A 72,089-nucleotide genomic window follows, 5' to 3' on the forward strand; every position below is an offset into this window, starting at 1 on the left:
CCAGCTTTTTTATTTTTTGTTTTTGACAAGGTTTTTAGGTATTGTCTCAAATAATTCTTAAATACTGTAAACATAATTTTTTTAAATTTAAATATTAACAAAAGTATTACAAATTTACAAAACAAAATGGCTTACAATTTACATTAATGTTATATATAACACCACTTCAATTTTTAATCCATCTATATTAATAAATAAAGATTAAACACAGGGGATGAAATAACATTATAACAAATTATATTTTTCCAATAAATCTAACAAAATTCCAGTTATGCTTACAGCTGTAACCTAGTGCAGGTTTGAATTTGCACGTCATTTTGGCGCGCCCACCCTCCCGGCAGGACGTCAACGCACGCTCACGAGCTCGTTGAGAAGGGTGCGCGCGCGAGCTAGCCACTGGCAGCAGCACACAGGCGCGAGATAAAGATGGCGGCGACGGTGGGGGAAACGGCGTGATATGCTGGAGTAGTGGCACTGAACCTGAGTAAAACCACTGTATGACAAACCATAGCAAAATGGAAACCATGTCACAGTAGGCGTTTATTGGTAATACCAAGTACTACAAACTCACCTTACCCCCTTTCCCCCGAGAGAACATTCATCTTGTGATTGTGGAGAAATCTCACCGGGAGCATGGCTTCACACAGTAACCAGGTAGGAATACAGTTCTGCCTCTTTTTGTTACATTTCAGATCATAAAATCGTTCAGAGTGGGTGTTTTGTCCTGCGCTGTACTTTCTGTCGGAGTGCTAGGTGTGCGCGCGCGAGCTCATTGAATCAGCAGCATGGTTGCAGGCCTCACGCGCTTATTGAAAGCCACTGACTTTCCGTCAGCTAGCTCGCGCTCAGGCGAGCTTTACAAGCACGCTTTACGAACGACATTCGGCTGTCATGAGGGCCGTGCGTGGCTTTGCAAGAATGTGAGATTTTCGGCCATGAGTTTGTGCGTGGCCCACCCGCTCGCGCTGCTGCAGCGGCCTGGCCACGCGCGCGTGCTCATTTAATAACGGTCATTAGCAGGCGAACGTTTTCCCTTATTGTGAACATACCGCGTATCTGGCGACATTTCTGTCGGGTGTTACACGTCTGCCACACTCCAACGAATACAGTAAGAGAGTACGAATTGTTTCCACGAAGTGTCTTTAGTTGAAGCAAGTTGAAATAGAGTCGTGTCGTGTGGCTAATGTAGTAAGATAGGCCTGTTGATTGGGGGCGGTATCGCTTCCTGTCTTCAACCTCATTCAAACTCTTGCGTTCGCGTTTTTCGCTTGTTTATTGAGCACATGTCCTCCATTACATTTTCGATGACAGTTCGTCACTATTATACTGTATTCCCAGTGGCTTCAGACAGGGTTTGAAGTCGGCGAACTTTAAACGAGGCACGATGTAGATGCTACATCATTGTAGCTCAACTGTTAGCCACATGCTGAACGACATGTCTCAACTGTGCTGCCCTTAATGTCAAGTCTTGTACAATGAAATGCATCCCAAATGTGTTTAATGTTCTGGATCGGGCTGTCATATCTATTTAATCATGTGCGATCTTCAAGTTTGCCACTTTCATAAAGTTGAATAGCTTGTAGCGCTACATTGTAATGGGTTGCCATATGGTTGAAATATGTAAATATGTCAAGTTATGGGTATTTCTGATAAATGGAAGATGCTTGCGTTGTAATAGACAATCTAGATGCATAAAGCACGAGGTCCTGTCAAATTGTTGGTTAGCCAGTATTCATGTAAACATGAAGTATATGGTTATGGCATTTCTGAAGTGATTTTTTCAAAACTCTGTATAATTCAAGATTTTGTCATTATTCTGTTACAGCTAGTAAGTTCATAGCAGAGTTCTCTTTAGCGGTGAATATTCACTAGTGGTCAACCGATATATCACCAAGGTCGATTGTTTTTGTCATTATAGCAGAAAAGACTCTTATTTTGACAGCACCTGGACTTTTGTTTTGACAGTGCAGATGTCAGACCTCCCATTCTTCATCTTCATTTACTTATGAATTATAGAGTATTAATACCATGTTACTAACATTTTGGTCAAGTTGTTTATTTCACTTTCACATTCACCGTTGTGTTGATTCCAAGCTGGTAAACTGAAAAATTGCTTTTCATTTGAGATGTTTTCCACGCTGGTCATGAGAGCGGCTATGGCAGTTCATAACATAGCAAGCCTTCACCATTGGAATGTGTTTTTAACTGTATAATATACATTTGAATGTCTACCTCCACTACTACTCATTCTCTACTGTAGTCTCTGTGTCCTAAAGTCCCAGAATGCATTGCGTTTGTGATGTCATGTTCCCATTTTCTATAGGATCATTCCTTGTCAACTCAATTAGAGGTCCTTGGCTCAATTTTTTAAATTTGTTAATATTTTTCTGGTGAAAGACTAAATATTAATCCCTGGTTTTACAGACAAGGCTTAAGCCTAGTCCCAGAATAAAATGCATTTTGAGCTGAAAGAAACTTGCAATGACATATCTTAAAATATGTCATTGTTTTGTCTCAAGATACACACCAGTAATGTTTTTTTTTTTTTCTATGGTAGGTTTATAAAAGCTACTTAAATGCCCTAATTGGCGTAATCCTGGCTTAATCAAAGCCCTGTCTGTGAAACCAGGCCTAAATGTCATGGATTAATATTTATTGAGATTAACATACCTCATGAAAAGTTTGCTAAGAAGCAGAATGTAAAATCATGTTGTGATAGCTTTAATACTTCTTGAGTTACAGGCACTCAAACTTGGGGAAAAATAATTTTTATTGTACTCAGACAGGAATGTTCTATTCATCTGTTTTGATAGAGGGATACAAGATACATTTCTAGTTTCAACATTATAGTTTTTTCATTTTTCACCATTGGCATACAATGCAACAAAGATTGCTAAAGTCAACAGATTTTACTAACAGACCTACCAATCTCTGAGTAAAAATAAAATGATGCTGCCCTCTTTTAAAGTCATTACCCCCCTGTAATTTGACTCCATTTTGATCCCCCTCTACAAAAACTTGATTACTCAATAAATATTCATCCATGATGTTTAATATTTTGGTTTTCATCACTATTTATATTTCTTTCACCAGAAAAAAAGAGGGAGGAAAAAAAAGAGCCGAGGAAGTTTCCGAAATTTGGTTGATTTGACACGGAATGATCTTATACTGTGGGCATTCAGCAAATACACATTTATATAATTTGTCATTGGATATCTATATTCAATGCATGATTTGGCATGATTTGCTGCTATGTCAAATTAAAATGCAATTTGTGCTATTTGAAAAATTTAGCGTTACTTGGTCTTCTTTATTCAAGAAAATGAAATTCAAATACAGATTGATTTTCAAAGATTTATTATAAAAACTGATTTTTCCCCAAAATGCAATAAATCATTTTTTTCTTTCAAAATGCAATTCATTGCATCAATATGAAGTTATTTTTCATAATGAAACTGTTGAAAATACACAACAAAGTTGATCCACATATGATGACCACCTCTGAAATTGGTCAATAGCCTACTAATCTTTTATATACAGGCACTGGACTAAAAATACATTGAATCAGTCATCACTCCCAAAATGAATGCAACAGGTCATCTTGTTAATGCTATAAATGAATTATGTCTTCGTTTGTCATTACCAATTAAAAAGCACCACCGCATGGTTCATGATTCCGTTTTGGCGACTGTGACGTTTGATCCTAACCTCCCGAGTTCCTCATCTTCTTAATCTCATCACGTAAATAATTAGATTTCGATGGCTTATGTTTCTTCCCCACCGCAGAAACCACCACAGGTTCATCAATGCCGTCAAAATTAAATATTTTTTTGGTTTGTTGATCTCGAAGTACAAAGTAAGGAAAACTAGGATTTTAGGGGTGTATTCAAAGTGCTGCTGTTAAAATGCATGGAGTGGTGCGCTGTGATTGGTTGAAAGAGAGGGGAGAGAACATGACAGAATAACATGGCAAATATCACATTTTGCGTAAAATTAAAAATTGACTTTTCAATACCGACCAGATACAATACTAATTTTGGTGGGAACTAAATTTTTGGAACCAAACTCTTAGCCACGTGCCTCTGCCCCGTCCAGTCAACACACAGAGACAGCGCGCGAGCGGTGAGCCTTGCTCCTTAAGTAAACTTTGTCAGGGATGTTTTATATCGAGCTACCATACTCGTGCAGCTGCATTGTGGCACGAACACTCATACAAACAGTAGCTGCACAAAACGTGAAGATCGCACGCACAAAGAGGAATGCAGAACCTAATTGTCAACGCTGTCCTGTAGTGTTGTTAAAAGTACTGAACTGAAACTGAAATTTAAAAAATGTGACGCTTTGAGCACTGTTGAGTGGATTCGTAAACATTTCTGATTGGCCGTTGTTTTCACGGCTCATCGGATATGTCTGTGATAGGCTTCAATGATCAACGCTGTAAAAACGTTGTAAATAGTCATCAATTAATCTCTTCACTAAGCGCTTGCACAGATACACACGGGAGCGTTTGAAAGCAGGCGTCTATTGCGGATCGGTCCACTGTTAGACACCTGCTTTTAATTGTTCGTGCTCCCACTTTCAAAACGCTTTCAAATTCAAACACTTCCGTGTGCTTTCAAATGCTCACATGCGTTGATCATTGTAGCCAATCACAGGCATAACCGATGAGTGCGTCAACACTGGCCAATCAGAGATGTTTACGAATGCGCTCAAAGCGTCACATTTTTAAAATTTCAGTACTGATAGGTACCGAAATTGGTACTTTTGACAACACTACTGTCCTGTGATTTATGACTAAATTCGCTTAGAAACTCAAAAGTTATTATAGCATCTCTTTTTCTCCTCCTTAAAATGACAGCAGCCTAATATTCTTGCTGTTGTCTGCGTCATTAATGTTAGTAAAAAAAAATCATCACCATCTACCATGTTCAAGAGAAAAGAAGATGAGAGTGAGGAGAGCAGTCAGGAGGAAAGTGATGAGGACAGCTTTCAGGATAAGTGTCTCGCGTAAGGTGTGAGTACCAAGCAACATCTCCAGGTGCTCCCTTGAGAACCAGACCAAAAAAGTTATGTGCGCACCTGTGTGTTTTTTTTTTTTTTGTTTGTTTTTTTTGTTTTGAAATTGGCTCATTTATTTATTATTTAGTAAATATGTGTAAAAACTTCATTGCAGAATGTTAATTACTATCTTTAAATTAAATAGTATGAGGTATATCGGCTGTATATCAGCCATCGGCCACCCTACTCTTTGAGATATCGCCATCAGCAATTTAAAAAAAAAAAAAAAAAAAAAAAACGGTTGACCACTAATATGCACCACTGCAGTATTTTTAGTCAGACTGGTTTATGTCGACTAACTGTAACTGCTATGTCTGCATACACAATTGTCAAACAGAAGTTGACTTAACTGTGATTAAAATAAATTTACAGCCTTGTTGGAATCCGACATCACGTAAACAATAGTTTCTGACTTACTCAAGTCCATGTTTGACATGCATGCTGCTTGGTACCCTCGGATCTGTTAATGTTCTGTGACAGACTATGCAAAACACTGTTAATAAGGATTGGGCTGTGTTGAATATGTGAGGAGGATTTGAAGAAGACTATTCCTGGAATGAAAGAAGTGCCTGAAATGAAAGTTGCATGTATTGAAATTATGGGTTTATGATTTGCCAAGTTTAGAGGATATCCCTCAGTTGTAGCCTGTTATAGATGAAATGAAATAATGCAGGCAGCTGATGGGCACTCTCCAAGTATGATGACATCTGCTTTTAGAAGTTCAGTGAGCTGGGATGATGGCACCCCATTTGAAATGGCATGGGTGGACTTGTGGCTAGTAGCACAAAAGTAAATCTTTGATAATCTCCTGATGTAAAAATAAAGGTTCTGATGTTGTTTTTGTATTGTTGAAGATATATTGCTGTAAAGAAGCATTATAAAATATGTAAATATGGTGAATCAGTAATTGGTTGTAAAGCCAGTTTGACTTGCATTGACATTGTCATTATATTGCTGGTCTGAGCAATATAAAGGTTTTGCCTCAGCTTGCTGAGAGAGGCCGTGTCAAAAAGCATTTGAATGTGGCAATGGTCGTTTATGGTGACATTAGAACTAGATATGCATTTAAGGCAGGACTGAAACCAGAAAATCCAGTGACTTGTCTGGCTGGTCGTTATCTGTGGGGGTTTGTTGGACACATTTTACATAAAACCACAGTGCACATTCTGCAGCGCTTAGTCTTTATAAATATGGTTTATCACTTTAATGTACTGAGAGATGAGGACATTTAAACAATTTTTAAAACTATACTTCAATTAAGCAACATTTGTCATGTTAAAGTCAGCATGAAACAGAAGTTGTGATCATCTTTTTTTTCCCCCGGATTGTTGTCGTTTGCTAATTACTGCAATCTCATTTGAGTGACAGATTGCTGGAGGAGACGGAGTGTTTTTCTGCTCTTGCGCCGGAACACACGTCATAAGAGAAGAGATGTTGCGAGGGGGAGTGGAAGTTCATGTTTTTGAATAAATATTAGGAGCGCACATGAATTAAAAAAAGTAATGCGTGTGAATAAATCATTTAATGCGTACTGCACTATACCATAAATAAGAATTGTCAATTTTGACTTCATGATGAATTTAATACTTACTCAATTTCTATAGCGTGAGTGTCGCCCGTGGCTCTTTCTCATTCACAGAAGTGTGGTGTGTGTTATCACCAGAGCATGTTGAAATAATGCAGATGGCTAATTTGTGGTAATCCCCAGTCCAAATGAACAGCGATGGGGAGCTTAGTGTGGTACGTGTGGCACGCCTGTGGAAAATGGGCAAAGACACATTCTTTCTGTTGTGATGTACTCGCCATCCAGAGGCCATTGGATTACTGCTTGCTGTTTGTCCCTTGTGGTGCCGTTTCAGCAGTGTAGGTCGGTGATTTGCAAACAGTTACATGTGCTTGAACTGCAGTTTCTTTTTTTTCTTGCCCTCCCTTTTCATGCAGCTAGTTGTGTATGTGAAGGGGTATTATGTGCACGTTTGCAGAGCCTTGTTTGGATTTTCATCTGACACTTTCAGTTCTCTTGAAGACCTGCATGAACAGGACTTATCTGGTTTTTATATATATAATATATATGATGAGTTTGTTTCCAAAACGATAAACGCCATTTAAAAAAAAAAAAAAAAAAATGAGTTTCCACCAAAATCAGTATTGTAATTAAATATATAATTAATTTATAACATTAACAAGATATTTTGTTGAATTCATTTTGGGAGCAATGACTAAATGTATTTTTAGTCAAATACCTGTACATAAGATTAGTATTGACAAAGTTCAGAGGCTGTCATATATGTGAATCAACAGAGTATTTTCAATATGAAAAAATAACTTTTATATTGATGGTTTAATTGCATTTTGAGAAAAAATGTGTCATGGATTTATTGCATTTTGGGGGGAAAATAATCAGTAATCCGTTTTTATAATAAACCTTTGAAAATCAAAATCTAGATTTAAATTTTTAATGTTTTTATTACCAAAAGATGCTATGTGAAAGTTTGAAACAGAAAATAGTGGTTTTCATCTTGCCAATTTCTTGGTAAAGAAAAAACATTTTTACTCAAATTAATCAAAACGGATTTATAGCATTTTGGAACCACACACACATATATAATTTTATATTTGGTTAATAGAGTCAGTGTAGTGATAGTCTTAAGTGCAAGAGTCTTTTAGTAAAACTGTTAGTGTCTGTAGGATTAAGGTAATTATAGCCTTCACAGAGGAAGCAGGTTATCTACAGGATGGTCTGACCATTATCGGACCGACCAGTGGTTAAAGGTTTGTAAGCTTGCTAATTAATTGAAATCATGAAACTTGTACAATTTACCAACAATTTATTAAAAGATTAACAAAACTATAATTTTTTTTTTTTTCTCATTCCGTTTTATTTTTACCAAATTCCCATGTCAGTTATTTTGTTTTATTAATCCTGTTAATACTTCCCACTTAACATAATACCGCGTGTGTAGCCACATGACTCCGTCCCGTCCAGTCAACAACGCGCAGGTGAACACAGAGTCAACACAGAGAAAGCGTGCGAGCGGTGAGCCTTGCGTCTTTACTAAACTTTGTCAGTTGTATGTTTAAGGTTTGCCAGTTTAGACATTCAAGCGATTTAGACGATCGGATGTGTATTATTATATCGAGCTACCGTGCTCACGCAGCTGCATTGACACGAACACTCATACAAACAGTAATGTTAGTAGCTGCACAAAACGTGAAGATCGCGTGCACTGAGGAGCAGAAACTAGTTGTCAACGCTGTCAAATACAGTCTGTGAGAGAGCACGAAAGTGATGCGAGGATCGCTGTTATATCTGTATCAGATAATATCGATATTTGTTATTAAAATAACCATAGAAACTGATAGGCACCTAGGTGCATGTAATGTAAACAACACAAACGTAGTGAATTCATAAATTCATTATTCATCGTTCATACGCTATATTCATTATAGTGATTCAAAAGTTATCCATGTATAATGTGATTGTGTATTGTTTAAATAGTTGTTTAGCTGACCATTGATAGCTTGCAGACGATTGCTACACAAAAGCTGCGTGTGCTTGTGACAGCTCGTCACTCTATCTGCGATCACACGTCACGCCTTCAAGCATTCGGCTGTTTTTGGAAATACTCGGTACAGCATATGTATCTTTTAAGAATATGATTAAACTTAAGTTAAACTAAAGACTTTTTGGAGATATGAAGGGTGCACTATTACTTTATAGGCACTCAAGATTAACATGAGATTGGCAGAAACTGTGTAATACCCCCCTTTAAAATACCTAAAATACTTGCTTGTAAAAGTGTTTTTTCTTTTTCTTTTTTTTTTTCTGCCTTGATCAGATTTTTACCACCTCCGCCTAATTTTGAGCCAGGAAAAACCCTGTACTTGTAGTAATTTAATTTCCACTTATTCCTGTGTGTGGCTTATTACAATTCCTGTGTGTGCATTTTAATGTGATTTCAAACCGTTTTCAAGCACAAGACCTCGCAAAAAAGGACTCAATTCGGCACTTGCGCTGCACGCTGTTTTCTTTGTGCACATTTAAAGTGCGTGCACAGGGAGCCACACAAATACACACCAAATTGTCAGCCTTATAAACCTGCTATAGTCTGTGTCATTAATTTTCATAAAAACAAAAGAAAAACATTCCCTCACCAATCTTGACTAAACTTTTTTTTTTAACTTTAAGGATTAATCTTTTTTTTTTCTCAATAGATAACTATGCTGTTGTTTTAGATTTTATTACAATTTCTGTACCTGAATTTGTATTTATTTGTGCTATTGATCATTTGTTTTTATTTTTACTGTTTACTTGTCTTTAACTTGAAATTGTTATTAGTTAGTCCATTTGTTTTTGCTGTGGTGTTTTTGTTAAAACTATAGGGAAATGTAAGTGCCTTTTTTTTTTTTTTTGTCCGTCCATATCGCACAGCCCTAGGGGAACATTCATTAATGAAAATTAGTGATGGAAACAGTTCTGGCATCAATATCCTAACGAATAGAATATTTTTAAATGTATAGTTGCTGGTATGTGACAAGCTTTTCTTACGATCTTGCTGCATCTCTTGTGTACAGGTTCTTTGCATACACAAGAAGCGCATACAATTTGGATGCGCAAGCGGTTGCAGTGGTGACAAGTTGACAACATGATACCTGCGAGTGAAAATGTCCTGCATCTGAAAGAAATAAAAATAAGGAAAATCAGTAACAGCACGTGTTATGGTTTTCTACATGTTTTAGATCACACATGCTCAGATGTTTCTGTGTAGGACCAAGTAGAGGACACGCTTTTCCTCGATCTTTTCACCCTGGTACTCTGACACTGTCCTTCATATTGGATTTAAATAATGTTGTAAGGAATCCCTTAAACTATCCATTAATTTTCTTTTATTCAGTTTCATTTTAATTTAGTTTAAATACATTAAAAATTTAGAAGCAAACTGTTGGCATTATGATGCAAGCGATTAAGCTGCAAAATTTAACTCAGCAGAATAATCAGTCTATAATGTACTCTTAAAGGGATAGTTCACCCAAAAATGAAAATTTGATGTTTATCTGCTTACCCCCAGCGCATCCAAGATGAAGGTACTTTTATTCTTCAGTAGAACACAAATGATGATTTTTAACTCCAACCGTTGCCGTCTGTCAGTCAAATAATGGGAGTGAATGGGAACTTGGATCAATAAGAGTCGAGAAACCTTGCATAGACAAATCTAAATTAAACCCTGCGGCTCGTGATGACACATTGATGTCCTAAGACATGAAATGATCAGTTTGTTCGAGAAACCGAACAGTATTTATATAGTTTTTTTTCCTCTAAAACATCACTGTGTTCAACTGCGTTCAGCACTCGCTTAGTGATGTCTGATCGCGCTCTGACAACGATAGTGATGTCTCGCGCATATACTTCAATGAGTGCCAGACATCACTGCCGTTGTAAGAGCGCGATCAGACCTCACAAAGCGAGTGCTGAACGCAGTTGGATGTAGTGGTGTATTAGAGGTAAAAAATGATATGAATACTGTTCGGTTTCTCACAAAAACCGATCGTTTCGTGTCTTAGGACATCAAGGTGTCGTCACAGGCCGCAGGGTTTAATTTGGATTTATCTATGCAAGATTTTTCGACTCTTATTAATCCAAGTTCCCCTTCACTCCCATTATTTGACTGACAGACGGCAACGGTTGCAGTTAAAAATCATCATTTGTGTTCTACTGAAGAATAAAAGTACCTTCATCTTGGATGCGCTGGGGGTAAGCAGATAAAAATCAAATTTTCATTTTTGGGTGAACTATCCCTTTAATAATTTTTTTTTTTTTTTTTTAGAGCAATCAATCAATATTCGGGTGATTTAATGCAACAATCAGCTGATTTTTATTCAATATTTAGCTTTTGCATTTCCATGTTATGTTGGGTGATTTCTAACCATACCAAATTTTGAAAAATCTCTGTAAGCCTATCACGATTATGAATTTTGTACTGACTATTAATTGTCATACATATTTGTAATTAAGTTTTATTCTTGTTTGTTCCTGTCACAGTGTAAGCCTTTTTTTTACTTGGAATTCTATATAATAAAGATAATAATAAAAATATCCCTAAATGTTTTTTCTTAAATGCTGTGATAATTACTATTTATATTAGGTATTTATAATATAATATAACCACAATATAATATCCCTTATTTGAATGGAAAAACGTGATTTCAAATCACAAGCTTTCGATTTCTGTTTAAAATGATCTGATTTGCAGGCTTTGTACTATATTGTATGAATATGCAATATAGTTAGCAAAATGATCTTCTAGAGTTAAGTTTTCTAGCTGACTAACGAGTTTATGGTCGTTAAGTGGCTTTTCTGAGGTAAACAAAATTGACATTTGTTTACAAGCTGTTTTGACTTCTTTCAATGGTTGAAACGGATTGAGCAGTTACATGTGACATGATATGGTCAATTTCAAAATGCTTTGAAATCACCCTCATATTTTTACCCGATTTGCTTCAAACTTCATCAGTATAATGTCAATACACAGCAGATGTAGACCTGTGAATGCATTTGTGATATCTTAAATATTGTTGTCATGGCAACACATCAAACTTTAATAATATTTAGTGTTTTTTGAGGCTCTTAACATGCTTCAAATTGCATGAAACTCGACACACACCAGCAGTGTCGTCCAGTAGACATGGCAAAACCATATAAACGGGCAGGGAGAAGGGCCTCTATAGCGCCACCTTTTGACAAAAGTAGGGGGGTTAGTTTTCTACAGTCACCAAACTCGGTAAATGTTTTGTTCTCATCAAGCCGGACAATTTTCTAATTTACACTCATACTTAGAGTAACAACTAGAGGGCAGCATATACCTATTTTTAAACATGGTTGAATAAATTAAGCAATAGAGCATTAGTTTAAATAGAGAAATAATTTCTTTTTTATTTTATACTCTATGTGCAGGTATATTTAAACATTTATCAAAGACTACTTGCTGCCACAATTTAGATGTTATTTTGTTTAAAATGATCTTCTCAGTCTCTCTCTCTCCCTCCATTTATTACTTAGCCCACTTAAACTACTCCGATACCACAGCAGAAACTACTAGCCTAACTTAATACATTATTAAAGGCAAGTGAACAGACCGTAAAAATAACAAATACTGTACACCAAATAGCCTATGAGCATAGATAAATACATCATAAAGTTACAAATAAAGTATAAGGTCTAACTGTAGTATTAATTTTCTTGTACAGAAATGTAGTAATTAAATGTAAAAATGACAGTTCACTGTATAAATTTAATATAGATTAATCTTTGTTAAAGCTGTTTTGTTGTTTGATTTACATGACAGACAACAACAGGTATTTATAGGTTGCTGCCAATTTAAGAGTAAGACTCCATACATGTACACATTCGATTTCTCACCTTGTTCACTTAAGACATGACCGAATGTGATTACGAGACTACTTGCTGAGAGGGGTATTTTGACTGATATAATGTGTGTGTGTGTCCATCCAAGTGCATATAGGATGCGAAAGAGAAATCAATTTGGAGTTTGTGAGCTATCTGAAACGCGCCTCTCTCTCTGTGTGTGCACGCGAGTCTTGTATGTATGTGCGTCTGTGTGCACTGATAACCGTGTGGCGTGCGATACCAAATTAAAACCGGAGCACTGGAAAGCACTGGAATGGTTTTATATATATTTAATGTGTAAACTAGCCAGACAAAAAGCATACAAATGATAACCTTTCACTCTATTGCGGTTAAACTTCGAATTGATCCACGAATCACATGCGTGCCGAACCGTGGGGCTTGGTCCGTACGTATCACGGATCAACAACGATCAATTTAACCACTATTCAAAACCCATATTTACATAAATTTCGCATGATCTTATAAAAGTTTCAGTTTATAACAGACTTGTATAAGTGAGCAGAAAAATCTAGACCAGTGGTCTCAAACTGCCGGCCCGCGGGCCATTTACGGCCCGCTCTCCATCCGGCCCGCAACTGATCTCAAAAATAAAACACAATCCGGCCCGCAAAATTTTTATTATTATTATTCTCTAGTTGCTAACTGTTTAATATGCAAAGAAAAAGTCGCCGTTCTATGGAGGCATTCACATATCGCTTCACATAAGCGGCCGCGCCACATTCTCCTTCTTTCCAATGCGCTTTCGCTCCAGTGGCGTCTGTCATTGCTATGCAACCGTGAGCCGCGCTCTCAACCGCGTCACTTCTGAGCGCGCTTGCCTAAATTATAGTAAAAGCACTCGACTTTAAGTCACGAGCATTGATTGAAACCACCGAAACGCGTCCGATGCAACCATTAAACGTTACCGAAGCTCAAACGGCATCTTGGACAAACGTGTCTCAGCTGTGTGAGCAGAAGCGTTGCAGGTGTCTGTCAAGAAACAGAAGAGTGTACACGTATTCAGGGATTGTATTTGTTCAGTACAGTGTTGTTCAGTGCAAGATTTTAATGTTATTTAGGCTAACATAAAGTAAGGGAAAATACTTCCACTAAATGTTTAAAACTAATAATGTATGTAACAATGAGAGATTTTTATTTTTTGGCAAAATAAAGTTGATATATATAGCTCCAGTTTTTTGTTTATTTCTGACCCCTCCAGGAGTCCATGCCACAAGTGTTGGTTTTGTTCCTAAATTACTAATTTTTTTTTATTTTTTATTCCATGCACCTTGTTGGATGTGAGAAGTTGCACCATTGCAATTAATAGTATTATATTAGTAATATTATACAATTATATTACACTCTGTAACAATGAGAGAGACACTGCTGTTTACATTTAGTATGGTAAATAAAATATTTATAGCATAGCTATATAAATATTTTAGTAGGCCTAATGAAATATGAAGTAAATGAGAAACAATGCAAAGGAAAGTAAATTTTCTGAAATGTTGCGCTTTCTTGCGCTTGAATGTTAATATGGCCCTCCTATGAGGTGTCAATCACAGAAACGTACCCCGCCAATTTGAGTTTGAGACCCCTGATCTAGACGCATACCTTACTTTTACCCAAGACAGATATTCATATCATCTTTGCAAGTTCCGTGATTTGACTCTATTTATTAATTTTATATTATTTCTATTTTTACATCAAATACTAGCCATACTGAAATTAAATGAAAGCATGATTTTTGGTATGTAAGATTATTGTGCAAACAGCTCAAGGAGGTCAAAAAACACATTGAGATGTGTTATGGTAATACAACATCGGCAATCACAGACATTCACATTACACTGGATTAGATTTCTCATAGTACTGTTGAGTTTGCGCAAATAACAGTAGGTAGTTCCGGAGAAAAACGCAAACTTGGCAGATTAGGATGGTATTCTGCACTCATTTGAAATTGACTTAAGATATTCTATGACATGAAATTCATCTACATTTTAATGATCTCATGGGTTTGGCTGTTGTGATTTTGATCATATGGGCATCAGCTGCTGCAGTAAATATGATGTGAATTTGACATAGACCTTATGTTTAACTTTTAAATGCCCATTGCCCGCCGTGCACAGTTGCCCTGAAGCCACCGGGGTGGCAGTGCAACCGGGCTTAGACCCATCATCGCTGCTTGCAGCTATATTTATTATTATTATTATTTATTATATATATATATATATATAATTTTTTTTTTTTTTTTTTTACAAAACTAATATTTTTAGAAGATCCCTTAGGGACAAAGGCATCCAGCTCTCTGTAGCTGAATAAAAAGAATATAGAAATTCTTTGACTAATCAAACATGAAGACAATAAATGCACGACTGTGGAAATATATGGTTTATCTGTTTTCTTCAAGCCATCTTAGCTATTTTCAAAATCAAGTCTATTTATAGTGCAGTTTATTACAGAATACTATAAAATAATGTTTACCTCATTCTGTGATAAGAAGCCACACCGGATCACAAAAGGAAGTTTTTTCAAACACTCTTACTGATGTTATGAAGTGAGTTTGGATTTAAAATGATGCATGGTGTCTTCTGGGCAACAGGCTTATAAACGTTTCTCATTACAAGTTTGAGAAGATTTTTGGCATGTTGATTTTTCAAATGCATGTTATAAGTGCCTCAAACTCTGTGCTTGTGGAGATGCAGCTGCATTTACTGCAAACCGCTGCACATGTATTTAAATTAAAAATCGCAGCCATTGTGATTTCATAGTCACACTAAGCCAAATGGCGATTTTGGTTTTATTTCAAATGTATTGTGCAGCCTACCTCATAATGGAACCCGCTGATGGCGTGTGATGTCTGCCCAAGCAGGGTGCACGGAGGTATGGAAATACATAGGTTAGCAGGCAGATTCGGACCGAATGCAATGAATTGACAAACTTTTTTTCTTCCACAGAAGAGAGATGCACTTTTTTTTAAATATAAATATTGAGATCACTTCTATTATTCTGTCAGTATCACACATCTGGAGAGAAGACTTGCTTTTGCTAAATCTTTTTTTGCTTGTATGACTAATATGCAATTGAAGATGTTGGATTTGGATGATTGTCCATAAACCCCTGAATACTGTTGTAAATGACATTTTAAATTTATCCAAAGTATTTTAATCCAAACAACTAAAGTAAAGTCACACCATACTAAATAACTATCAATGTAAAAACATTCACAAAGAAAATTCAGTAATATTTAATTATCCACACTCATAGAATGTTACACATTGGCAAAAGTGAGTGCTTGAAGGATCTCTCTCTGCCTTTGCTTTGCCTTGTATAGTGGGGCATGAGGGAGCCATATTGCCATGCTGCATGACTCATCAGTTTCCAACTTGCTCTTTACTTTCACCCAACCTGATGTTGCAATCATGCAGTAATGATGGCTGCCACGTCCTCATTTACCCTCATACACAGAGCTTTGATTGTCTTTTAATAAGTGGCCTGAATTGAAATAACTGACTTGTAGTATGATGCTGATTCTCATGCCAAAAAACCACCTAAGTGTTAAAGGATGCCTTTAAAGCAAGAAAAAGATGTTTGCAATTAACAGGAAATTTAAATCAATACTTACCAATCATTAAGTGTCATCTAACATTATGCACTTCTCTTTTATTTATTTTTACAGTACATCTTTGGGGAGTTCAGCCCAGATGAGTTCAATCAGTTCTTTGTGACTCCCCGCTGTTATGTTGAGGTAATTACACACGTGAATACATCTGAAACACACATGAAATGTTAGGTAATCTTTAAGCTTTATTGCATTTGCCTTTTTTTTTTTTTTTTTTTTTGCCTTTTTTTTACCCCAGTTTAACGGTTTAATTCCTACAATTTGAATGTTATGATTTGCAAGATGTAATTTCCATTGCAAATGTCAGTGTAATTTTAGTCACGTATCCGTTCTCACAATTTGCAACATCTGAAATGGAATTTTCATTAACACTGTGCTTTTAATCTTTCAGTGTAATCTTTCTTAAGCCTTTTAAATATTTAATGTGACTACTTGTGTAAGAAATGGAAATGGTAAATTTTACATTTAATTAAATTTTACAATTTGAATTTTTATTTTGCTCCAAATTGTTGCACACAGGGTATGAGAAGTGTAACTTCAAATACAGAAATTCACTTGCCTATGCCATCATACATCCACCTTTTCCCCTCCTTTTCTTCTGTACAAAAAAAGCACGAGTCATTGTTATTTAGCACACATCCTTTGCTGTCCATTCTAATTGCGGATTAAACTCCGGCCTTGCACTCCAAAGTACATGTTATAAAAAATTTACTCTTTCAGTTCAGATAACGTGCATTTAAATTTAGGTTATGGATTAAAGGTTTGTTTGTATGTATATGTACTTTTATTGTCTGTAATTGAGTGATCTCATGCAAATTTCTTATCAGCTTCCCCCCTTCAATGATAAAGTCTCCTGTGTCAGCCATTCCTCAGGTAAGATCAAAGCCTCATCTGAATGTTTCTACAAATATTGATTCAAAAATAAAGATATGAGTTACCGATTACAAGATACTTGATCACAATTACGCCCACATAAGCACACACAATTGTTTTCATGTATTATGCATTGACCATAGCTTACACCTTCACACATGGAATACAGAATTCATAATATTCATCTGTCCTGTTTCCATCTTATAATCATTAATTGGTATGGCCCTCATTCATCAGTGAGTTGAATATAAACCTCCTTAGGCTACGTGCCCATCTATGTAGTCTTAATAATCTTTCCCGAGACCGTATCATATTGCCCTCTCAGGTAGTTGTGACCTTCACCCTCATCTGTATCAATTATTTAGGAGGTTACTGCACTCCTGCTGTGCCTTACATAACGGAATCATTGAGACGGCAGGTTTGCGGTGAGTTTTCGGTCCACTACACAGCGCCTTACTCTTCTGTTTTTGTTGCAGAACTCAACACCCAGGTCTTAAACACTGACAGCTTTCTAAACCTTCCCCTTTATCAACCTTAAACCCTTACTTATTCTTGCCTGTCCATTTAATCTTTGGAGCTTTGCATGCCTAGGGGCCAGGCGTCTCTCTGGCGCATATGCATCTACCTGCAGTGCTTGGAGTTGATGGGAGGCTTTTGACACTTTTTCTGTTTTTTTTTATTTTTATTTATTATTACTTTTCTGAAAATTGTGTCTCAAAACCCATCACATCTCAAGAGTGGACTAAGAATGTGACTTCATGGACCGTCTTTCAGGACCTTCAGGACCTTTCAGTTCATCCACTCTGTCCTAAAATAAAATCTAAAATGAATACTAACACAGGATGTTGGTCTTATCTATTCATTTATCCATTGCTTGGGAACTTGTGTTCCCATGATGACTTCTGGTTTCATTGATATTTTTTTTTCTTCTGATTACTGGCTAATTTTGAAACTCAAAGTCTTGGGCTGTTTCTCAATATGCGATCTTGCGTCTTTGTGTTCTTGCTCTACGTCATCATCAACCGTCAAAGTTCAGCTCCAATTCTCAAGAACGCAAGAACAGAGGACGCATGAAAGTACCTGGATGTTTTCTTGATATCGAGGATGCATCCAATGCAGACTTGAGAGAATCGAACCGTTAAAAATCCCAGAATCCCACAGTTGACGTACGGAAGCCTGCAAGTTTTCAAGTTCTCGTTCTCACTTATGAGATTCCTGCTACAAGCTCGCATTTATGTGACGGCTCTTGAAGGTTAACATTTGTCTGTTTGTTTTGTTTAATTTTAATAAAGCGATAACCTGAAGAAAGCCTTCAGCATTTTTATTGAAAAGATAATCTTAATATTGACAAAGTATAGGTAACACAAAGGCTACTCATTGTCATAAATACACGTGGTGAAAAAATTATAGACATTTTCATAAAATTTTATATATAATATGATAGAAGTATATTAATAGGGTGTGACATTTGTTTGTTGCATTTATTGTGCATTAGCCGCTACTTCCAATATACTGAGATGGTCAAGATCGCAGCACATCTCAATTCTCACAAGGATGCGTTCTGTGTCCACGCGTCCTTCCGAGTTTGTTCTTTCAAGGTTGCCTGGCAAGACCGGACTCCACGAGAATGCAAGTCCGTACTCTGCGTTCTTGGAATTGAGAAACAGCCTTAGAGTAATTGCATTCACTAACGCTGCTTTCATTCACTTCAAACTGTCCTTCACTGCTTGGTCTGCACTGTTCAGTACTACAACCACTTTTCAATCAGATTATTTGTATTTAATAACTACAATGCATTGTAAAAAAAAAAAAAAAAAAATCACTGTACATATTTTTAGCCTTCAAGGGTTAGTTCACCCAAAAATGTATTTATTTTTTGTCATTAATTACACTCCTTCATGTCGTTCCACACCCATAAAACCTTTGTTCATCTTTGGAACACACATTAAGATGATTGTTTTTGATGAATTCCAAGTTCATTTGTTTTATCCCCCACAGAAAGCAATGTAATTACCTTCATTAAAGTTGCAGAAAAGTAGTAAAGACATTGTTAAAATAGACAACGTGACTACAGTGGTTCAAACCTTAATGTTATGAAGTGATGAGAATACTTTTTGTGAGCAATACAATACTGAGCCGGCGTTTGAATGTAAACATGGAGGCGCTGAACTGCTTTCACTGCATCAACTGTGTAATAGGCTGACAGTGTAGAAGAAATTGAATATTGTTTTTTTTTTTGCGGACAAAGTATTCACTTCATGACATTAAGGTTGAACCACTGTAGTCACGACTATTTTAATTGACTATTTTAGTGATGTTTTAGTGAATACTTACCTTGAATGACTGTAATTACGTTGCTTTCTATGGGGGATAATTTTTATTTTTTTATTTCATCAAAAATATCTTTGTGTTCCGAAGATGAATGAAGGTCTTACTGGTTTGGAACGACACAAGGGTGAGTGTTTAATGACAGAAACTTAATTTTTTGTTGAACTAACCCTTTCAGTAAAGCTTATTGAATGATCAGAATAAGATTTCTGACTGCAAACTATTAAAGCATTTTTTTTTTTCTTGAATATGAGAAGTTGACTATTGAAATGCCAGTTTGGTTTAGCTTGTTTACATGTACATCAATCTAACTGAGATGTTTTGGTCTGCAGGAGAGGACTACCAGCATATCGAGTTTGGTGTGGATGAGGTAATAAATGCTGAGCCTGTGGCAGTGAAAGACTCACTGTACAAAGTCTCCAGCACTCTTAATCCTCAGGCCCCTGAGTTCATCTTAGGCTGCCAACCATCTCAGAAGGCCCTTCCCACAGTCACGCCGGTCGCTGATATCCCAGATGGTGCCGACTTCAACTCCCTATGCTGCGGCAACTCGGAGACCTCAGTCCACCAGACCTGTTCAGACATGGATGGGGTTTCGGGTGGGTTGGGACAACGGAAGAAAAAGAAAAAACGGCCGCCGGGATACTACAACTATCTGGAGGGTTCCAACAGCACTGGCATGGCCACAGATGGAGTGGGGGCCTCAGGGCTGGTTAACGGACATTCTCCAAATGCTCCACTCCTGGGTTCAGAGGACATGATGGGGGACATGCTAGCTGGGGCTGAGCTCATCCCCCCAGATTCTGTAACATCCACCACATTCACACCCCAAACCACCCCTCTTTCCCATCAGAGGACTTGTGAAAGCCCTGACAATTCAACATTGGACTTGACGATCGGAGCTGCCTCTTTGTCAGACAGAAATGGCACAGCTTCTTTGTCTACTTCATCTTCGTCCTCTCAGAGCAGTGGGGTTGCACAGGGTGCCAGGACTGCAGAGCAACATGCAGAACCCCCAGCTTTAGAGAGCCCACTACTTCTGGGTAATGGAGGGCACAGCTCCTCTCCACCATCTCCTCTTCCCCCTGCTGCTGCTCTGGCCACCCCCACAACCACAATTCCTGCTACTACTGATCATAGGGAGGCTGAGGGCTCAGGGGAGGCTAACGGGCTGCCAGAGACTGCCTCGGCTGCTGGAGCCGCAGAAGGACTCCAAGACTCGTCTGAAACAGATGAGGTGCAGTCCGCTTCCTCTTTTACCCCTCTGTCCTTAGACTCTGAAGTTCAGCCGGTAGTCTCACCCGTTCCCCCTGCAGCACCTGTGGCCAACCCCCCAAAATCCTGGGCCAGCCTCTTCCACAACTCCAAGCCTCTGCCTGGAGGTCCTCAGGCTTATGTTGAGGTGAAGAGCGCGCCTGCTGTTGTCGCGTTCACACCACCTGCCTCTGAGTTACCTGAAAAAGTTAATGAGGTCCGTGAGGGCCCGGTCCCTGTGTCTGAAGACCCTATGGCCCCAAAATTGGCAGGTAAAATATGACATGAAAATGTTAATGGTTTTCAATCCAAACTGTAAAAAATGTTTTTGCACAAAACATGCCTATCAACTGTTTTTAAGAAAATGCTTACTTGCTGACTTGGCTAAAGGGATAGATCACTCAAAATCGGAAACTGTCGTTTACTCACCCTCATGTTACGGATCTATAAGACTTTCGGTCATCCTTTGAAACACAAATGAGGATATTTAATGAAATCTGAGATATTTGTCACTCCAATGAAAGTCCGTTCCACTAAAAATGTGCGGATTTCAAAGTTCATAAAGAATGTAAATGTAATCCATATGAATCGAGTGATTTTTATCCAAGACTTCTGGAGAGTCAATTTGAATGAACAAATTTAATTTAGGCTTTTTATTTCTATTGATCATCACCCATAAAATATGGTACACAAAATCTCAACCATACTTGTTTGATGCACAAAACAAATCCCTTTATACCTTCCCTTTTATCTACCCCTTTAAATGTTTGTTATTGGTTCATGTGGTCAAGGCCTCAGTCTGTAGATATTTCCCATTTTATTAGCAAGCTAAAATATCAGTTAACTGACATATTAGCTTTAGTATTTGAATGTTCAATTTTGATCTGTTAAAATAGTTTAAAAATGTATCTTAATTTCTGAATAATTCAGTCTGAATAATTCAGTCAGCACCAAACCATGTGCTGTTATTTTGTCTTTGAAGAGTCTTCAAGCAGTTCTTTTTCCTACAAGGACCATTCATTGGGACCGTGTCTGTCAAGCTCCAAAAACCACCATGACAGTGGTCCATTTAGCTTGTGTGCTATATTCCACATCTTCTGAAGCTTCTGAACAATTTTGCCATCTGTTCTGTTGCTTTCAAATTTGATAAGGTGTCTTTTTTTGTGGTGGACAGACACGGTCATTATGTCTGTTGCTGTATGGAAGAGAGCTGCATAATTGTTAAGATTTTCTGAAGACTTTTGCATTACATAGAAGAAAATGACAGAATGTGGGTTTGGAACATTGAGTGAATAATGGAATAAAGTTTATCTATTGGTGAACAATTCCTTTTAATTCTATGTGATTCATGTTTCTGTCCACAAGATGGCAGCGGCAGCCTGTTTTGTTGATCTACAGGCAGCACTCGTAAATCCTTTTGTGGGTCCTAATCACTTCAGGGCCTCTTTGCTCACAATTCTTTTAAAAACCACACTTCCTCCATATTTTTGCTCAAATTAATCATGACAGGTCTTGAGGAAAGGCCCACCCATGTGCTGTATTTACCCATCATATTAAAATTCATGTTCAGTATGTGTCTCCATCTGAAATACAAAAGCAGTGTTGTTTCTTGTCCAGAGCCCAGGTGTTGATTTTGTTACAATTGCTACTGCTCATTCAACACACCTATATGTTTTCTTGACCTTGGAACCAATCTATGGAAGTAAAATAATGCCATATGTTTTTGAAACACAAAGCATCTTGAATTGCACTACTGGAAAACAATAGTACTGGTGTTTCCCTCAGTATGTCATACTTGGGTATGATGGGGTATGATTCCCCTGCCGTCAGGACATATAGAATGCTTAACTTATCTTTATAGACTAAATACAGTGATTTAAAAAATGATGCACACCTTTTTAGATTCTTGATATTGAATAACATAAACTGTCAAGTTATATGTACATATCGTACACAAAATATACCATAATTTAAACTCTAGAATTTGAAGATAATGAATTAAAGTCTGTAAAGTGTGCATGAAGGTGTGATGCACAACTTTAAGGCCTGTACACACTGGGACAAATATCGCACGTGTTTATCACCAGCGTTTTTTCAAGACGTTTTTTGTTCACACCCAAGCGATTTTCGCTGGCGATGCGCATAGTGAACAGGCAAATTCACTCCCTGACAGTATGTGGCGCTTGTGCTTAACGGTAGTGCAAATAAACATATTTATGATATTAGTAAAGTTAAAGATGATAAAAATGCAGATATTAAGTGGCATATATATGACATTTGCACTACAGTTTCTGACTACCATCTCATGTCACAATGACATTAGTGCAAGTGAACGGTAGTGCAAATAAACATTTATGAAATAGACATTCTCAACTATATTTTTTTTGAATGTAAAAGAAAAAAACAAACTGTAAAAATACAGAAATAATACACATCTATTGGTGTGGCCAATAACTGGCAGAGCACCCATAGCGTGCATCTCATCAGCTCCCTAGTTCATTAGTCAGGGCACTGATCAGAGAGTCGGCCACATTCATTTTCACGGTATACTGATACACGATTTAGGAAGCTAGGGAGCTGTTTGAGACGCAGGGATAGTTTGTAGGGGTCTTCCTCATCTACTTACTTTCTTCGTCATCTGTATCAACGTGTGCTCGGCAAGAACATTTTGTGCATGAGTGCCACCAAGTAACTTCATCTCCAGGCACGTGAACAAAAGCGCCACTCTCATTGGTCTGCTAGTTTTTAATGTGGCGTGTCAAACCATAAAAACAAACCCGAGGAATTTTTTAGTTTTTTAAAATGACGCTTTTACGCCTCGCATTTCTCGTGTTGGTGTGCACACTCACATTGGTGCCCTTTGTTTAGTCACGAGGCGTTAAACATCATCAATAATCGCACGTGATCTTCCTCCCAGTGTGTACAGGCCTTTAGACTGTTAATAAATATGAACTCTAAATATGATGCTGTAGTGGAAATATGGAACTTCCTGGAGTATGATGTATTGAGGAAAACCCCACTACTGCAGCACAGCCGCGATATAAAATTAAGGAAAGTTATATGCCTACCTCAGTTTTAATGTTTGAACTGTACATCAGCATCAGGGAATAACGTTATAATCTTGTTCACTGTAGAGAAAGCTGCTTACAAGGCTACACAGGGAAAGTAACAGTGAAGACATTGAATTAAATGCAAACACAACTTTTGTGTCTTTATATGCAGAAAAGCTGATATACTATCCCTGATGATGATCACACATTTACTTACCGTTTACTCCGTTAATATAAATCCATTTTAATGAATGACTTGCTCTAACTGTTGCTCTGCTCTTCAACACGTGCTTGCACCACCTGTTGGTGAGGTCGTCTAACAGCAGAGGGAGATTATGCTCGGTACTCTACTGCTTTTCCTGCAGTTCCCGGATGTGAAATGTTGAGATTTGAACCACTAAATTTGTGGACACAAAATAAAACGGACAGAAAATTGCCTGCTGTATATTATAGGTTGTATCTTATAAACAGAATGAATATTTTGGAAGTGAAATCTGAAAGGTGAATATGGATTATTGAATTTTTAACAATGAAAATGTGTGTGAACTGTTTTGAATTGAAATATTCACATCTTAAATAGACAACCGTGTTGAATTTCAGCTCATAAAAATGCAAGCCTTAAAAATACAATGCATTAAAATACAAGCACGGTTAATGCAATGTATATTTTTCAAGTAGTGCAATTCAAAATGTTTTTTTGTTTCAAAAACACATGGCATTATTTTACTTCCATACAATCACTGGGACTCTCCACTGCATTAAATCTTGGTTTCCCCTACTGTTCCTCAAATGAGAGATCTTGCGCAAGACCTTTTAAAAAAAGAAAAAAAAAGAAAAGAAATGGTGATCATTTCTAAATCTCTCTTATAAAACAGCTGCCTGGTGTATTGTTTTCGACTTGCCGTATTATGATTGGACACATTCTGTTGATCTCAGCATTGGCATATGTGGCACTCAAACATTCTAGACTCTTCTTCTGGGTAAATGCATGTTCTGTTGCATAACAGGAAGAGCATCTGCTTGATTGATTGGTATTTATATGACTGTATTTCAGATGTGTTTTTCTTCAAAGCTGTTAATGATAGGATTTATGATCTTGTGAATCTGTTTTTTGTTATACATATATACATGTGCAAACAAAAAAATCTGCAGCAAGTGTCTTTCCATCAGCATTCCTTAAGTCACTCTCTAATCTCCCTTGATGTAAGGCACTTGGACAGCCAATAAGTGGAGGTGAATCTCCGTTCTTTTCCTGACCATTGGCTGCCCTCATATATTGTTTTCAGAGTAAATCTACACAGTGCAATTTATGCATTTTGTTGGGCTCTTAGATTGGATTTCTATACTAGCTGCTGTTTTGAGTTAGTAATGTTTTACGGCCTGGTTTAAAATCTATTCAGACACATAAGACTACAAGCTTAAATTAAAGGGACATCATTTAGATTTACATGACCATTGCTATTTCTCTTTTTTTTTTTTTTTTTTTTTTTTTTTCCTTTTTCTTTGCTACTATAATTTTAGAATCAGCATGAAATCAAAATGGGCTTTTGTACATTTCTGGTCTTCTGTATGATGCTTCCTTTGTTTTTTTGTTGTTTTTTTTCCCTTTCCTTTTCCTCTGGTGTCACCAATATTGCCGTGTTTTCCAGTAGCCAAATAGCTTCTGGGACATTGTTTTAACAACCTGTTTTTTTAAATACCCAGTTTCACTGTGACATTACAATAGTACAATGGGTTACAAAGGTGTTGTTTTTTTTTTTTTAATATCCCCACCAGCATGACACAGCAGCATTGAACATGCCCAATGAAACACAAAAGGATTGCTTTTTTTTTTAGTTATTTTATGCATGCCACTTTAATTCTATTAAAATATTACTAAACTCAAATTTCCACATTACCATGGGAGCTGAAGCATCATTTCAGTCTCCCTTCCTAGGCGTGGTATAAAATTCTCCTCATTTTGCTACAGTCTGCTTCATGTGCTTCAGTCACATCAGCAGGGTTAAAGTGATGAACATCACATTGTTTTCCATTCTTCAGACTAGTGATTGTTGTTTGTCTAGATTTGTCTCTTTACACACTTTCTAGGTAAATGTTTTTGAATGGAAAAAAGTCATGTAAATGTGTCCTACGAAACAATACGTTGAACTAATCAAACAGGTCTTTCTGAAGACTGCCTAGTTCCGGCAACTCTCCTATTAATCTTGAACATGTGGTTTTGTACACACCTAGTGTTTCATTCACAAACATGATTTATTTTTCTTTCCATCCATCAGAATTAATTGAGAATGTGAAGTTGATACACAAACCAGTGTCTTTGCAACCGAGAGGACTGATAAACAAGGGAAACTGGTGCTATATCAATGCTGTATCCTTTTTTGCCTCAGTTCATCCGGTCTTATTGAACTGTTTAAACAATACTGCATTGGTCAAGCCTTTCTTGTCCTATTGTTTATTCTCACTTGACTCTTAGATTTAGACCCTGCAGGCCCTGATTGCGTGTCCCCCCATGTATCATCTGATGAAGTCTATTCCCCTTTTCAGTGAGACTCAGAGAGCCTGCACATCCACACCCATGATGGATAACTTGTAAGTTTCAGGCTTTTCTTTCTTTAATATTACTATATCAATTTTGTTATTACAGTGTGTTTTTATGAACAGGATGTGGAATGTCATAATGTGTCATCTGTTCTAAGCCTTTATCTGCTTAAGGGGCAATAATGTGATCAATCTTAATATGAAACACTCAGAACGTGGACCACATGCGGCCCTTGAGCCATGTTTTTGTGGCCCACTGATGTTATCATCATGGCAACTGCATCTACAATAATCACAAACAACTTTTCTGACCATGTTAATAAGAAGCAGGAATGGGTGGTGTGACTATACTGTATGCCAATAGAATTGTCAACTGGTCAAGATGCCAAACAGAAAAATATAGTCTACTCTGCATACAACGGTTTCAAACTTGGCTCATCCAATCTCCGGAATGATAGAGCATTACAGGTTTTTAGTGTTTTGTTTTTAACTCATGTTTTATAATGGGAAGCATCTGTTTAAACACTGATGCCAGACTTATCGTTCATAATAAATGAATGATAATATCTTTTGGAATAATCAAATCAAACCATCTCAACTGGATGGTAACTCATTTGAAATGTTCAGACTTGACCATAGCTAAAAATTCTGGTTGATTTTAATCAAGTTTGTGCAAAACACAACAAATGCATAAATGTAATTTTTGCTAAATTCAATTGTTTAAATGTGAAATTTTTGGACCAAATTCACTTTCACTTTTCTTTTGGTATTGTCTGTTTGCCACATTAATAAATTGCTTTAAACATTTGGAGTGTGGCCTTTGAAGTTAAAGGGATCCTGCTTTCCAAAGAATTAGTCTGTTTACGGGCAATGGTAGGCTTTCATTTCATTGACCATAGTCTTTTGTCTTGTAGTGTTCGGCTTGTGAATGAGTTCAGCAATATGCCTGTCCCCTCCAAGGCTAAACAGCAAGGTAATGTCTGTCCAGAGTTAATGAAGGACAACGTCTTTACATTCCCTTTTTTTTCACCTGTGTTTATATATATATATATTATTATCCTCTGCTTCTCTTGTAGCTGCAGGAGAGAAGATAATGAAAGACCTTAGAGTGGGTGTTCCTTTTGAGCCCACCTACATCTATAAACTCCTCACCCTCATCAAATCAAGCCTTTCTGAGAAGGTAAGCAGCATGAAGACTGGATGGTTTACAATAAAGCCCATTGTATAATGGGACTTGATATAGCCCCAACACTGTTTTTGGAGGCCCCCCAGCAGTACACATTTTGAAAGTCTCATTTATCCGAAAGGAAAACGACTACAATTCATTAGTAGGGTTGGGAACCGAGAACCGGTTCTCATCCGGACCGGTAGTGTTTTTTGAAAAGAACCGGAACCGTGCAAGATTTCTAAGTTTCAGTTCCGAAAACTGTTCTGGTGTGATGGGTGGTCAAAGTGCGGTATCCTTTCATAGAGACATCTCACATCCTGAATATTATAGCAATGAATGCACTGAAAAGCCCTCGTGCGGCGCTACTCATAAACGCAAGATTTCAATAGAGAGAGAGAAAGAGACGTGCCCAAACCTGCACGATTAATCTTTAAAAGATTGCGTTCTCGATTTCATCACCCACATGATCGCCCCTGTATATTAAACCTTTGACAAAAGTAAAATGGCAACATTCAAACCTGCGTTCGCGCTGCCGTTGATCTGAAGAGAGTTGTAATGTTTAAGTTATATAAACAGCTTCACAGTCTTTTCAAAAGCACAGTATCATTATTTCTGTGTGACAAATGGGCCTGTTCCAATTATAACAGAAGTATACAAAAGTTTATTATTTAGATAGAAACGCTGATGTTTATGTATAATAAATTACCTTCTGTTTTGAAAATGACGACTGTATCGATTGCATTGTTACGCCACTTGGTGGCAACAAATTTACTGTCAAAAATGTGTCTTATCAATGAATCATTCTGTCAGAAACAAGTCTTTATGAATCCAACTTTTGAATATTGTTTCACCTGTCTGACATCTTACATGTGTGTTCAAGCATCCTTTCCATAATTTGTGGTAACACTTCATAAGGTTCATTTATGAACTAACCATCAGTAATACCTTTGTTACTGTATTTTTTAATCTTTGTTAATGTTAATAAAAATACAGCCGTTGAGAGTTTGTTCATGTTACTTCACAGTGCATTAACTAATGTTAACACATACAACTCTTGATTGTAATAATGTAAATGTTGAAGTTAACATTAACAAAGATTATAAATGCTGTATAAATGCAGTTCATTATTAGTTCATGTTAATGTAGTTAACTAATGTTAACTAATGAACCTTATTGAAAAGTGTTAGCGAATTTGTTAAGATTAACAGTTTGTTAAATTAATTTTACACAAAAAGGACTGTTTGAGTCGAGTATTGTGCATTTTTCCCTTACTACTATTTTTTTTTTAATAGTTATTTAATTATTTTAATGGAACCGGAATCATTAGGCAGAACCGGAATCGGAACCGGGAAATTTCTCACAATTCCCAACCCTATTTATTAGTCACTTAGTTTCATAAAGACACCAGTACTTGGCACACCTGAGGACAGGACCTTCCTGTTCCATCGCTGTTTGTATTTGTCTGCACATTCACTAACATTGAGGAAGGAGTGTGTCAGGAACCTCTAATGAACAGATCAAAGCAGAAAGATAAAGCCCTCAGTTATGGCATTCTTCAGCCATTAATGAGCTGAATCTGTGGATACAGTCTTCCGGATGTGGAAGAACGACGTGTCTGAACAATGCTGGCTTAGCAGGCAGTATACTAAGGATGGGCACATCCCTTGTTGCCTACGCTCTTAAAAAATGAAGGTTCCAGAAGGGTGTTTTAGCAGCAATGAAGAGCCATTTTGGGTTCCCCAAAGAACCTTAGACTGTAGAATGTGGTGGTTGGTTGGTGTTGTTTGTGCTGCCCTTCCTCCACTGTGATTGGGTAAAAAGTGACAGTGGTGAGCACTGCGTTTTACACAAAGTTGAACATTCTTGAACTCTCAGCGACTTGTAAAATGCCAAGTGTTCAGTGCTTCTGCTTGAAATAGTCGATGAGCGCCTTATGCTCCTGCCGTTAAGAACAATTGGAAAAATATGCTAGCCTCTGAAAAAAAAAACACTTTGGTGAACATGCAGCAGCCTTACTGTAAACGGTTCTTAAAAGAACCATTTTTAATCTGAATAACTGTTTTCCACTATAAAGAACCTTTTGGACCTTTATTTTTAAAAGTGGATAATTTCGGCAGGTGATTAAAATATCAGAATGCATTCTTGTTCCAGTTTAACTGAGAAATAAGCATTGCAGTTATTATAATTTGGTTATCTTATTAGACATTATGGTGCGTTGGATGCCAGTATATCTGGAGGGAGTACCTTCATTCAAAAGCTTAGTCATTGTCTGACTGGTAACTGCTTTTGGTTTGAAACCCATTAAAAGAATGTAGCTTGAGGTGTGGTGGATGAAAGTCTGTCATGTATTAATGATCTCCCGGTCTTTCTCTCAGGGTCGCCAAGAGGATGCGGAGGAGTACCTTGGTTTTATTTTAAACGGACTGCATGAGGAAATGCTGGCACTGAAGAAACTTATCTCTCCACAAGAAGAAAGTATGTTCTTTTCTGATTTCTACAGTGTTTGCGAGAGAAATTGTCCCTAGGCTGGTGTCCTGCCCCCTCTTGATTTTATTTCTCTATGGTTTCTGATTGCTTCATGTTAACTAGATGTCTGTTTCTGTCTCTGAGTAGAAGCCCCCACACCAAATGGGCCTGAGTCTCAGCCTGGTGTGGAGGAAGACCCTGCTGAGAAGGAAGAAGGCAGTGATGATGAGTGGGAACAGGTTGGACCCAGAAACAAAACCTCCATCACCCGGCAGGCAGATTTCATCCGCACACCTATCACCGACATATTCGGTGGCCACATCAGGTGGGCTTTGAATGCATGTTTCCATGTCAGCTACTACTAGATACTGTAGAGCAGTGATTCTCAGGCTGGTCCTCTGTGTATCCCCAATGTAAAAGCTCCTATGTACTATTCTACATAACTTAAAAGTTGGGACCTGACCTGAAATATCTTGAGAACCACTGCTGTAGAGTCATTGCCCTCCTAAAGGCCCTGATATACTTATGACACAATTTTTGTTTTGTTTTTTGTTTTTTGTTTTTGTTCTTCGCTTAGGAGTAAAAAGAAGTTCATCGAACATCCCGGCGCTGCCCATGATGCTGGGTGCGTCATTTATATCAATATGTAAAAAAAATATGTGCTGTGTGCTTTCATCTCAAAATAAACCCACAACAGAAATGACTGTTGGGAAAACAGCAGTTAAGAAAGCATCCAATCATAGCAGTGTGGATATGTTAGCACATTTTGTGCAATTCGGCCAAGTCACATCATGTTTATGTAACACTTTAAAGTTCACCCAAAAATGAAAATTATCCCATGTTTTACTCACCCTCAAGCCATCTGAGGTGTATATGGCTATCTTCGTTCAGACAAACACAATCGGAGATATATTTAAAATATCTTTGCTCTACCAAGTTTTATAATGGTAGTGAAAGGGGGGCCTGCTTTGATGCCCAAACAAAATACATCCATCCATCATAAATATAATCCATATGGCTCCAGGGGGAAAATCTGTATTTAATTATTTTATTAACTATAATAACTAGCTTCAGGCAGATGGCTGTATGCATCGATTTGCGGGGGAAGAATAACCTCTGACCCAATGCACGATGTAATGACAAACGCGGAAGCTCAGAGGATAGAGCAAAAAAAAAAAAAACTGGTCACGAATTAGATATCTAAAATGACACATTTTAAAGACAAACGTCGGAGGATTTTGATATGAGGAGCTTCAGTTTGTTTCACAGCCCTATTTTTTTGAACCGCGAGAGACGTCTAAGCTTACGATAGCTCCTACATCCTCCGTCATACATCGCATTAGGGGTTGCTCATTTAGCACAAGTTGACTTGCACAGTATGCATACAGTCATCTAGCAGAAGCTAGTTATTTGAATTTATAAAGTTTTTAAATATGGATATTTTTCTACAAAAACACCACTTTGCTTCAGAAGCTCTTTATTAACCCCCTGGAGCCATATGGATTATATATATGATGGATAGATGCATTTTTTTGGGATAAAACATGCCCCCCGTTCACTACATTTATAATGCTTGGTAGAGCCAGGATATTTTTAAATATCTGTGTTCGTCTGAAAAAAGATGGTCATATACCTAGGATGGCTTGAGGGAAAGTCATGGGATAATTTTCATTTTGGGTGAACTATCCCTTTAAATGCCAGCAGCTTTACAGGTGCTGGTCATATAATTAGAATATCGTGAAAAAGTTTATTTTTTCATTGTAAATTATTTAAAAAAATGAAACTTTCATTTATACTAGATTCCCTACATATAAAGTAAAACATTTCAAACGTTTTTTTTTTTTTTTTTTTTTTTCCAATTTATTGATTAGAGCGTACAGCTCATGAAAGTCCAAAATCCAGTATCTCAAAATATTAGAATATTTACATTTGAGTTTCATTCAATGACCATCCCTACAGTATAAATTCCGGTTATCTCTTGTTCTTTGGAACCACACTAATGGGGAAGACTCCTGACTTGGCAATGGTCAGGAGACAATCATTGACACCCTCCACAAAGAGAGTAAATCACAGATGGTCATTACTGAATGTGGTGGCTATTTACAGAGTGATGTATCAAAGCATATTAAATGCAAAGTTGACTATAAGGAAGAAATTGGGTAGGCAAAGGTGCACAAGCAACAGGGATGACCACAAGCTTGAGAATACTGTCAAGTAAAGCAGATTCAGACACTTGGGAGAGCTTCACAATGAGTCAAATGAAGCCGGAGTCAGCGCATCAAGAGTCACCACACTTGGGCATCCTTAGGAAAAGGACTACCAAGCCACTTCTGAAACGGAAACGACATCAGAAGCATCTTACCTGGGCTAAGGAGAAAAAGAACTGGAGAGTGAACAGTGGTCGAAAGTCCTCTTTTCAGATAAAAGTACATTTTGCCTTTCATGTTGAAATCATGGTCCCAGAGTCTGAAGGAAGACTGGAGAGGCACAGAATCCAAGCTGCTTGAAGTCTAGTGGGAAGTTTCTGAAGTTGGTAATGATTTGGGGGGCCGTGACATCTGCTGGTGTTGTTCCATTGTGTTTTATCAAGTGCAAAGTCAATGCAGCCATCTTCCAGGAGATTTTAGAGCACTTTATGCTTCCATCTGCTTACAAGCTTTATGGAGATGCTGCTTTCCTTTTCCAGCAGTACTTTAGCACCTGCCCACAGTGCAAAAAACACTTCCAAATGGTTTGCTGACCATGATATTACTGTGTTTTATTGGCCAGCCAACATGCCTGACCCTTGAATCTATGGGATATTTTCAAGAGAAAGATGAGAAACAGTCGATCCAACAATATACAGATGAACTGAAGGCTCAATAGTGCCTCAGCAGTGCCACAGGCTGATTGATGAAGCTTTTATCACGGTATACGGTATTATCATGATATTAAAATAAGTTGCAAAACCATTTTTGTCATAGTTTAACAGGTTTAAGAACTCTTTTTGTAATAAAACAAAACAACTCTGACCTGAAATTTTCAAACGGATTAAAATGCAAAAGAATTAGGCTATAAAGAACAACAGATAACACTTTATTTAATGCATTAACTAAGATTGAGCAATAGCTACATTTGTTACAGAAAGTGTTTTTTTTTTTTTTTTGTTAATGTTAGTTTAGAAACAACTGATCATTGTTAGTTTTATCTCGGGTCCATTAAATAAGTTATTTTGATTTTAGTAATGTTATTAAACAGTAACTAAGAAATAAACATTAATTAATAATAATTAATACTTTATAAGTATTTTTATTGTCAGTTTAGTGATAACGAATTAACGTTAACTAATGAAGCTGTATGTTTTCAAAGTTTTACTGAACAATAACAAATAATCAGAACATTTCTAATCACATGTTGTAGTCCAGATTAAAATATAAAAATGTTTAGGTTTGAAAATAAATATCCTTTTAAGTCTTTTTTTTAAATATTCAGTATTTCGTGCTGTGATGAACAACACTGAGATTACAAAAAAATGAATGGCTGTTTGAAGCATTTTAAAAACTTCACTAGCGCAGTTACTTTGTTTGCATGGTTTCCGTGGTTACCGCTGCATGCTGCTGTTCCATCAGCGCCCTCTGCTGTCAGAGTGAACGCGCACTTTCATTCAGCTCGTCTCCTTCACTGGTTCCGCCATGTTCTTCTCGTGCACGTTGGGATTGTTTACATCTGAGCGCGTGTCCTTTTGACGCAGAATACAGCGGTGTTGTGCATTTTATACGATTGATGGGTAAAGTATTCTTAATTGCCTTATAAAAAATTAATAATTGGTAATAAATGATCATTTACGGTATTCTGAAGTGCCGACGATTACAATATCGTGCATATTCATTATCGCGATTTATCGCATTACCGAATATCGGTCTAGTTTTGAAAATCCATTTTTTTGATTGATCTTAGGAAATATTCTAATATTTTGAGATACTGGATTTTGGACTTTCACTTTTCACTCCAATCATAAAAATTAAAAAATAAATAAAAATTTAATGTTTTACTTTACATATAGGGAATCTAGAATATATGAAAGTTTCATTTTTTAAAAATAATTTAGAATAAAAAAATGAACTTTTTCACGATACTCTAATTATATGACCAGCACCTGTACAGTATTAGGCGTAAAAGAAAAAAAAAATGTCAGTGTTGCTTTTGATTAGAATTACAGCTTCAATTTCTGTTATAATGCAGATCTTCAGTCCATTCATGTTTTTACTCAAGTCTGATCTTGACGAACTGAACAGAAGAAATGAAACCAGAGAAGAGTTCCTCTCCAAAGCTGTCCCAAAGCACACCTACTTATGTAGTTTAAAGGTGTTACCAGCCAGAGCAAACTTTTCCGAAAAGTGTTCATTGACAAGCTGTTTCAAACTCTTAAAATGAACAAACTTTGATTTGGTATATCAGGGCCTTAACAGTTTCTGTGTGAGACACCTGACCTCTGTGAGCCATTAAACCACAGAGGTGGACAGATATGCAGCACTTCTGCAAGAAAAATAAACTTGTGGAAAAGTAAAGCCATGACACCAGGTTTGGCCTTTTCATTGGCTCACACTGCTCATTGTGGTATGACACAAGTGCTTGGTAAGTTTGGTGTTATCTTCAGCCCATCCTGCTGTCCTGATGATGCTCCAAGCTGTGTGGCTACAGCCATTACAAACATTTCACTGCAGAATAACATGCCTTGTGGCTCACCACCGCAGCCCAGCTAATTTTGGTGGCTGCAGAAACGCAGACGCATGAACCTGTGGGGGCGTCAAGGATTAGATGAAGCCTCTTTTCTTAGTTTGGGGCTATGGTTTGGCTATGGCATCTTTGGTAGCCTGATGGAGAATTTAATTGCGTAGCTAAGCCCTTCTTTTGCTTTCCTTTTCAGAAACATACAGTTTGGGGCTTTCAGATTTATAGTAGCCCTATTTATAATTGCCCTAGACAATGTGATTTTAAAATTTGTTAATTTTTTGTATCTTTTATTTTTTTCTTGTAACAGAGTAAATGTTTTACTTATTACCTCTAAAATTGGTCACACTCCCCACTTTTCTAAAACTTTTTTTTTTTTTTTTAGGTCTGTGGTATACCAGCAGAGCTCAAAAGAGTCGGCCACCTTGCAGCCCTTCTTCACGCTGCAGTTGGACATCCAATCAGAGAAGATACGCACAGTCCAGGAGGCCCTGGAGGTACTGGTGGCACGGGAGTCCGTTCAGGGCTACACCACTAAGAGCAAGCAGGAGGTGTGAATCATTAACTGTAAACATCTTCCCACAGACATGTCAATGTTAGTTATTTGTTAGGGTGTTAGTGTAACGATGTTGCCCTATACTGCTGCTGTGTCTTCCCCTTCATAACTGAGATGGATTTTAATACCAGGTGTAAACAAATCTGTAGTTGTCTGCATGTGTTGGATCTTTGTCTGTCCCTCAATTCTGATGTGCAGTTTCTCATGTGACACTATAATAATGTAATAAACATTAATTTAAAATCATAAGATGTAATAAAACTCAAATGTACATTATTGATGGTGATTACCAAGAATAAAATGTAAACAAAAATCAAATTAGTGATGTAAATTTCCAAGTTCCCATAATAGATTGTTGTTTAAATTACCAATCAGTTCATCTTTAGTTCATAAATTTTCTGTCATCTCAAAGTTTTGTATCATTACACACCCTCGTCGTCCCAAACCCGTAAGACCTTTATCTATCTTCGGAACATGCATTAAGATGTTTTTGATGAAATCCGAGGGTTTCTGATCCACACACAGGCATCAATTTCATTGCACCTTTTGAGGTCCAGAAAGGTATTAAAGACATCATTAAAATAGTCAACGTGACTACAGTAGTTCAACCTTAAAGTTATGAAGCGGCGAGATTAATTTTTGTGCACAAAAACAAAACAAAAATAACGACTTTATTCAACAATTTGAGCTGTCACATGCAGTTGACATAGTGAACGCAGTGCCAGCTTCCATGCTTACTGCTCTTGACTGATTAACTTGTGTAACTTTAATTGATTAATCTGTATTTAATTTTTACAATGAAGATTATCCAATGTTAAATTTGATGACTTTGTTTCTTTATTCAGTTTCTTTTCTGAATACTATTAGACCTACATGGACAAAAATAAAGCAGTCTATTTTATTTGTATTGTTGTACCAAACAATTTATATATTTTCCAATTGTAAAAATGTGTGAAATATTTGTAATGGTAATTGATTGTTTATATATGAAAAAAGCTTTATCATATAAAGTGATCTCTTTAGAAGAAAATTTTGATTGCCTAGGCTTTCAATGGATGGACAAAAAAGAAATATTAAAATATCTATTACAGTATACAGTATAGCTTTCCATGGTATCAAATGTCGATAATTTTCAAGGTATCGTATCGAAGTTAGAAATTCCAGTATTGTGACAACACTATAACCTACATCAAATATAAATTCTCACACAGGAATTGTGGGAATATCAGTTTACTTTTTTTTTCTTTTTCTTTTTTTATAAATTTGAATGTTAATTTCTGTACATTTTAACAGTATTTTACTGTAAAATTACTTAATTTCCTGTTAGATATTAGGTTTTCACCATACATAGTAAGGGAATTTGCCGTTAATAAATTAACAGATTTTTACCATAGCATTTTTACAGTATTGTTAAATTTACAAATATTTTTTACAGTGTACAAATTGCTAATCTTATTTTGAAGGGATCGGAGAAAGCATTTAAACATCCAAGGTTACATGCTTTAAATTTGCTTCTGATTTTCTTGTTGATGTTGAATTCTGATTTCATTCCCTCTGTCTTTTTCTGCTTTTAGATTGAGATCAGCCGGAGAGTGACTCTTGAAGAGCTTCCTCCAGTGCTGGTGCTTCACCTCAAGAGATTTGTCTTTGAGAAGACCGGTGGATGTCAAAAACTGGTCAAGAATATTGATTACCCTGTTGATCTGGAGATCAGTAAAGGTGCTCATTTAATTTTTTTCATATATATAATGTGTGTGTATTGGAATTACGCAAAAGTAAATTGTTTACAAAGCATGTTATAGGCTAACTGTGGCATGCCCATCTGATATGGTCTTTGTTCATTTAGAGCAGCTCGTTTTTCTTTGGAGTCTCTATCAACCACACTTTTTCATTGTTTTGTGCACATGCACTATGCAGGCCCAATCTTTCCCTCAGTTTCGTTTCACTTCACAAACCTCTATTGTAATGTTTTTGTGTGAGAGTGAGAAATTGTTTGAGCAATACTTTGCATGTGCTCTCAATTCTGCTCCCAACAAAGAGACCAGGCCCCCCCACTAAATATGAGCCTGACCAAAATAAACAAGAGCACTAATGGAGTAGCATAAAGACTTCTCTATTGTGAATGGTTTCTTGCTTATGAAAGTAGGCTACATGTCAGTCACTAAATATCAGTCTGAATGTTAGTCCATCTGAACACTATTCAAATCTGGATTCAATTTATTAGGCATTCTACATTCACTGAGTGTTTCTTTTTTGTGCTTTTTCTCAGAACTAGCAAAATGGAACATCTTAATAGTTGAACTTGGCCATCTGTAAGTTATGCTGTTGTATATTAAAATGTTTCATGGTTTTCAGATCTCTTGTCACCGGGGGTGCGGGGCAAGACTTTTAAAGGCCAAAGAACCTACAGGCTCTTTGCAGGTATGTGTTGTTTTTTTATTCCTTTATTATATATAGAATGATATAATTAACCAATAAGCAGACAACAGGATGTAGGCTTTTCACAATTGTTACATTATTATTTGATTATGTTGATATAATTTACTACTACTTTGATACTACTACGACTACACATTATGACTTTGCTTTCTGGTGCATTGATTAATATATTCTAGGCAGTCTCTGTGACTATCCACCTTATTTTTTTATGTAAAAGCAGACACAGTAAATATATAAATCGAATGTTTCTGGCTTCCGGAGTCCTCCACTTCGAGTTATTTTTGGCTGTACAAAACCTCTTATGCTGCATATTGCAACCTGGTGTTTCTTACCATATTATTTTTAATTATATTTTATATTTTATTATATTATATTTTTATTATATAATGTATTGTCATTAGGTGTGTAACAATACACGCATGTCGCGATACTGAACTCACGATACTAGTGTGATATTTTAAGCCAAAATTGAGAGGTTATTTATTTTTAAAATATTTATTATTATCAGCACCCACAAAACTCTCCTGGTACTCGCTATGTTCCACAATGCACTATACATATAAGAATAAACATCTAAAACATTTTGAATATTCATACTCCTAAAACTAATTGCGATTATGGTGATTTTTAAATGTTTGCGCTTTCAGTTTGAGGAGTGCTGTTCCACCACCGCTTTAGATGATCAGGGAAATCAATCACAGTTTTTCTAATCATAATTAATTTACTTTTTTGGGTGAATTATACCTTATCAAGTACAGTAAGCTGAGCCTTGGATAAAACTAGCTCTGTATTACGTATCATTTTGTTACACCCCTAATTGTAATGGCGATAAACACATTGGTTTGTTGCGTAAAAAGATTTACTGTTAACTTCACTTTGTTTTTCTAGTTATTTAGCTATAGGGGCTAATGAACTTGGAAATCACATTCACAGAAAATGGCTTACTTCCGCATTGCAGAATAAGGTGGATACAGCGTGGTGTAACGTTTCCTTGCCGGTGATTTGTCTTTTGGACCCTTTCCACAGTTTGATACTAATCCTGTTTATATGAGATTACATGACAGGCCTTTGTGCAAATACTTTTATTATGGCTTCCAGCGAGCTGTCAAGACGTACACCTCCATCCTTCTAGCACCTTCCTAATGCCGACCAGTTAGGCCTTGTCTTTCTTGCCTCTGCCACCACACATGACTCACTGACCTGTTTAAACACACATGGCCTTCCTTTACGGGAGATTTTCACCTTTTTCCGCATCTCCAAGAGTGATTTGCTTTCAGCGTTTATTTTCTTTTCTGAAGGGAAAAAATGGCTCCCTGCTTGTCAAGAAGTAGCTTGTCCAGCAACCCCTAGCAACAGTTGCCATACCAATACATTTGCCTTAAGCCTCTTTTTTTGACTATTCTCCCCATGTTTGAACATCTGGTATGGGTGGAAAATAGAGACAACTTTTCATTTAACTGCCTGCGATATAGCACACAAGATATTTCACCTATCCTTACGGTAAACTTTACTGCCAGCCAAGCCTTTACTGCAATAAGAAAGTGCACGTGTCCTATTAAGACTGTATTCTGCCGTTTTCCCTGTGGATGTTAGAGGGCCACTGATACCATGATGTTGTTTGTGTTAGTTTATACTTTCGATGTAGAGGTTTATAAAGAGCCTAAATCTGTCTAAAGGTTGTTTACAGTATTTTGGCCTGTGAAGCGTGTTTTGTTAACATGCACTCCAGGTGCTTGTAGTTACATATTTATGTAAAAACGTAGGTTAAGAACCCATCAAATCCCTTAATAATGTGCAGGGCTTGTGTAATAAACAAGTGGTCATTTCATTCGTCAAGGTTTCCCCATCATTTAGCCACACATGTGCTAAAAGTTACTGGTATTGATTTGGCAAATTTGTGTTACAGGTCTTGAATTTTGGCATGTATTGCACATAATTTTTCTCTTGCTCACACCCAAAGTGCGTGTATTTAAAGCCGCCTCTCAGAATTATGTTTTTTCGCTGACATTGTGCTTATACAGTCAGATATCAAAATGCTGGTCTTGGCGAGTATTCACGTAAACACAGTCAGTTAATGCTTTTAGTTAACATAAAACGGTTATGAAAAGCAGAAGAAAATGGGTAAATGTCAGTTCAGTTGTAAGTTCATTCTTGTGTGTAGGGGTGTGATGTGTATCATCGGTCTATGATGAAATCATAATTGTTTTAACTGTGAGAGCTGACATCGAGTTTGTCATGCTTTGTTATATGCCCCCAAAATTTAAGATACATGAGCATGTTTGCCCAAATAAGCTTTTGTGTAATATTTATATCATATGTAGTTGTATTACAAAATCACATGAGCAAGAGTGCCGTTTTCCCCAAATATAAGCATGATTGAAATGATATTTATTTTATATGATGGTTAAATACAAAAGTTAACAGGGTTACATTTTATTAGATACAATATATATTGTCAGTATTGTTTCTTTTTTTTCACCAGTGAGAATTTCAAAATGAAACCCCAGCAGAATAGCACTTGCATCAGACAGCTTTTTTTTTTTTTTACTGACTGAATCTGCATTTTGTTGATAATGATTTCATTTGATTAGTAACAGCCCTATACTGTTATTATTCCAATTGATTTTAATTTGAATGTTAGAATTTGCCATAAAAGGAGATGCTTACATCTAATAAGTTCAGAAAAAATGCCCATATATAGGTAAAAATGCCCCTGGAAGTGAAAGGTGGAAAATATTGCCCCTTAATGAAAATGTTATTATCAACATACTTTTTGATAATATCGAGATGTTGTTTTTTTTGTTGTCAATATTGCACAGCCCTAATATACGGTATTCATTTTTATTTAAGTCTTAAAAAGGTCTTAAAAAGCTTTAAATTTGTAATAAATTTCTAATATACCTGCTGCCAAATTATGAGATATTAAAAATATCTTTATGGCAGTTTTTCCCCATTATATTGTCAAAATTGTGGCCAGTGAAAATGCAGAGTTGCTAGTAACTTTGTTCACCAGCCACTTTGGCTAGTGGTTTTCCAAAGTTCATGTCAAGCCCTGGAAATAAATGTTGTACATGCTAAATCCTTTGTATCTTCCTGCAGTCGTCTATCACCATGGGAACAGTGCCACAGGTGGCCACTACACTACAGATGTCTTCCACATTGGTCTGAACGGCTGGCTGCGCATTGATGACCAGGCAGTGAAGATCATCAATCAGCATCAGGTGGTGAAGCAGACTGCAGAGCGCACCGCCTACCTGCTGTACTACCGTCGTGTGGACCTGCTGTAGAAACCATGCTCATACAACACACACACACACACACACACACACACACACGTACATTCAAACACACGTTTACATGCAGACACGCACGCATACAATCTCACACACACACAACCACGTGTCTAGACAGGAACACTGCCCAACTTCACGATTGTCCTCCCTTCCTTAACCCTGCTATTCCAGAGAGCCAGCTTTTCCAACTTTTTCTTTCTTTCTTTTTTGGAAGAGGAAAAGACATGAGATGTATCTAAAGACTTTCCTGTAATAGTGTTTTCCCCCTCCGCACACGGCCTTGCTCGGGTCTGGAGAAGTTGAGGGGAGAAATGTTAGCACTGCAGAACGCTCCAGTTCGGAGAGACAGACCTGAATCACTGCTTTTGTTCACAGCCTCATGTTGTCTGGCCAGAGTGGATCCCCGCTGAAAGAACTCAAACCAGTTGAGGCTGATGGACTGCTGGAGAAAATCGTTCTTTTTCTTTCTTTTTTGTTTTTGTTTAATCTTTTTTTTAAATGGCATAGAAAAAATATGAAGTGTTTTGCCTTTTAGCAAGGAGAATTGTCGGCCTAATTTGCAGCAGTTAAGTGGAGCCTGTTAAATTTTTGACTAGAGCATCAAAGTGGCCCAACACCAGCAAGTTACCAAAATTTGTGTAGATCTCAATGTAGGAGTTTGTCGACAAGACGCTCAACAACTCCTCCACCACAACAACCTCTTCTCTCCCCCATTTCTCTCTCAATCCTGATGCTTCAGATTACACTTGAGTCATGGGGAAAAAAGATAGCCCGAGAGGGTGCTGCAGTGTGCTGAATTGGTAAAAAGCAAAACAAGAAAGGAAAAAAAAAAGGAAAAAAAAAACTAAAATTGGCTTTGTTTGACCTTCAGTGTGTTTTTTTTTTTTTTTTCTTTTGTTTGTTGTTTTGGGTGTAGGATTAGAATGACTATCTTACAATTTTAATGCGCTTTAGAATATAAATGATTACAAAAGCTTTGTGCACGTTAAAATATAAAACTGGTCGATTTAAAATGCGGATGTGCATCGTTTGCACATTTCTTGGAGATATTTAAGTTTTAAAAGTATTAAAAAATGCAAAAAATTTAAATCTTGGCGACGGTCACCTTGATCAGCTCCCCGGGGAGGATTGCGCTTGTTCTTTAGGCTTTCTGTGTACTTTCACACGTTCGTGCTGGCGAGATGATGGACCAATGATGTCCGCGACTCCATCATGAACATTGACTTTTTGTCCCCTCTCGCCATCCTTAATTAGTTCTGTTTGATCTTTTCCTGTATCATATGAATAAAGTGTATCCACTGTCCACTGACTGCCTTTTGATGTCAGTAGAGCAGCAAGTACTGAGCCACTCCTGCCAAGTTTGAGAGGGAGCAGTTGAGATACATCTGCATCTCATTCTGTATGTTAGCCCGCTCCGAGCAGTCAGCCTGTGATATGCATGTTGAGGCTTCGTGTGCAGTTCTGAGGATATCATCTCAGAATGGGTAGCGAGAAATGTCTCTTACTGCAGTTAATTAGCTGTGTTGCCTAAAGAGCAACCGCAGATGCGCACAAACAACAAATCATGTTTGCGTCTGTTTCAGACACCTTGCATCATCAATATTATACCTGATTGTATTTAGTTGATTTTTGAGTTTTTTTTTTTCATTCCCCATTTGCATACAATTTCTGTTCCATTTAAATTGATATTTTGAAAGGAAATGACCCAAGGTTAAAGCACAACAATGAATAAAGTTCTACAAGTACTATGCTCGACCTTATTTCATTTGGACTTTTTTTTTTTTTTTTTTGCACTTAAATTCTGTTTTCCACACAATAGAAGTACCACTGACATCAGCATCTACATGTATTTAATAACTCAACAGTAAAATAGTGATATCTGAAGTTAAATGGAGCTGAGACTACTACCTTTGTTGGTAGCTGAAAGAATCATCAAATGAGCTAAATTGTTAAATAAGTGGTTTGAATGATGAGCGTTTGAAATCTAAAGAAAACTCTGCACACCTTTTGTGAGTCTGTTCATTACACTGTTACTAAGTGTGCTTTTAGTTCCCCCCCCCCCCAAAAAAAAAAAAAAAAAACTTACCACTTGGTATATCCCAACTTTTTACACAAGTGATCACAAATGCACTTTGCTGTTGGTGATTGTTGAAAGTGAACACGTCGCTTCCAGGAACAGATCCCTTGAGCTGAGGTCTTCACACAGTCCTGCCTCTGACCACAGGTTAGGCTGGTGTGAACTCATCTTTCCACTCTAATGCAGAGCATGAATTTCACATCCATCTGAATAAGCTTATTTTATCCCAGCGGTCAGAATCTTCCTTCAAATTCATGTAATCCCAGTCTTTTGTCATTTCATTTAGTCATTTGGATTCAATAGTGTACATAAGCGGTCGCTGTTTTTCAACTGCGTGATTACAGTTGCCAAGTCATATTTTACTGTTTGCCCTTTTGAACTTCTCGAATTTGGTTTATTCGAATCTACAGAAGGACACAAGGAATGCATCCCCCATGAAAAACCAAAGGATACTGAACTTGTATAAACAGACTCTATTGCCTCTCATGATTGCTAGAAGATAAAAATGTACAATTTAAGTATTTTTTTCCCCCAACTTCCCAAACTTGGATGTCTTCATGTGCACCATTCAAGAACTTGACCTGATTTCAGTTGACATGCTGACTCATCATCAGGAGGAGCTTCTGAAAAAATCACCACTGTTCCTGACACCGTGTCTACACCAGATGTGAGTGACGAGGCGAAAGTAAATAGAATCCATTATAACCGGTGATGCTGTCTACACTGGATGCGGCGCGAAGCAACGCAACAAATACCGACAGTAAACTGATTTAGGGCTGTCATTAACAGTTATTTTGTCAATCCAGTATTTAGATTATTTTTTTTTGTAATAAAATGCATTGTGTATTGTACCAAATGCCTAGTGCAAGGCTTCTATGAACGGAGCAGCTCCGAGATGGAAGAAACTCATGAAAAAAGCGTCACGCTTCACCCTCAACACATTTAATGGAATCACAGCCACAGGATTTAAAAAAAAAAATCAGATTGAATCGAGACATTTCTACAACTGCTGCTCTGTTCCATTTCCGATGTACTTCACGCGCTTGTGCTACTTTTGACACGAGGAACAAATGGATTTGCAGCGATCGCTTTGTCGCATCCTGTGTGGACAGCCTCACGCTGTCGCTTCCGGTGTAGACACGGTGTTGTTGGTTTAAATGTGTTGACGCCTATTTGGTCACATCTGATGCACTCATCGTGTCTTGTTTGTTTCTCTGGTCTCAAGGTGGAAATCTGCTTTCATGTATAAGTTTAACCCTTGAGACAGTTTCTTTCTCTTCAGTATGTCGGTCAGGGAAAGTCGTGTATAGTTCAGATGATGTTTGTCTTTTCAGTTTGTGCTTCCTAACCCTTGTGTCTGCTGAGATCTTGATGCGTTGGCAAATTGAGCTAAATTCAAACTATATGCTGTCTCATCCTTGACCTTCAGCCTTCTACCTTTTTTGTCAACTGTTCAAATAAAAAATAAATTGTGGCAAAGCTTTATTTCAATGGCAGATAAGTCTGAAGCCTTTCAAAAGGGGGCTGTTCAAACAAGTCTTTTCCACCACATGTTACCCCCTCTCTTGAGGAATGTGCAGCGTAACCACAAGCAAACATGAAATAAAGAGAAACCGATCCTTGCTATTCCTCCTTAGCATGCATTGTAAACTAACCAAAGTAGGTTGAATTTCAAAATTTCTTTTCTTTGTGTGTTGTTCAACATTTCTGCCATAGTTATGTTCTCAGTCTGACCGTTCTGCATGCTCTTGTGGCTCAGTTGGCTGCCTGTGCGTCCAGTGTGCAGTTTCTGGGTTACGTGGCCTCACTGTTTGTCTAGTAAAGGCTGTCTCATCATTTTGGAGGCTGAAAGAGCTTTCCCTCCATAGTTGTCCACACAGGTTTGGTTGTTGCTCCCAAACATGCAATCAAATGTGGTATTTGATTGCATTCCCCCAGGAATCGGGTCTCCTTTAGGACCCAGGTGGTAATGCCTGATCAAAAGTTATCGTGATAATTATAATTTAACGATTGTTAATGTCACATTTAAAGGGTTAGTTCACCCCAAAATGAAAATAATGTCATTAATTACTCACAAATTAAGATATTTTTGATGAAATCTGATGGCTCAGTGAGGCATGCATTGCCAGCAATGTCAGTCACCTCGCAAGATCCATAAAGGTACTAAAAACACATTTAAATCGGTTCATGTGAGTTCAGTGGTTCTACCTTAATAATATAACGCGACGAGAATACTTTGTGTGCCAAGAAAAAAAGACTTAATATCTAAAGTCATTGATTTTTGCAGTTTGGCTGTTTGATACGCGATCCAAATCACTGATTCGACACAAGATTCGTAACGCTCTGAAGCAGTGTTTTGAAATCGGCCATCACTGGATATTGTTGAAGTTATTTTGTTTTATTTGGCACACAAAAAAATATTCTCGTCACTTTATAATAAGGTAGAACCACTGTAATCACATGAACTGATTTACATATGTTTTTAGTACCTTTGTGGATCTTGAGAAAGGAAGTATATGCAGTCAAATTAATGCCTTAAAGTTTTGCACAAAAATAAAGTTTTGCAAAACACAAAAAAGAATTGAGCAATAAAAAAATGTTTCGCAAACAAAAATAAAGAATTGCAAAATAAAATAAAGTAGTGCAAAAATAAAAATATAATCAATTACAAAAATCAATGACAGCTGTAATCCTATTTTATCTTTGCCACATATTTTTCATGCTCAAACCTACTAAATCATTTGCATCTTTATGGCACAGGTTTGACGTGGGGGTGGAGTCAAGAAACGGGGGCACGCCCCTGTGAAATGCATTGGAGGGGAACGTAATCGGCGACAGGTGAAATAATTCTTTGAAATGGTTAAAAATAATGAATGGTTTGTTTTTGTTGGTTTGTTTAGCATATGTTGTCACCGATTACGACCCCCTCCAATGCATTTCTTATAGTAATATGACAAGAAGGCAGCCTGAGCGTGGTTTTCAGATTATAATAAATGCGCTCTGTCTCTATGCTTGATCTGTTCTGTTCCGATCTGCGTCTCCTGCCAATGACGTGTTTCGCGGGGGCGTGCCCCCGTTTCTTGACTCCATACATTTATAATCTGAAAACCACGCTCAGGCTGCCGCCTTGTCTTTTCTGACTCATTACAAAAAACAGAACAATGCTTAAAAGGTGCTGTGTGACAAGGTGTACAGCTAACAAGCTAAAAAAACCTAGAAATAAGCTGTCGACCCCAAAAAACGAATGTTTAAGGACACAAAAGTGGATACAGGCAGTGAGATAGAGCGCAACGGGTCATATTACTATAAGAAATGCATTGGAGGGGGTCGTAATCGGTGACAACATATGCTAAACAAACCAACAAAAACAAACCATTCATTATTTTTAACCAGGTCAAAGAATTATTTCACCTGTCGCCAGGGGCGTAAATTTCATCTGACAGTAGGGGGGGACAATAAACATAAAATTTCTTAAGAGCAATTTTTGAAGGGGACACAAATAACAGCCAAAATTTTACTTATAAAGAATATATGTAATGTTACACAGAAGAAAACCTACTATTATTAGTGTAGCATGGAGACTGCCATTATGCTCATTGTTTCTCTTTGGTTCAATGAAAAAACTGACTAAATTGGCCAAAATATTCTTCAAAATCTTATATATATATATATATATATATATATAGTTATATTTAAACTTTTTTTTTTTTTTTTGAAGTTGTTTACAACCAAGTCACCAAAATACGATGAATACCAAAGTCCCTTTTATTCTTTGTGAATACACACTGAGCATAACCGAACACACAACAGTAAATCTATTAGCCTTATTACAGTTCACATATTCTTATCACAATGTTAATTGTTGTTGGTGTGGGTGACTTATCTTATAATATCCAACAAGCTATGGTAAACAAGCTAGGTAACATTATAATCGCTAAAATAGCGGACTCACGGGAAAATAAAATCAGTTATCATCTTTTTTGTTGTTGTTATGACTAATTACTCAGCACCATCAGCATTAAAAAGAAAAATAATCACTTCATCCGATGTTTTTGAATAAAATAGCCTTGAGAGCCGACTTACTGGAACTCATCTGTCTGTAGAACTGCTCTCTCCCGCCGGCGCCGCCGGACTTCTACAGAATCAACACACAAGCGAGTGTGACGTGCGCGGTGGACCAAACCACTGTGAGGCAAGGGAGGGGTGACTCAAAATATTTCTAAACTTAAAACGCCCGTTTGCGTTTGTATTGCTTCACTACTTACATAATTATTTTAAGTTTATATAATTTATGTACAATACTTAGCGTGGTTATTAATTATATATTTTTTTTGGGGGGGGGCAGCACTCAGATAGGGGGGGTCATGACCCCCCTGTCCCCCCCGCGATTTACGCCCCTGCCTGTCGCCGATTACGTTCCCCTCCAATGCATTTCGCGGGGGCGTGCCCCCGTTTCTTGACTCCACCCCCACGTCAAACCAGTGCCATAAAAAGAACCGCACAGAAAAGTGCAGCGCAAAAGAAAACCGGTATCATGAGCGCACGCTTGACTGAAACACAGAATAAAATGAGCGCTGCAAATGATTTAGTAGGTTTGAGCATGAAAAATATGTGGCAAAGATAAAATAGTATTACAGCTGTCATTGATTTTTGTAATTGATTATATTTTTATTTTTGCACTACTTTATTTTATTTTGCAATTCTTTATTTTTGTTTGCAAAACATTTTTTTATTGCTCAATTCTTTTTTGTGTTTTGCAAAACTTTATTTTTGTGCAAAACTTTAAGGCATTAATTTGACTCCATAGAAGTACCATTGCTGGCAATTTAGGCCTCACTGAGCCATCAGATTTCATCAAAAAATACCTTAATTTGTGTTCTGAAGATGAACGAAGGTCTTATGGGTGTAGAACGACATGAGGGTGAGTAATTAATGACATTATTTTCATTTTTGGGTGAACTAACCCTTTAAGTGCACAGACAACATGCTTGAAAATATAAAATGAATGCCTATGCCAAACTGGAAACGGATATTGGAAGCAAAAAAACTTTTATAATATAAGCTAAGATAGCAGGCTGATTGGGTAGATGTATGCTATGCTAGTACATAAGCTTAAAAAACAAAAAACAAAAACAAAAAAAAACAGTAAGAATGAGAAATGCTTGATTTCACATGCAGTTTAAAATACATTAATGATCATTATAACACATTTTAAACCATAGAAATCATAACATGATATTGCAGGAATTATAATCGGGCGCAAAAACTGTTGAACCAATGGGATCACTCAGGGTCCTAAAGGAGATTACAAAAAACCTGCCGGTTTGCATACTTTTCTGATGTCAATTCGTGTCACGCGCACTACTCGGACTCTCGCGTTTGTGTAAAAAGTGAAGTATACTTTGGGCTTTAATATATTTAACCCATTTGTGCCCAAATTTTTCTGAATGGTTTCATGTATATAGTCCTGTTAATAGTGTCCTATGTGAACATGTTCTGCATTTATTTTTCCCAGGTTTTTTTTTTTTCTTAAAAAACGTGTTTGAATGTGCGGCAACTATAGTTGCCGGTGGGCAAATATGTTGTATGCACCCCTCAATGTAAAATTTTAATAGGAGGATAACATTTATGCATCTAACTCAAAATAACTGCTTTCAACAGATCAATCAAAGTCGTTGAAACATTCAATGTGAACTCAAAAAAGTTATAATTTCTTGAATATGAAAACACATCAAACAACAAATCCATTAGTCTTAAAGTGGTGGAACATAGTGCCGAACAAAGTCCAGCCATTAAGTTGCTCTAACAGAGCATTGTGAATCAAAAAAGTTAAATTCAAATCATTAATTTGAAAAAAATACATCTATATGTGACCCTGGACCACAAAGCCAGTCAGAAGTCGCACGGGTATATTGGTAGCTATAGCCAACAATACATTGTATGGGTCAAAATTATTATTATTTTTTTTTTCTTTTATGGCAAAAATCATTAGGATATAAAGTAAAGATCATGTTCTGTGAAGATATTTTGTAAATTTTCTACTGTAAATATATAAAAAAATATTTTTGTGAATGGATATACATTGCTAAGGACGTCATTTGGACAACTTTAAGGCAATTATCTCAATATTTCAATTTTTTTGCACCTTCAGATTACAGATTTTCAAATAGTTAAGTCTCGGCCAAATGTCCTATCCTAACCAACCATACATCAATGGAAAGCTTATTTATATTCACCTTTCAGATGATGTATAAATCTTAATTTCAAAGAATTGACCCTTATGAATGGTTTTGTAGTCCAGGGTCACATATAACAAACAAACAAAAAATAAATTGATTAAAAAATTAATTAATTAACAAATAACAATATATAATATATAACAATATAAAATATTATGAAAGCAAAAAGCACTAAACAATACCAATAACCTTGATTTATTAACCCATTAAACACAGTATACCTCATTTCCCCATTATATATGTACTTACAAGTCATTTGCCCACCGGCAACTATAGTTGCCGCTTGGACTTTTGACTAAGTATACAAAAAACTATAGATCTCTTGTAAGATTTGTTTTGTTTGGATGATTCCAGAGACCCTCATGATTACGTAGATATATATATATATATGTCAACAAAAAATTTCTAATGTTTACATGAAAATGACTTTTCTTTGGGAGGGTTTGCCTTCGCTATGCTTCCTGGAAGTAGGGGTAGGAAGTTGACAGCCTCATGTCACAGGAAAGAAGTGAATACCTTTTTTTTGTTCTTGAAATCCTTTATTTAGATGTTTTCTTGTATGTCATTGAGAAATAAAACATGGAAAACATCTAGAAAAAAACGTACAAAAGGAAAATGACAACCATACACTGCGGCAACTATAGTTGCCGGTGGGCTTAAATGGGTTAAGATTCGATATGGGGGCTGATATGGCTCATACACAATTATGCCAAACATCTTAATAGCTGATTTCTATCTACTCCTGTATTATTATTATTAATAATAATAATAAATAATAATAATAATAATAATATATAATACATTTTATATGCAAACACTTCAAAATTTGAGTTGGTAAAAAAAAAAGTTAATGGAAGACTTGGCTTATTTCTTTTGCTCACCAAGGCTCTGTTTATTTGATCAAATATACCCCAGTATGTATATATATATATATATATATATATATATATATATATATATATATATATATATATATATATATATATATATATATATATATATATATATATATATATATATATATATATATATATATATATATATATATATATATATATATATTTATATATATTTATATATATATATGAATTTCCAGAATGATTATATACATTGTCACCTGATCCTTCGGACATCATTCTAATAATGCTGATTTGCTGCTCAAGAAACATTTTCTTATATATGTTAAAAACAGTTGTGCTGCTTCATATTTTTATGAAAACTGATACAAAAATTTTCAGGATCCTTTGAATAGATGAAAAGAAACCTTTTGTCATATTGTTAATGTCTTCATTTAGTTACTTACTGACCCCATACCCCAGTATGTATATATATATATATAATATATGCTATTTAGTGTCTAAATATTTTTTGGGTCTGTGAATGCATATCCAGTTTTCACCAGATTTTTTTTTTTTTTTTTTTTTTTTTTAATGCCTAGTATTTTTTTATTCCTTACTGAAGAGGAAGAGGGCTGCTTTTCTCCTTATACACCACTATTATAGGTGTGAATTATGATTCTTCCACAAACTTATGACTGTGGCAAGTGATGTCAGAGGCTGGGATATTTAGTTTTGAATGGTTAAAAAAAATATGTATATAAATTAGCTCCAAGCTAACACGTGGACTAAAAGCCACTAAACTGATTTTGATTTCATTGGGGACTTGAAATCTGTTGCAGATTTGTAACTTGAATACTCACCATCACAGTTATACATTGAGCTCTGATTGTTGGCTCTTATAATGTAGTTTGTCTTGGCAGCTTGAATAGACCTTAAAGCAATTATGTTTAGTAAAGAGGAAAGATCTTTTACATGTTCTTACATCAATAAATTGTCTTGGTGCTTGCTGACCATCCCATAATTAGCATTTGACATGGAGCAGTTCCCTCTCTCCCCATTCAGGGTTGGCACCGACTCCGGCTCACTCAAACAAACTGCAGGCATTGAGTCTGGAGTGCACAGGAATCTTAAACATGTGCCTCAGCCCAAGGAGAACAGCATATTCAAAACGGACAAATTGTTTCTAATGGCCATGTTACAGTGTGGATCCTGGCACAGCGCTCCGGTAGTAGGCGTTAGGACGCCGGTTTGAAATGAACATGTATTTGATGTACTGTTTCACTGGAAACGCCATTCTTTCTTCATGGTCAAGTTATTGCTGAGCATTGAGAAATGCCTAAGAATTAATCTTTTTTCCTATTTCTTGAAAGGAATAATTTACCTAAAAATGAAAATTCTGTCAACGTTTACTCACCCTCATATCGTTCCAAACCCATAAGAATTTCATTCATTTTCAAAATGAATACATTTTCAATGAAACCTGAGAGACTTGAAGATCTGGAGCCAGGACCGTCATTAATGTAATACTGAGATGATTTTGTTCCATGCAGTGTTATTTTCTTATTTATGAAATATTATAGTATTTATTAATATTTTCAATTAGCTTTTAGTTTTATGTTTCAGTTTTCATTTGATTTTTTTATATATATTTGGGTCTATGAAGTGACGGATCCTTTGTTTTTTTGTTCAAAGGCCTTTATAATAATAAAAAAAAAAAAAAAAAAAATATATATATATATATATATATATATATATATATATATATATATATATATATATATATATATATATATATATATATATATATATATATATATATATATATATATATGACATCAAAAGTATGTAAGGTAGTACAACTAGATCTCTTTTATTGAATCCAAAAGGCTTTAATTATATTTTGCTACATATAAAGGTATTTTGAAGTGTCAAAAGGTCATTTGGTTTAACCGTCCAAAGGCCAATACAGCCATTTTATTTGCAATTTAAAATATCTTAAAATGTAATAAATGTATTTATTTTTAATTCTAGCAGGATTTTATAACATCATATATCAACAGTACAAAATTGTATTAAAATTGTGTAGAAATCATTGCTTTATGAGAGAGAATGTCCAGAAAAATGAATTTCATTAATGTCATGTGGAGTAACCAATATAAAGGGACAATTTTGGATGAAGTCATGCGGTCATTATCATGTGACATCATTCAGACGCCTGCAAAGGATCACATGGTCATAAAGCAAAGTAACTAACTCTCTATTTGAAAAATTCAGGTTTTCACTTGCTCATACACATGTCCCGAAACATCAGGTCAGTCGGTACAACCGCTATAAAACATGGATTGTCATATTTTAAAAACTTGTACTAAATATAACATTTCTGATTGTCCTTTTGTTAGCTTGTTAGCAAGCTAGCTAGCTAGATATCAGCCTGTTAGCATCGTTTGAAAATATCGTCATTTGGTATAACCAAAATTTTGGTGAGAAATTTTGTCCATCTTGTAAAAAAAAAAAAATGACAAAAGCAGTGTTAATTGATTATAAAAACAACATAATCTTATTGTTAACAATAAAACTTCAAAATTAATTGTCAAAATTAATTACACTTTTAAAAACCTTGTCAGTGACCCATTTATGTATATTTCAGTTCAAGTTATTTTAGCAGCACTTCGACTTATTTCATTTAGTTGCTATTTCTAAAAAAATAATAATTAAGTTTTTTTTAATGGTAGTAGTTAATAAGTTCCAGATTCAGATTTTGCTGAGCCATTCACCTGAATCATCAAAGACAGCATGGGGGGAAAAAAAGGAAGCCAATTTCATGCTTTTAACGGCATAGTTCACCCAAAATAAAATGTCATCTACTCACCCTGATGTCATTCCAAACCTGTATGCTTTTCTTCTGCTGATCATAAAAAATGTTTTGAAGAATGATGATAAACAGTTTCGGTTCCCATTGACTTCCATTTGTATTTTTTTAACTGTATAGTGACCATTTTGGACTGGACTATATGGAAGAGGATAAGGGCTAAGCAATAATAAAAAATAAAACAATCTCGAGATTAAAGTTGTTAAATTGAGAAAAAACGTGTTAAATTTCGAGAAAAAAGTCGATAAAATGTTGAGACTAAACTTTTTCTAATAAGCTGAGAAAAAAGTCGTTAAATTACGAGAACAAATTAGTTAAACTACGAATTTGTTCTCATAATTTAATGACTTTTTCCTCATATTTTAACAACTTTTTTCCTTCATAATTTAATGTTTATTCTCAACATTTTATCTCGAAATTTAACGACTTTTTTTCTCATAATTTAACGAATTTGTTCTCATAATCTAACGACTTTTTTCTCGTAATTTAATGACTTTATTCTCAAAACTTTCTCGACTTTTTTCTCGAAATTTAACGAGTTTTTTCTCGTAATTTAACAAGTTTATTTTCAACATTTTATTTTGACTTTTTTTCTCAATTTAAAAACTTTAATCTCGAGATGGTTTTAATTTTTTTATTTTTTGCTTGGCCTTAATCCTCTTCCGTAGGACTATCCCTTTAAGAGCCCTGAAAAAATCAGCAGCCAGAGATAAAGATCTATTAAAACAGAATGAAATATTTCATATTATTTGTTGCTTGCAAAAAATATTTTAAAAGAATACATGGTAAATTTTGTGTGTACATGAAAATGGTGTTGTTACTACATCTACCCAACAGGGGTTAACTGGACAAGGCAACCAGCCAGACCATGTGATCAATGTGGCAGCCCTTGGTTATAGCCACCCATTCCTCCTCTATTTTATCCACTTTGCTATCTAGAGCAATGGTTTTCTACTAGGAGGGCCTCAAGATAACTTAAAATTATTTAAAATAAGACTAAGCTTTAAAATATGCTAAAACAACTAATAATCAAGATATTTCTTAGTAGTTGGTGGTGGCTTTGAAGTCAAAAAGGGTTAGATACACTAGTGCTATGCATCTGTAGTAGTTCTTCCTGTTTTGGTATTCCCTGCCCTCATAGATGCCTAGGTCTTGTTTATCTGTCTCCATGTGTTCTCACATCATGCAGGTTCACTCAGACATTGCTGAGAGAGAGTCTCCAAACAGCACTGCTAGATCCCTAAGGGAAGCTAATAAACATTGTACGGCAATAGAGGATCTGCAGCTCTCACCAAATAAACAACTGATATATAATAAACAACCACAAGGCTGAGGTAAGTGTGACCTCCATACACTCCCGGTCACCATCTGGATTTAAGCTTCACTCAGTCAAGGTCACGGTTGCAATCCGTGGTCTTTACAGGAGGAAACGCTGGCGTTCAGACCATCACTGATTGCATGATGAAATGCAGCCCTGCAGCACAACTGACTGAGGATGTTTGTATAATGCAGTTTTTCTGTTTAGTGTTTGTGTGCAGATATGGATTAAGGATTATTGGTCTTAAGAACTGAGTCAACATGGGACATTCAAAGGAGGATTTTAAGTCACCATGACCTGCAAATAAACTAAGGTCTTGTGTGGAAATCAAGGTTAGCTCCCTCTAGTGGTTACATGAGAAAATAAATACTCTAGAGTGGAAATATGTTCAGAATTGACTGCTAACATAATGCCTACTGAAATATGTGCTTAATATTGAATTTGCACTTGTAGTGTACTTCAAATCTTAAAACTTAAAAAAAAAAAAAAAACTACTTATAGATATAATTCATGAAATGAAAGGTCACACAAGTGTATAGAGTATCCTTTAATGATTGTTTAACACACTTAAAGGTGCAATATGTAATATTTTTGCAGTGAAATATCCAAAAACCACTAGGCCAGTGTTTTATTTATTTTGTTCACTTGAGTACTTACAATATCCCAAATGTTTCCAATGGTTTGTAAATTGTGAGAAATTTGCAATTTTAACCAAGGCTCCGGGACGTGTGAGGAGTCGCCTGTCTGTTGTGTCAAACCCGCGTTTCCGGTTTTATTTTGTAGAAACCATGGAAACACCAAAGACTCTTTAATATTTACATGTTTTATTAGACAAGGGAACCACTGACACGTTTAGTCTTATTGTTTAAATCTTTCTTGATTTTTTTTTTTTTTTTTTTTGTGAGTACCATGCCTCAGAGAAAAACACTATTTTGTCAAGTAGCTAACATAGCATAATCAGATGCAGCTTTATTTTTATTAACAGTAATACAAAATTTTCTCCATCATACAATATGCTTTAAAATTAATTGCATGCTATTTATCAACACAAGACATCCAATATTTAATATATTCTAAAATCTTACTGCAGTGTGTAACAGTGTCTCACAGCAGCCGCCGAGTGAACGCTCAGAGTAATGTTGTAACATCATTTTCAACACACTCAAATGTATCTAATATGATAAACAGAGCTGCGTTACCTCATACTCATGACCGGAAAAGTGGAAGCAGCGCCGGCGACTGCGTCATAATAAAAGTCCCGCTGCTCGTGAGGCGTGTGTTGCGCAATCGTTCCAGCGGCCTCGTTCAGCTCCACAACACTCGCTCCTGCTCTGCTTCATACTACAGTAACGTTAATAATCGCATCCATGAACATGATTTCCTCCCGAGTCCTATCCCTATTCTTTTGCACCGTCCATTGAGGTGAAGACCACATGTCCCAAGATTCCGCTCTCAAACTTGGCGTCATCAAGATACGCCTTTGTTTTGAATAGGCCTCTAGCGACATCTAGCGGACAGAATTCTTACATATTGTACCTTTAAGTACACTATAAGAAGTGCACATTGTAATAATGTAATTTTACTTTAAAGTTTTAAAGAAGTACACTTACACAGAAGTACTTTTAATGCTCTAAAGAAGTATACTTATTTTGATGTATGCTAAAGTTCTTTTTCCACAAGGCATGTTATAACAAAACTAAACAATCATCTTAAGATGTTTCAAACAGTAATATGCTACATTGTATGTTAATCTCAGAAAAGTACTGTAATGTGCTTGTAATCTGCCAAATGTATTAGGTCATGCAACTATTCTATGCATAAAAAAATTGCATACATATACAGTATTTTGTACATGCGTCATATATATGCTATACAGTATAATGCAATGCAGAAATAAAAGGTGAGAGTATGCTAGCATGCTATTCTAAAAGCAACCATGGTCCTAATTCAAACTAAGGGGCCATTTACACAGCACAGTTTTCAACTAAAAGCTTAAAAATTGCGATTTGGCCATTCATTTACATGACAACAGCATTTTGGGGACCTGAAAAAGCTAACTTTTGAAAACAGGTTTCCAAGTTTTTGAAAACAATACTGTTATTGTCTTCAAGTAAACTACAAAAACACAGATTTTTCTTTAAAGTGACATCGCCATCTACTGGCCTGGCAGCATGATACAGCATTTTTAATTTTTTTCACTGATCCGTGTGAACGGGGATCGTTTTGACAGTGCTGTTGTCTGTTTACGAAAAACGCGAAGGAAAGGTTTTTAGTACATCGTTGTTGTGTACATGTACCCTAATTCTCAACCACGTTCACAAGGAGAGCTGTTGAAATCCTGCCTGAATATATAAACTGCTGAATAAACGTCGACGTAATTGAAACCAATCATAGGCAGTTATTGTTTTTATGCTCCTGAAAGCCAATAAAACATCTTTATATGCACAATTGTGATGTTGCCATGTGTGGCTGTCCATGAATCACAGCTTGATCCAAAGGAGCCAGTACAAACACAATGAAAAGGAACCACCAAGGACAGCCTTTGCCATTTGAGTGCCAAAAAATAACAGTCATTGTGTTTGAACGGTCGACTTTTACTGAAGGTTTCTCTGGTGACGCAAATAGGGATGCGCTGGTCCCCGTATTTCCCCCCTCATTAAAAACATCATCTTTAATAGGTCAATGGCTCAGCCTCAAACTCTGCTATATAAACCTGAGATTATGGCTTCCTCTCTCACCACTGTGCTCCGAGACTGTTGTGCTTGGACTTCAGAGTGTCACAGCTCAGTTTTCTCATAAAAGAAAAAGTAATTTGGATACACAAAGTAGAGAATGAGTCTGGTTTGGAAAAAGGTAGTATGCGGCTGCTAGGTCAGCATTACTATACCAATCACTGGTGCTTAGAGCCAGACCTAACGTTTCATATTAACAAGACATTGATGGACCAAATGCAGTTATTGACTCTGCTGTACTGATATGAGGTTCTTTCGCTATGCAAGTATGTCAATGTCAGTAAAATGCTTTCCATTTTATTATACCAATTTATCAACACTTCTTGTATATTCTATTTTTATTATAGCAACTACATGAAAAGAACATCTTAACCCTGTAAAGTCTGACACATTTTTAATTGAACATTTAGACAAAAAAGGGAAATGTGAATATCATAATAATATCATATTTGATACATTAGGGTATTGTGGCTCTTTAAAGGAACACTCCACTTTTTTTGAAAATAGGCTCATTTTCCAACTCCCCTAGAGTTAAACAGTTGAGTTTTACCGTTTTCGAATCCATTCAGCCGATCTCCGGTTCTGGCGGTACCACTTTTAGCATAGCTTAGCATAGTTCATTGAATCTGATTAGACCGTTAGCATCGCACTTAAAAATGACCAAAGAGTTTTGATATTTTTCCTATTTAAAACTTGACTCTTCTGTAGTTAAATCGTGTACTAAGACCGACGGAAAATAAAAAGTTGTGATTTTCTAGGCTGATATGGCTAGGAACTATACTCTCATTCAGGCGTAATAATCAAGGAACTTTGCTGCCGTATCATGGCTGCAGCAGTGCAATGATATTACGCAGCGCCCGTGAGCCTCTGTTTGCACAGGGAACGTGCCCTGCAACCATGGAGACGTTTGTGAGAGACGCTGCGTAATATCATTGCACTGCTGCAGCCATGATACGGCAGCAAAGTTCCATGATTATTACGCTGGAATGAGAGTATAGTTCCTAGCCATATCAGCCTAGAAAATCGCAACTTTTCATTTTCCGCCGGTCTTAGTACACGATGTAACTGAAGAGTCAAGTTTTAAATAGGAAAAATATCAAAACTCTTTGGTCATTTTTAAGTGCGGTCTAATCAGATTCAATGAACTATTCTAAGCTATGCTAAAAGTGGTACCGCCAGAACCGGAGATCGGCTGAATGGATTCGAAAACGGTAAAACTCAACTGTTTAACTCTAGGGGAGTTGGAAAATGAGCCTATTTTCAAAAAAAAGTGGAGTGTTCCTTTAAGTATGATATAGTGAGAACATGGAGGGAGGGGGGGGGGGATTATTCAGAGGCACAAACTGAACAAAAATATGCAATTTGGTGCAGTTACTGATATTTTATGTCCAAAAATTAAGATGAAGTTCTGAGAGCTTGTAATGTAAATCAATCTTTATAACAATATATCTGATTACTTGCTAAAATGCATATAAATATCGATTGTCACTCGATATTTCCCAATAATATGTCTTAGTAAGATGATATTTAAAAGTTCTGTAGTTTGAAAGCATTTAATGCAGCGTAATATAATGAGAGATGAACAAATAAACATTCCTCAAAAGCACATTTTAACAACTTTTCTTAAAAAAAAATGTGTGGATAATCAATTAAACCTAAGTTCATAAGTGTTCCTCTTGAAATATTACTAACAATAAAAAAGTTATTTTTATGTTTGCTTTATAAAAATCAGTAAAGATTTCACATCTAAAAGACACTTGAACTACAACTTGAAGGTGGACAGTTTTAGAACGATACTAAAAGGCCTTTTACTTGCTAAAAAGTATAAACTATCATTCTGATGATAGAAGGTACATTGTGTACAACATGTTTTTTCAGAAAAGTTTTGATCATACTGATAGTTTGGAGGCCTTAAAAAGTTATGCATCAAATATGATACAGTAGGGTTAAGATTTCTTCTAACAAAATGATGCTTTGGATTTAGAAGTTGTCAGCCAGTTACTAATCCTATTCTGGTTTATATGATCCAAAGTTGCACACCCTTGTGCCAAATATCTAAACCCTATATCGCCTGATTCGAGGATGTGAAATATTTGGTGGTGGGCACACATCAAGCAAATTCATCTGACTCAGCTTTTTCAAACACACCCTGTTTCTTTGCTTATTTTGTAGTCGACTTCTGTGACAAAAGCATTTCAGAGTACTATAATTTCACAACCATATCCTTTATAGACATGTTTATGTCAAACTAGAGCAAGTTTTTACAAGTAAAGTCAAGAATATAGATGTTGAAGAGCCAGTGAACAGTCTTTAATGCACTATTGTTGCTTTAGGGGATTGTTGCTGAATGAGTTGCAAATATAATGACAGATCTGTAACATGTAATAGCAGAATGAAACATTGTGATCTGTTGCCCCACTTTTTTTTAAAGTTATATAACATATAAAATATGAAACTCTATTGTCTGATCATGTGAAATCACATACTCTGTTTTTTTCCCCCTTATGCACAATTTCTAAAGACCCAATAAGAGCAACGGCACAGGTTTGTTTTCATCATTAGCCACACTGTAATTTATTAGTCAGTAATGGTTCATGCATTCAATGGCTCAATTATTTGTCCAGAAGGAATTAGTAAAGTTCTGACAACTCTCGCATTGTTTGGCATGGAAATGGATATGACAATTTTGATATGTTTGGTCTTGGGAGAATAGATCTGCTGCTGGTTATTGCTGCTGTTGCTGCAGAGCAAATATGGACACGCTGCTGTGAGCAAGTAAGACATGCTGCTGCTGTATAAGATAGCGCGCATGAATTATCTGTCGCAGATCTATACAGGTGGAACTGGGAAAGGTGGAGGGTTTTTGAAAGCGTGCTGCAACTGCTACAGCAAATGATGACAGTATTTGAAGGTTGAGCAGTGAGCTCATTGGCTACTGATACAACAGGAACCAATCAGCTGTCCCTATAGAGAATGATGTGATTGCAAGCAGATTGAGTTAAAGGGATAGTTCACCCAAAAATGTAAATTCTGTCATCATTTACTCACTCTCAAGTAGTTCAAAACCTGTATGAATTTCTTTGTTCTTCTGAACACAAAGGAAGATATTTGGAGGAATGGCAATAACCAAACAGATCTTGCCCCCCCTACCATTGTAGGATAAATAAATACTATAAACGAAACCATCTAGAGTTTCATTACAGAACTTTGTATTTGTTTTGCTCTTTTTATATATATATATATATAAATAAATATATATATATATATATATATAATATATATATATATATATATATATAATATAACTACAGAGCCCCGGACATGACATGCAGGAAAAAAATAGTAGGCTAAATCGTGCACATGATTTAGTAAATCGAGGGAACAGATTAGTAAATCGTGCGCACAATTTAAAGGTACAATATGTAAAATTTTTGCAGTAAAATATCCAAAAACCACTAGGCTAGTGTTATATATTCTGTCCAGCTGATTACTAACAATATCTCTAATGTTTTCAACTACTTGTAAATCATGAGAAAATTCCCATTCTAAACAGTGACACGGGGCAGTGCAGTCGCCTGTCAATGACGTCAGTTACCTTTGTTACCCCCTTTACTGACGTAGAAACCACATGACAACAGTGCCGTGGACAAATGCGGAAGTAGTGTCTAGTGTCCAGCAAACCACTAGCTCGCTTCAAGCAGTTCCTTATTTACTTCTTGCCCGTTTTATGGTGGATTGTGTTACTTATTTATGGAACATAATTACTGTTTACCATCTGCCGCTGGTTCTGTCGACAAGGACAGCTCCCGTAAAACTCATGACCGGAAAAGCGGAAGCGGCACCGGCGGCTGTGTCATAATAAAAGTCCCGCTGCTCGTGAGGCGTGTGTTGATCAATCGCTCCAGCTCCTCGTTCAGCTCCCGCAACACTCGCTCCTGCTCTGCTTTATACTACAGTAACGTTAATAATCGCATCCACGAACATGAGTTCTTCCAGACTCCAATCCCTATTCTTTTGCACCGTCCGTTGAGATGGAGACCACATGTCCCAAGTTTCCGCTCTAAAACTTGGCGTCATCAAACTAACGTTATGCCTTTGTTTTGAATAGGCTTCTAGCGACCTCTAGCGGAAAAAAATATCACAAATTGTACCTTTAATTTTTTTTTCTTGCATGTCGTGTGGGGCTCTGTAAATAACCGCTGATATTATACAAATTTGAAATGTCACCTTTAAACAAACTGTTTGGTTGTTTTACTTCTACAAATTGGTAAAACATCTTTAGTATATATTTCTGTCCACAATTCCTTTCCTCAAAAGAGGAATTCAGGTTTTACCAAAATGTATATTATATACACTATTGGAGTTGGCACTTTTTTTAATGTTTTTTTTAAGCACTGGCCCAGAATAGCCACAACCTTTTAAACTTCACAGAACAATTCTGTTGTCTTACCGTCACCGCCCCTACAACGACGAGACCTTAAAATCGCTGCTCTGGATCAGGGCCAACTACTGTACCACCACCCTGTAGACCTCCCAGACACCTCAGGACTTCACTGGAGGGAGACCATCATGAGGTGTCTGGAGAGCGTCTGTCCTCAATCCAGGACACAGCCAGACCCAGAACCCAGCCCACTACTACCCTCGACCGCGAAGACTTTGCTAGAACCCCCCACCGACGGAGAGTGACTGCCCACCGCGATGAGTGAGCCAGAGTCTGATGATGAAGGGACAGCGCCGACCGGAGCCCCAGAGTGAGTCTGACCAGGGGTGTGCCAAGCTTACCTCTGTCACCATCAACGCAAAGCTCAGCCATTCCTTCAGCCCAGCCTCAGCTGGATGCCTGCAGCCCTTCATTTTCTCTGGGAACGCCCGTCAGCAACGTGAAGCCTCAGGCCTGAGGCTTCAGCAATCATATGGATCATATGGCTCCGCTCCCAGCCTCTGATCCCTTCGTTCTACCTGTTTGCTCCGCCTTGGCTCCTCCCACTCTCGTCTCCACCAGAGACCCTTGGGCTTTCCTCTCCACCGGGTTCCCTCGTCCTAGCGGCTCCACCTCGGTCAGTCGTCACTCTACTTTCTCACGGACTCACGAGCCTTCCGCTGTGCTCAGTCGCTCCACCCCTAAGGCTAAAAGCAGGTTCCTCCTTGCCTCTGGCTCCACCTCAGTTCTCTGGGACTCTGGTTCCGCCTCAGACACTCATTGCTGAAACTTCATTGACTCCACCGTGAGCTGTCGTCACTGCCATGCGCTGGGTCTACGTCAGCGGTCATATACCATCATCGCCGCCAGTTTTTCGTCCTCCTATCACCATCCCTTCGCCATCTCCTTGTCCTCCTCTGGGGATTTAAAATAACCACAGATTATCATACATAATTTTTTTTAATGTATAATTTAAAAGCTGAAGCAAAATGTGTTATAACTAGCCCCGCTCTCCATATATAATATTATACAAGAAATGTCTTATATCCCTTAATGTATTGACAGACCTAATGACATCTTACAAAATAACTCATCGAGAAACATCCTGCTGTTGTGTGGTGTTGAGTAATCCTCTGAATGCGCCTCTGGAGGTGGTTTAAGATGATTTATGTTCTTTGCGTCTTTCATCTTGACATCGTTCGTCAGAGCGCCCGAGTTTAGCCAAGAACACAGCCTTCTTCAGCCTCCCCCTCCTCTACTTCACGCTCCTCTCCTTCTCTATAAAAGGCTCTGAGCTGCTTCCACAGAGTCAGTCCCAGTCCACAGCTGCCAAACGGCCTCAACTACTCACACTTGTTTGACTTTAAAGGAAAATACTCCAGCCGCAAGACACTGAGCTGCAGCAACCTCTGGAATTGCTCGTGGAGAAGATTCAGACTAGGTAAACTGTTTCTGGCTTTTTTTTGTATAGAAGATAGTTTATCAAGAAAGTTAGTTTTTCACATAGACATTCTTGATTCATTGCATTTTGATGCATTTAGTCCATTAAAGTTCATTATCAAGAGAGGAGCTTTTTCTCCTTTTTTGGCAATGAAAACAATTGATAGTCAGTGTTTAATATCAGCATATAGATTTGAGAGCTCAGGTGATGAACTTGAGCATGCTCATTGTCAAACTGGAAAATGTGCATGTAGTTCAACTGTCATGTTGTCATATCTGTCTCTTGTCATTTTAAACTTCACTATTTGTGCAAAGCACAATGTGTACAAACCAAAAACCATTTGGCCATAAAGTGCAGATGGACCATCTGACAATGTTTTGGCTCGTGCTTACGTGGACCAGGTGAGCGGTTGGAATTTTCCTGGCTGCTCTGTCTGTCATGGTAGTATAAAATTCAGGAGAGGGATGAGACAGCACTGAATGTGAACTAAAGAAAGAAAGAGAGGGGCAGCTGGAACTGAAGCAGTGCCTGTGTTTACTCAGACTCTGCGTTGGATGTCAAGGCTCTGCAGAGAGAGAGAGAGAGTGTGAGAAGTAAATTAGGGAGCCATGAGAGGGATTTGGATGGTTCTATAGATCCTGAATTCTGGGGCTTGAAGTTTCACGTGTTTGGCTCATCTGCATTTAGATGTGTGAGCTGGAGGTGGCCACTTTTCTCTTCCATCTCCTTCCCCCCCTAAATATCCTAAATTCACTTGCTCTTCACTTTCATTCTCTCACCTCCTCCAGTCGCTGTCTAATCCTGGACAATTCCATTCCCAGAGAAAGTCAGTCTAGGATAGAGAAGGGTCTGCTTTGATAAATGTGTGAATGAAACATCTGCTGATTGTGGATTTATTCCACTCTCTCCTTATTGCTAATGAATTATTCTTTGTCCCACTGTCACCTCAGGATATTAATGAGTTTGACAAACAAAATTCAGCATATGGATGGATTCTGAACATGCAGAGATCAAACAGACCTGCTGGTCCATCAAAATAACAAATCTAATCGAAGGAGATCAGGCTTAGTAGTTTGATCTTTTGAGTAGTATGGAAGAGTACAATGGGTTTTTGTTATGAAGGGCTTTGATAGATTTCACTGTAATGATGAGGGCTTTGGCTTGTTCAAGCTGAGGCGAACTGACTATGACAAACAATATACATTCTTCTAATTGGAGCACAAACTATTCATTTGATGTGGATCAGTGTGGGCCATTTCATCTGCTCTAGTGAGGATAGATGGCAAATTTCATAATAAATACCCATGAAGCAAACAAGAAATTGCCTCTTTTAAGACCATTGAGATGTTTTTCAGTTTTACATTATTTGAATTTTTTATGACAAACAAGCACAATTCATATTATTTTAATAAAAAAAAATATTAATACTATTAATTAATATTATGTATTTTTTATTTTATAATATTATTTAATTATTAATTAATTATTATTTATTATTAATATCTAAATTAAGTATTTATACATTATAGTCATAGTATTTGTTGTACTTTTAAAATGTATGAAGATTTCATGATTTCAGTCATTTTTTTAATGTTTTTTTAGTTAACATAATTTGGAATTAGAGTAAAGAGAATCACACTTTTAAAACATTGCATTTCAACATTTTTTTACTGTAATATAGTGATACAGAAATTTTTAGGTATTACAGTAAAGATAATCACCAATTTAATTCATGCTGATTTAAATAAAATATTTCAATATTTTTACCGTAACCTCATGACATTTTATTTTTTAGATATTACAGTAAAGATAATAATATCCAGTTCAATTTATGCTGATTGGAATAAAAATGTCTTTTTTTTATTTTTATTTTTTTTTATAGTGATATAGTTAACATTATTGGGCTGATAGTAAAGAAATTCACCACTGAGAGAAATGAATACATTATGGTAATAAGAATTTGGGGTGAATGTGTTCAGCTGTCATAAAAGTAATATCACAATGAATCTTATTTGTCTTAAAATTGTGCTTGCTTTATGCAAAATTACTTATTTACTGATTCTGGGGTGAAATGTAATCTGTTTTTGTTAGATTCAACTAATGGACAAGCAGAGTTCAAACAAAGGAGCAGTTACTGTACAAGATAAATGCATAAATCTTATGTAGTTCCAGAATAGCAACTCTCAGATTTTTCACTATAATTGTTGTTGTTATTGGATTCATCTGTTTGTGGTGTATGTTTAGTCAGGATGCAATAAGAGTGACTAATGAAACCAGTTTTGCAAATTCCTCTTTGAAGCACTTATTCCTCTTTTTAGTAAACACATGGACATGTGTTTACTATCCATCGTTTTCCCAACACTTATCCTCATGGAAACCATATTTCCTTCCAGATTTTTCAGAACAGAGCACTGAAGACCCGCTCACACAAGGCAGTCTACTGTAGTCCGACTCTGAAAGCATCAACGCTGCTCTCGTCGCTGCCATGAACAGGCTCGTTTCCATTGCCCTGCTATTCCTGGGAGCCAGTTTGTCTGCTTCCCTCTTCCTTCCCGACTCCCTGGAGCTGAGGCAGTTAATGCAACGCTACCAGGATGAGCTGGAGCCCAACAGCACAAAAACTGATGCGCCTTTACGCACTCGCAGAGCCATCAGGTGGACGGACAGGGAGGAGATCCTGCAACTCCACAACAAGCTGAGAGGAGAGGTGTACCCGACTGCCTCCAACATGGAGTACATGGTGAGAAAGGAACATAGTTCAAGTCATTTTACACTCACATCCAACTTTATTATGATTTAATGTAATATCGAGGGTCTGTACAGAGACACTAAAATAATCTGAAAACTCAGAAGGTTCTCTTCCAAAACCTCGGGAGTTGCTTATCTAGAAAGCATTTTAAAGGTTTAGTTCACCCAAAAATGAAAATTCTGTCAATAATTACTCACCCTCATGTCTTTCCAAACCGGTAAGACTTTTGTTCATCTTCGGAACACAAATTAAGATATTTTTGATGAAATCTGAGAGCTTTCTGTCCTTTCATTGACAACCTATGCAACTAACACACACAGGAGATGAATATTATGTAAATAAAGAGGTAAATTGTGTGTTTTTTGTATGTTGTTTGTTTTGGTGCAAACAAAGCATCCGCGTTGCTTCGTAAAATTGAGGTTAAACCATTGGAATCACATGGATTACTTTAATGATGCCATTACTACCTTTCTGGGGCTTGAAAGTGGTATTTTCTTAGGCTGTCAATGGAGGGACAGAAAGCTCCCAGATTTAAATAAAAAGATCTTCATTTGTGTTCCAAGGATAAACGAAAGTCTTACGGGTTTGGAATGACATGAGCGCGAGAAATTTAAATTTTCTGAAAATGACTGAATTATCATTTTTGGGTGAATTATCCCTTTCAGCCATCATAAGTGTGTAAGATTGTTTCAAAAGGAAGGCAATAACATTATGCTGACATCTAAGTACCTTATTTTGGCTAAAGAGACACTGGGAATACAAACTCAGAATGTGACAAGGTGAACATTTTTACCCATGATGGCAGATGATTTCTTGATATTCATTCATTAATAAAAAGGAATGATAAAAATAGTTCAATCTATTTAAAAATGTGTTACTTTACCCTACATTTCTTTGTGTGCTATCTATTAACTTGTGAAAATGAAGTACACTTTAGCATGCTTTTTAAAAGCACAATTAAGCGCACTTTTAATACTCTGTTCCCTGCTGAAAAATTCAGCATAAACCAGCATGAATTCCATGTTGGTCCAGGCTGGTTTATGGTTCATGCTATTCTCAAGCCAAATTGAGCTGGTGTAGCTGCTTCCCATGCTGGTGACCAGCAAACCAGTAACCGGCATCTCATGCTGGTTTCAGCATGCAAAACACACTTTATGCTAGTGACCAGCAATGCTGGATTTTTCAGTAGGGTTAGCTTAGCAACAAGCTAACATTAGATCCTATTAGTTTGCCTAGTTTGCTGTCTATGCCTGTGAAGGGTGTATCAAATCAGTCACTTATGAGGCTTTATTTCAGTTAGTATGCTGCTTTAGAATGTAACAGTTAATGTAGACAGCAAGACGTGGTTCACTGGTTTTAGAACAGAGATGCTATGAGTTTAGTCTGCAGCAAAGGCATTTTTTATGTCGACCACACATGTTGAGAGCTGTACAAAACCAACACTCGGTTCTGCATTAATGACCCAGTTTTATACTAATTGCATGTTGTGTTAGCATCAGTCATCATCTTTCATCTTTTTTTTTTTTCTGGTACAGTAAATATTTTTAGGTTTGTGTAGGTGCCAAATACAAGCTTCATGGGAAGAGACATATTGATTTTACAAGTGTAATCTTGTTTGGAAAACATGAACTCACTGGGAGGCAGAGCAACCAGTGTGGTGAGGTGCCTTTTTACTGTGGAGACAATTGCACTGCAGCTTAGCTGCCTGCTGACACAGGAGTCATGACACAGGTAGAAACAATGCCAAAGATTAGTGACATTACTGGACCAAATATGAGGCTTCAGTCATGTGACAGAAATGGCAGGTACTGTTTGCTGCCTTCAATTGCATGTGTTAAAGGGATTCCCTTGTGAAAAAGAAGTTAAAAAGAGTACATATTGCGGAAATAATATACTTTAAAAGAATATACTTGCTAGCGAACTGAATGTAATGTTTTGGACATTGTAATGTTTTGAATTTATATTAAATGCAGTTAGTTGAACTTAAAGAGTGTTTTTGACCCACTTAAGTACAACATTAAATGCAATTTCATAATTACTTATATTGTCTTTGAAATATGGTTAAAGTGTACTTCTAAATGTACTGACAGGGATTTATGGTAAACTAAAATATATTTGATTGTCATTTACTTGAATGATTTAATTTGACATTATTACAAAGTGCTCTTCTTATATGTATTTAAGTCATGTTTAATGTATTTAAGTGTGCTGAGCATAGTCAAGCAAATATACTCTAAGTACACTTAAGCAGCCATTTATTTAATATTAAATTATATACAAGTATAGTTTTTTAAATACACTTTTAAGATATTAAGTAGGTTACAAGTGCACATTCAATACATTTAAGTGCACTTCTTTTTCACAAGTTCACCCAAAAATGACAATGCAGTCATTATTTACTCATGCTTATGTTATCCAAGGTACGATTTTATTCTTTCTGTGGAACACAAAATAAGGTATTTTGAAGTTCCAGTTAGAAGTAATGCTAAAATAATAATGAGTGACCTGGCAAAAGCTTAGTTCTGTTGTACCAGTAGATGATACACCTCCACTGTTACACAACCTATATAGTTTATTTATACATCTGTATCTAATGAATAATAATTTTCATAATGCAAATTGCAAAGGTGAGTCATTATCTTTACATTAGCTGTATACTGACAATTACTGACTCAGTTTGAAGGCCTTACTCTGCCTTCACATACTATTGGAAATTTCCTACTTCCCAGTTCTAAAGTTGTGATTAATTGCTTGTCGCATTCAAGTGCTTTGTTGTCCGAAAGACGAAAATCGTGGAAGACACCAGGTTTATTCTTGCTCATTTATTTGGAAAATCTTATTAAAGCCAAAATGATATTTAGTGTCCCATTCATTGACAACCTTATAAAGATTCACCACTCTATTTTGATATGTTTAAAGGTTATGGCCCGTCCAAATCAGAAACTTGGGAATCAAAATTATCCCCGAGCTTCCCAGTGGTAAATACGACTTGAGAGGCCGTTCATGCCCAATTTTTAACCAGGAAACTTATATTTACGATAATTCCAATAGCACATGAAGGCAGCATTAATTGTAGGCCATTGCAAGGCATTGTGGGAAATTGAGTTTTAAAAACTTTTTTGTAGGAAAGACTTTAATTCTAGGTGTACTGGGGACCTACTGAGAGCACAGCCTTGCTTTATTTCCGTTCCCTGTGGACCTTTGCGTATGGTACATTTAAAGTAAATGTAATGTTGATGTAGTGAGTTTTTTGAGGGAAAGATACAAAGAGCAAAGCCTTATGGTTAATGTAGTTGGGTTGATGCCTTTGAGAAAGACAGGAGTCTACCACAAGCAGGGGTTTCAGAACCGCTGCCAGGCCTCAGCGAACAAGTAAGGGTTTCAGAAATGTGGCTTAGTCCCAAACAGCACCTTCAGAACTGAGGTTACAGAATGTGTGACTGTTTGTACCCATCATGCAGTTGGAAATTTACTGAGAGTTCCTCAGAGGTGAAGAACCCTGTTCTTTGGAGTGAAGTGAGTCCTCTCTCCCTACAGGTGGAGAAATAAGCTAGGGAAATTTGTCTCATTTAACCCTGATTGCTGGGGATTTACAATGGATGTGAGCCAAGCTCTGTAGCCAATATTTTAGTTGTATTGGGCCTGATTCCCAGTCCTATAGTGAAGATGAAGAGTGAGAGAAAGGCAAAGGGAATTATCTGGGAATAAAACTCATTTTGATAAAGTCTCAGTGCAAATAAATGAGAATTATAAATCTGGTGTGTTCTGCTAGGAGTTTGATTTAGCTTGTGTGTGTATGACCAGGTTTGGGACGATGAACTGGAGAAGTCAGCAACCCATTGGGCGGAACAATGCCAGTGGGAACATGGACCTCAAGACCTACTAATGTCCATTGGGCAGAACCTTGCAGTGCACTGGGGAAGGTATGAGTACACACATATTTACAGAGACCATATTAGTCTGTTCCTGTACAATATAACAATGGCCACAGTCACAGAAATCATGGATATATTAGAATATTACAGTTTTAAAACTGTGATTTCAGGCCTGAAAAAATCTCTAGACATTTTTTTTTTTTTTTAAACTGAAGGCAAGCAAAGTTGTTCATTCAGATCTGGGGACATTTTTTGTTGTATTTTTGACTTTTGTTTGATTTTTGTCTTATTTAACATGTACTTTTATGTATTTATCCAAAGCGCCTTAAGATTTGGTTACATTTTTCTCATTTAAATAGTATTACAAGCTGATCTCTTCCCCCCTAAAAAATATGTTTCCATACCATTCACATTGTATGAAATCATATGAAATCGCCACCTCATAAAACCTGTGAGAAAATGTACAAGTTGTGATTTCATATAAATTCATACAATGTGAATAGTCTGGAAACATACGATATTTAGAAAAAAAACATTAAGGTCCATCCCTAACCCCACTCGTAAACATAACTGTCAGCAGATTCAATGAAAATGTGCAAATGAGATGTCATACGAATTGGCCACCAATTTGCCAAAACGTAAAATAGTTACGAATTGCCACGAGATTGTTTAGTACTATAATGATGCATGGAGCCGAGCTCACACAGAACTCACTTTCCAACCAAGCAGCTTTCTCTTTGGCAACACAGCAAATTCGAGTCCAATGTGAAATCTACGTGAGGACATTTTTCACTCTCATGTGAATCCTATTGAAATAACTGGATTTCGAACGTGAAATTTGGCCAAGCAATAGTAAATGTGACTATGCCTTTACACTATATCAAAGGTATTAATTTTTCTTGCAGTTCATGCATTCACTGGGAATCAAACCCATGACCTTGGTGTTGCTTGTGCAATTCTCTACTGTTTGAGCTGACATTAACTAATTTTTACTTAAACTATCATGGCATATGTTTTAAACATATTACATCCATGGTCTAACATAGACATTGAAATCCTCCTGAGTGATCTCTATGAATTTTGTATTATTTTTTTAATCCTTATCTATTAATAATGAACTTGAGAAAGTCATGGAAATGCTTTGGTGTAGGAAATCTGAATGTAAATGTCATGGATTTGACTCATGCTGCAAAACATTTACTGTGAATGTGCTTTACAGTAAGTTGCTTTGTGTAAAGAGTTATACAAAGAAACTCATAATCACATTAAATAATTGTGTCTCTTTCCTGATAGGTACCGTTCTCCCGCCTACCATGTGCAGGCCTGGTACGATGAGGTGAAGGATTACACCTACCCTTACCAGCATGAGTGTAACCCGTGGTGCCCTGAGCGCTGCTCTGGACCCATGTGCACCCACTACACACAAGTGAGTGAGAAAGATCAGTTTACTAACAGTTTGCAAACAATTATCCCAGTGAGACTAAACAACATGACCTTGTTTATAATTTTAAAACTTGCGTGCGAAGGTGTGCACATGCCAGCCTGGATTTTCTCCTCACCTGCTGTGTTTAATAAGTAGCATGTGTGACCTGCATTAAAATAGAAGTGCCTTTAAAGGCAACATATGGAGTGCAGCCTTGACCACTGGTGTTCAATAACCTCCCACAGAACATGCAACACACATGTAATATAATGGCCCCAAAATGTATTTGGACACCTTAGCTAGTCCTAAAAATATGTGAATGCCTTTGCATCACAAAATCTCAAACCAATTGGTAATTCGTTTTTTTGTGCTACAATACCTTTCATTAAAATGTGTCCATCTATTGACAGTCCATTGAGATTTGTTCTCATGCTTTGTATGAGATTCTGATGCTCTATGTACGTTGATCATTGCTTACATGTGAATTAAATCTGTTCATCATATGAAGTGATTGCATCTCTTCAGAAGACTTAGACTAAACTGCTTAATTTATATTGAATACTTTTACGATTTCTTATTGTACTTTTTGAAGGGTTAGGGTTAGTCCGGGTTTGGACGACATGATGGCAGATGACATATTTTTCACTTTTTTGATGAATTACCCCTTTTAGTGTCCAAATAATATTTACTTTCTCTTTAGGTATTTATAAATAACTAGTAGTTTTCTGCAGCCCTCATTCGGTTTCATTCTAAACTAACAGCTCCTTTTCTCAATTTTTAAAATTGGTGGTATTTGAAAAAGTGTTGATACTGTCGAAACATATTGAACATGCCAGATGCAATGCACAAAGAAAGAAAAGTAGAAAAGCGAGTCAAACCAAAGTCTGAGTGAGACAAACAGAAAAAAAAAGAAAAAAAAAAAAAAACAAGAAAGAGAGAAGGGTTGGGAAATGGCATCATGTCCTCTCAGACTTTACTTTATCACTGGGATGAATTTGTCCCACATTCTCGCAGCTCGCTAGCCCTCTAAAAGCAGGTCACAAGCATCTGGAAAGAGTTGCTTTACTCCTGAATCATTTTCCTCTTTGACCCGAATACTTTTGAAGATGCAAAGTCGTAAGGGAACCGCGCCAAATCCATGCAGCGATTCTCCTTGTTTTCTGCTCCTCTCTCACGTGCTGTGCGAGGGCCCCATAATCTTCTCTGTGCCAAACGATCCATCAGGGATAAACCTGAGTTTGTGTTTTTTGAGACTGATTAGTTTGCTGTATCATTATCCCATGGCCGACACCGCCTGTGGCCACTTTTTTTTTGCCTCTGCACAGGAAGTGCATCCTCAAGGGAGTA

General features: G+C 36.7%; 2 protein-coding genes across 6 annotated transcripts in view; both read left to right on the forward strand.

The window, feature by feature from the left end:
* The first annotated feature begins 360 nt into the window (after window positions 1-360).
* usp10 (ubiquitin specific peptidase 10) lies at window positions 361-44,322 on the forward strand. Of its 4 annotated transcripts, XM_067400041.1 has the most exons (16): window positions 361-654; window positions 16,143-16,211; window positions 16,913-16,958; window positions 17,324-17,383; window positions 19,619-20,812; window positions 25,867-25,958; window positions 26,070-26,179; window positions 27,043-27,101; window positions 27,205-27,308; window positions 29,672-29,771; window positions 29,910-30,087; window positions 30,340-30,387; window positions 34,858-35,023; window positions 36,603-36,747; window positions 37,384-37,449; window positions 40,567-44,322. In XM_067400041.1, exons 1-16 carry the CDS (start codon window positions 634-636, stop codon window positions 40,752-40,754), a joined length of 2,646 nt encoding a protein of 881 aa, XP_067256142.1. In that variant the 5' UTR covers window positions 361-633; the 3' UTR covers window positions 40,755-44,322. The 4 variants fall into 4 exon arrangements, with proteins under 4 accessions (XP_067256142.1, XP_067256144.1, XP_067256145.1 ...); XM_067400043.1 differs by lacking the exon at window positions 17,324-17,383; XM_067400042.1 differs by lacking the exon at window positions 30,340-30,387 and having other exon boundaries at window positions 362-654.
* An 18,250-nt stretch (window positions 44,323-62,572) lies between these two features.
* The window catches only part of crispld2 (cysteine-rich secretory protein LCCL domain containing 2), a 20,270-nt gene continuing 10,753 nt past the window's right edge, over window positions 62,573-72,089 (forward strand). The window contains exons 1-4 of one of the 2 annotated variants that reach the window (XM_067401395.1): window positions 62,573-62,695; window positions 65,089-65,435; window positions 69,249-69,367; window positions 70,613-70,745. In XM_067401395.1, the coding sequence (XP_067257496.1) occupies window positions 65,181-65,435; window positions 69,249-69,367; window positions 70,613-70,745 (507 nt within the window). In that variant the 5' untranslated portion in view covers window positions 62,573-62,695; window positions 65,089-65,180. Of the gene's footprint in view, window positions 62,696-65,088; window positions 65,436-69,248; window positions 69,368-70,612; window positions 70,746-72,089 lie in introns of those variants that run through there. The other variant, XM_067401396.1, reaches the window with a different exon arrangement.

Source organism: Chanodichthys erythropterus, chromosome 11, assembly GCF_024489055.1.
Source record: "Chanodichthys erythropterus isolate Z2021 chromosome 11, ASM2448905v1, whole genome shotgun sequence".
In the NCBI taxonomy this organism is placed as follows: Eukaryota; Metazoa; Chordata; class Actinopteri; order Cypriniformes; family Xenocyprididae; genus Chanodichthys; species Chanodichthys erythropterus.

What these genes read in the sequence shown, in the direction of transcription:
- usp10 (XM_067400041.1), top strand. Translation starts at nt 634, where the DNA reads ATGGCTTCACACAGTAACCAG. An exon ending in CTCCCCGCTGTTATGTTGAG is followed by an intron (nt 16,212 to 16,912) that starts GTAATTACACAC and finishes ATTTCTTATCAG; the next exon opens with CTTCCCCCCTTCAATGATAA. An exon ending in CCACTAAGAGCAAGCAGGAG is followed by an intron (nt 35,024 to 36,602) that starts GTGTGAATCATT and finishes TTCTGCTTTTAG; the next exon opens with ATTGAGATCAGCCGGAGAGT.